The 71,332-nt window shown below is 43.8% G+C and overlaps 2 protein-coding genes and 2 long non-coding RNA genes across 12 annotated transcripts; 2 read left to right on the forward strand and 2 right to left on the reverse strand.

The window, feature by feature from the left end:
* Positions 1 to 5,806: 5,806 nt before the first annotated feature.
* LOC115173191 (uncharacterized) lies at positions 5,807 to 6,767 on the reverse strand. Its single transcript, XR_003871564.1, has 3 exons — positions 6,657 to 6,767; positions 6,036 to 6,072; positions 5,807 to 5,856 (listed from the first exon to the last, which is right to left on the reverse strand). It is a non-coding gene; the product is annotated as an uncharacterized LOC115173191 (long non-coding RNA).
* Positions 6,768 to 30,385: 23,618 nt separating this feature from the next.
* LOC115173363 (uncharacterized) lies at positions 30,386 to 31,074 on the forward strand. Its single transcript, XR_003871595.1, has 3 exons — positions 30,386 to 30,456; positions 30,641 to 30,722; positions 30,891 to 31,074. It is a non-coding gene; the product is annotated as an uncharacterized LOC115173363 (long non-coding RNA).
* A 20,421-nt stretch (positions 31,075 to 51,495) lies between these two features.
* Positions 51,496 to 58,177, forward strand: LOC115173138 (uncharacterized). Its single transcript, XM_029731073.1, has 8 exons — positions 51,496 to 51,839; positions 53,409 to 53,513; positions 53,668 to 53,734; positions 53,945 to 54,098; positions 54,383 to 54,419; positions 54,527 to 54,837; positions 55,253 to 57,998; positions 58,082 to 58,177. The coding sequence occupies exons 1-8, from the start codon at positions 51,822 to 51,824 to the stop codon at positions 58,175 to 58,177; spliced, it is 3,534 nt and encodes a 1,177-aa protein (XP_029586933.1). The 5' UTR covers positions 51,496 to 51,821.
* Positions 58,178 to 61,355: 3,178 nt separating this feature from the next.
* On the reverse strand, positions 61,356 to 65,044 carry LOC115173364 (uncharacterized). Of its 9 annotated transcripts, XR_003871598.1 has the most exons (9): positions 64,864 to 65,040; positions 64,698 to 64,745; positions 63,184 to 63,326; positions 62,954 to 63,090; positions 62,775 to 62,868; positions 62,297 to 62,634; positions 62,026 to 62,209; positions 61,660 to 61,782; positions 61,356 to 61,437 (listed from the first exon to the last, which is right to left on the reverse strand). XR_003871598.1 is itself a non-coding variant. In XM_029731372.1 (8 exons), exons 3-8 carry the CDS (start codon positions 64,064 to 64,066, stop codon positions 62,557 to 62,559), a joined length of 675 nt encoding a protein of 224 aa, XP_029587232.1. In that variant the 5' UTR covers positions 64,067 to 64,071; positions 64,698 to 64,745; positions 64,864 to 65,043; the 3' UTR covers positions 62,398 to 62,556. The 9 variants fall into 9 exon arrangements, 5 of the variants coding, with proteins under 5 accessions (XP_029587232.1, XP_029587230.1, XP_029587233.1 ...); XR_003871596.1 differs by having other exon boundaries at positions 64,698 to 65,039; XM_029731372.1 differs by lacking the exons at positions 61,356 to 61,437; positions 61,660 to 61,782; positions 62,026 to 62,209 and adding exons at positions 63,481 to 63,609; positions 63,973 to 64,071 and having other exon boundaries at positions 62,398 to 62,634; positions 64,864 to 65,043.
* Between the last annotated feature and the right edge of the window lie 6,288 nt (positions 65,045 to 71,332).

Raw genomic sequence — 71,332 nt, forward strand, 5'->3', positions numbered from 1 at the left:
GGTAGTGGTGGTGGTAGTTGTGGTGTAGGGTAGTGGTAGTGGTGGTGGTGGTTGTGGTGTAGGGTAGTCGTAGTGGTGGTGGTAGTTGTGGTGGTGTAGGGTAGTGGTAGTGGTAGTGGTGGTGGTAGTGGTAGTGGTGGTGGTAGTTGTGGTGTAGGGTAGTGGTGGTGGTGGGGTGGTTGTGGTGTAGGGTAGTGGTAGTGGTAGTGGTGGTGGTAGTTGTGGTGGTGTAGGGTAGTGGTAGTGGCGGAGTGGGAAGACATATTGGTGGTGTAGGGTAGTGGTGGTGGTGGTGTAGGGTAGTGACAGTGGCAGTGTGGGTTGACATAGTGGTGGTATAGGGTAGTAGTAGTGGTAGTGGTAGTGTAGGGTAGTGGTGGTGGTGGTGGTAGTGGTAGTGGTGGTGGTAGTTGTGCTGTAGGGTAATGGTGGTGGTGGTTGTGGTGTAGGGTAGTGGTAGTGGTGGTGGTGTAGGGTAGTCGTAGTGGCGGTGTGGGAAGACATATTGGTGTGTAGGGTAGTGGTAGTGGTAGTGTAGTGTAGTGACAGTGGTGGTGTGGGTTGACATAGTGGTGGTGTAGGGTAGTGGTGGTGTAGGGTAGTGGTAGAGGTGGTGATAGTGGCATTGTGGATAGATATAGTGGTGGTATAGGGTATTGGTAGTGGTGGTGTAGGTAGGTTAGTGGTGGTGGTGTAGTGTAGTGGTAGTGGTAGGGTAGTGGTAGGGCAGTGGTAGTGGTAGTGTTGGGTAGTGGGGGTGGTAGTGGTAGGAGAGTGGTAGTGTAGGGTAGTGGTAGTGGTAGTGTAGGGTAGTGTGGTTGTAGTGTAGGGTAGTGGTAGTGGTGGTGTAGGGTAGTGGTAGTGGTAGTGTGGGTAGACATAGTGGTGGTGTAGGGTAGTGTTAGTGGTGGTGGTAGTGTATGGTAGTGGTAGTGGTGGTGGTAGTGGTAGGGTAGTGGTAGTGGTGGTGGTAGTGTAGTGTAGGGTAGTGGTGGTGGTGGTGTAGGGTAGTGGTGGTGTAGGGTAGTGGTAGTGGTGGTGGTAGTTGTGGTGGTGTAGGGTATGGTAATGGCGGTGTGGGAAGACATATTGGTGGTGTAGGGTAGTGGTAGTGGTGGTGTAGGGTAGTGACAGTGGCGGTGTGGGTTGACATAGTGGTGGTGTAGAGTAGTGGTAGTGGTAGTGTTTGTTAAGGGGAGTGGTATTGGTAGTATAGGGTAGTGGTGGTGGTGGTGATGTAGAGTAGTGGTGGTGGTGGTGGTGTAGGGTAGTGGTGGTGGTGGTGTAGTGTAGTGGCCGTGATGGAGTAGTGGTGGTGGAGGTGTAGGGTAGTGGTAGTGGTAGTTGTGGTGTAGAGTAGTGGTAGTGGTGGTGTAGGTAGGGTGGTGGTAGTTGTGGTGTAGGGTAGTGGTAGTGGTGGTAGTAGTTGTGGTGTAGGGTAGTGGTGGTTGTAGTTGTGGTGTAAGGTAGTGGTAGTGGTGGTGTAGCGTAGAGGATATGGTAGTGGTGGTGGTAGTTGTGGTGGTATAGGGTAGTAGTAGTGGTGTGTGGGTAGACATATCGGAGGTGTAGGTTAGTGGTAGTGGTGGTGTAGGGTAGTGACAGTGGCGGTGTGGGGGAGACATATTGGTGGTGTAGGGTAGTGGTGGTGGTAGTGGTAGTGGTAGAGGTGGTGTAGGGTAGTGATTGTGGCGGTGTGGGTGTGGGTAGACATAGTGGCGGTGTAGGGTATTGGTAGTGGTGGTGTAGGTAGGGTAGTAATGGTGGTAGTAGTAGGGTAGTGGTAGGAGAGTGGTACTGTAGGGTAGTAGTAGTGGTAGTGGTGGTGGAGTGTAGTGGTGGTGTAGGGTATTGGTATTGGTAGTGTAGGGTAGTGGTAATTGTGGTGTAAAAAAGTGGTAGTGGTGGTGGTGGTGTAGTGTAGTGGTAGTGGTAGGGGTAGTTACGGGTAGTGGTTTTGGTAGTGTAGGGAAGTGGTAGTGGTAGTTACGGGTAGTTGTATTGGTAGTGTAGGGAAGTGGTAGTGGTAGTTACGGGTAGTGGTATTGGTAGTGTATTGTAGGGTAGTGGTAGTGGTGGTGTAGTGTAGTGGTGGTGTAGGGTAGTGTAGTGTAGGGTAGGGTAGTTGTAGTGGTAGTGGTAGTGGTGGTGCAGAGTAGTGATAGTGGCGGTGTGGGTTGTCATAGTGGTGGTGGTAGTGTAGGGTAGTTGTAGTGGTAGTGGTAGAGGTGGTGTAGGGTTTCGATAGTGGCGGTGTGGGTTGACATAGTGGTGGTGTAGGGTAGTGGTAGTGGTGGTGGTAGTGTAGGGTAGTGGTAGTGGTGGTGTAGGGTAGTGGTAGTGGTGGTGTAGTGGTGGTGTAGGGTAGTGGTAGTGGTGGTGGTAGTGGTAGTGTAGGGTAGGGTAGTGGTAGTGTTGGTGTAGGTTATGGTAGTGTGGTGTAGGGTAGTGGTCATGGGGTGGTGTAGTGTAGGATAGTGATCGTGGTGGTGTAGGTAGTGGTAGTGGCAGTGTCGGTAACATAGTGGTGGTGTAGGGTAGTGTTAGTGGTGGTGGTAGTGTATAGTAGTGGTAGTGGGTGGTGGTAGGGTAGTGGTAGTGTAGGGTAGTGGTGGTGTAGGGTAGTGGTGGTGTAGCGTAGTGTAGGGTAGTGGTAGTGGTGGTGTAGTGTAGTGGTGGTGTAGGGTAGTGGTGGTGGTAGTGTAGGGTTGGGTAGTTGTAGTGGTAGTGGTAGAGGTGGTGTAGTGTATTGATAGTGGTGGTGTGGGTAGACATAGTGGTGGTGTAGGGTAGTGGTAGTGTTGGTGTAGGGTAGTGGTAGTGTTGGTGTAGGGTAGTGGTCGTGGTGGTGGTGGTGTCAGGCAGTGGTGGTGGTAGTGGTGGTGGTAGTGGTGGTGCAGGCTAGTGGTAGTGGTGGTGTAGGGTAGTGGTAGTGGTAGTGGTAGTGTAGGGTAGTGGTAGTGGTTGTGGTAGTGGTAGTGTAGGGTAGTGGTAGTGGTGGTTTGGGCTAGTGATAGTGGTGGTGTAGGGTGGTGGTAGTGGTGGTGTAGGGTAGTGGTAGTGGTGGTGCTGGCTAGTGGTAGTAGTTGTGTAGTGGTGGTGTAGGGTAGTGGGGGTGTAGGGTAGTGGTAGTGTTTGTGGTGGTGGTAGTGCGGGCTAGTGGTAGTGGTGGTTTGGGCTAGTGGTAGTGGTGGTGTAGGGTAGTGTTAGTGGTAGTGTTAGTGGTGGTTTGGGCTAGTGGTAGTGGTGGTGTGTTGTGTGGTGGTGGCTGGAGTGGTAGTAGTTGTGGTAGTGGTGTTTGGGTAGTGGTGGTGTAGGGTAGTGGTAGTGTTAGTGGTAGTTGTGGTGGTAGTGTGGGCTAGTGGTAGTAGTTAGTGGTAGTGGTGGTGTAGAGGTAGTGGTAGTGGTAGAAGTAAAGGTGGTGGTAGTGGTAGTGCAAGTTAGTGGTGGTGGTGGTGCGGGCTAGTGGTAGTAGTAGTGGTGGTGGTCGTGGTAGTGTAAGGTTATGGTAGTGGTGGTGCGGACTAGTGGTAGTGGTAGTAGTAGTGGTGGTGGTAGTGGTAGTGTAGGGTAGTGGTGGTGGTGGTGCGGGCTAGTGGTAGTAGTAGTGGGTGGTCGTGGTAGTGTAAGGTTATGGTAGTGGTGGTGCGGACTAGTGGTAGTGGTAGTAGTAGTGGTGGTGGTAGTGGTAGTGTAGGGTAGTGGTGGTGGTGGTGCGGGCTAGTGGTAGTAGTATAGTAGTGGTGGTGGTAGTGTTGGTGTAGGGTAGTGGTAGTGGTTGTGTAGGGTAGTGGTAGTGGTGGTGGTAGTGATTGTGTAGGGTAGTGGTAGCGGTTGTGTAGGGTACAGGTAGTGGTAGTGGTAGTGGGGGCTAGTGGTAGTGAGGTGAAGGGTAATGGTACTGGTAGAAGTGTAGTACCTTGTTGGAGGCCATGTCACCGACGCTGCGGTGGGTCTGGATGGTCTCCAGTTGGTCCAGACACCAGTCTAACTCAGCCAGAGTCCCCTGGCCATCTGCTGGTACGTCTCATCTACACACATACACAGAGAGAAGAAGGTGGCAATAATGTGCTGTATGTATTATTATAACCAGTATGATCTCAGCATTGATATAATATAGTGTATCATTATATAATGGTCTGTGTAACGGTCATATTCTCTGCATCTGTTCTCTTGAACTGTATCAGCCAAATTGCTACATTTGTAATTTCTTAGAATTGTTCAGTTGAGGCTCCAGATTGACACTTATTTATTCAACTCATCTGCAGAATTAAACGCAGCCTATTGGTACCGTTATTGAGAAAGCCACAGGCCATGGTGCTGCAAATTCTCCTATTAATATCTGTGCATTTTTGGAAGCTTGAGTGCACACTACCAAAACACTGTGAGTTGTGTTGGAGAGTGTTCCCAATCAGTAGCGACTACAGGTCATTTTAGCAGGAAACCTACCAGAGAGTGTTGCCTGAGGAACAGTGGGTTGGCTTGTCACTGGTGACCTCCTGTGGACAAATAGAGGATTACATCATCAGAGGAAATGATAAAGAGTGCTCTCTAGTGGACTCTAAGAACATTACAGTTGTATAGGGCATGCATAGTGTAGCGTAACAACATAACACAGGGAATAGATAAACAAACATATTTAACCTCATCTATATTATGGACAATAAAATTCGTGAGGAATCATAAACTATTTGCATAGATCTGCATCGCAGTCCTTTGAAATATTGTTGTAGCCAATAATATTAAAAACAATGCCTCCTTTAAGCGAGGTCTCTCTCAGCTCTCAGCTGTCTCTTTCTCTACATGGAGGTTCAACTTGCAGTCTAGTGAGGGAGGATTCTGTTTGGAGCTGAGAGCATCATGCTCACTAATTATGGCTCTAGATAATTCCACGATGCATTGTTAGTGCTCATATTGACGTACTGCTAAAAAGCCTGCCAACTCATGTTCTGCCTGTTCCTTGCATTACAAAGGATGATATATTTAGCATTATGACCACTTCTATCCTTGTGAATAGTCAGTCAGTCAGGTAGTCAGGTAGTCAGCCAGTCAGGCAGTCTTTCAGGTAGTCAGTCAGTCAGTCAGTCAGGGACTTCCATTGAGGACATGATGATCTCAGCAGAACACGATAAAGACACAATGTGATGAGAGTATTGCCACATTATAGCCTACTGATATGACACAGCTCTGACAAAATAGAAGGAAGAAATGTGATATTTACTAAAACTACATATGAAGAGTTTCAATCAAAAACGCTCAATATCCATTTTCAGAAATGTTGGTTAATTAACTGTTATTGTTTAACGAAATTATGAAACAGATTGGTGTTTTTTCACTATCTAATCATGGCATTTGGTTGTTCAATGACAGACATGTATTTGTTTAAATCTATTACTTGATCGTTTCATTTCAGAGAGACAAATAATAATGTGTATTTTTTTGCAAGATACTATATATCCACCTCATTCTCAGAGAAACAAGGAGTATTGTTAGGTTTTACAGAGTCAAATGTAACAAATAACTAAAAACATCTGAGAACAGTAATATTTTACACACACATGAAGGTACCCACAATTAATCATTCCTGATGAGAAAAACAAATGTGAAAAATTGGTTGATATAGTGTTTTGGAAATAAACTCTTCATATTCCAGTGAGACTAAGGACTGCACAGTTACAATATAGACACAGTGGGAAGATATCATTCATGCTTCGATAGAGAAGAGAGAGATGTGACCACATTAAGAGGGGTTGAAAAGGTAACGTGGCTGACAGAATGCTACTGACTTGTTAGTGGGTGTCGTGACTTGGCGAGGATGGTGAAGTTGCTTCTTACAGTTCGTAGACTGGCCAACACCTGGGGGACGGACGGACGGGGGTGGTGGGGCGGCGGGGAGAGGGGCAGAGAGCGGAGCGAGACAAATTCACTACATACTCATTTTAGCCCCTTTCAAGTTCATTACTGAATGTTCTATCTTTAGGCTGGCAGGGTGAAGTGTACGCTACTTCATCAACAACTGCAGAGCTGGTGCTTACCTGAGCAAAAGGGGTGACTATGAGATCTTCTGCATGCCTGTAGAAAGAGAGATAGAAAATGAACAAAGGAAGGAGATGACAGTAAAGTCAGCAGGATAGAGAGAGTTATCGCTGAAGTGTAACCTCTATGACAGTTTACATTAACAGATACCAGATTATATGTGAACCAATGGTATCCATAGCACTATCTGAATCTAAACAAAATATTTTTGGTTCTGACCAAAAAGCATCTTTCTGAAATGGAAGCAGACCAAGACAAATTACACCGCTGTGAAGCGAAAATATTTTTACATTAGCATAATACTGCCATAATCATAATAATCATAAATGCCAAGTCGGTTGACTGTGATTGTATAGTGAGTAATGTATAGTGTTGCAGAAATCTGGAGTGTCAGTGAGGCTACTTTCACTCAGAGTGGATTTAACCATGTGGATTAGCCAAGGTGGTTTTGATGGCATGTGATGAACACAGGAAGTGGAGAATGTAAGGGGGTACATACTCACCAAACCAGGGTTTAAATAGCACAATACTTTAGCTGGGCTTGATTGAGTTTGCCTGGCGCAATGGAACCAATGGAATAGTCTTATAAGTTCAAACCCCCGCCCAGGTTTGATACTCACCCCTCACTGTTGATGGAGGAGTTGCGTGACATGGTCTTGGGGGACATGTCATAGTCAGAGTCTGATCGGTACAGGAAGGACTCCCTGCGCTCCCCGCGACTCCTGCACCCCTCTGTGGTAAAGGAGGGTGCAGCCCCAGCACAGGACTCGCCTGCGAATCCATGGGGCTGCGGCCGGCCGACGGACCATTCTCTGAGTCAAAACTGAAAGACAAAGTGAGAGAGACAGGAAGTTGTCTGGATCAATGCTTCATTAAAGGCATTTTCCTGTGTTTTATATATATTTACACACTAAGAGGTTGGAATAAATCTGTGAATTTGTAAAAACGATGATAATGCCCTTTTAGTGTAAGAGCTGTTTAAAAAGACAGCCTGAAATTGCCTGTGTGAGGAGTCTGGATTCCCTGCTTATTCTCTACTGATTCCGTGAAAGCTCCAACCGCGATTTTGGGAAAACCAGTGAATTTATTGAACGTTCCCGGAATTTTGCAACCATAGGTCGGAAGAAGTTTTGGCCTGCCTGGTGACATCACCAGACGGTAAATTAGGTAACAGACCAATAAGAAGAGAGTTCCAAACCTCTCTGCCAATAACACCTAGTATTCCCCTCCCCACTCAGACCACTCCCAGACAGACAGTCCTAGCAAAATTCTTTCTTGAGAAACTGCTCTTTGCTAAGTAGCTATTTTTTTAAATATTTTGACCATTTTAATTTAAAACAATCTCACTAAGGTACTTATTGTTACCCAGAAATGAATTGACATTGAGATATTTAAAACAATATATATGGAGGATTGGAAATTATGCAGACAATTACTTTGATGGAAGCTACAATTGATCTGCGATATGAAAGCTGATCCACCCCACCAAAAATTCAAAAAAAAATGACGTTCTGAAGGAGAGACAGACATGTATAACAACAGTTCAGCCCAGGACATCTGATCTGCATATATACACAAGAGCACCATAGCAATCTAGCGTTACAGACAACCACATGACCCCAAACACAAGATTAGGAATAATCTCAAAGAGATCCAGTCAAACAGAAGCTTAGTGAGAGTTTAGCCAAAGTGTACACAGAAACATACTTCTTAGGTTTAGAGGGGGATTTCTCTTTTTGAACCATGAATGTTTCTACAGCTTCATCAAAAATGAAAAGCACATCATGGAGGGAGATATTGTGAAGCCACACACACACGCGCAAGCACACACACACACACATCACAGGGCCTGATAATGGGCCTGGCTACTTGAACACCATGAATACCTGAGAGGAAGGTGGGAGTGAGACGACCGTCTGCGCTCTATACTGCGGTTGAGCTTCATACGGCGGAAAACACAGAATTCCCGTGTCCCCGAGTGTGGTCGTGATCAGGGACACAGGTGAGTTAGCGGGGTTGACGTAGGGAGAGGTGGGGGTCAGGCTGGGCGTGGTCAACCCCTCGGGGGTCTCCCACAGATTCATCTGTCGTGTCAGCTTCCTCTGACTCATCTCTGGATGCTCTGGGCACGACGGAGAGGACTGACGGAAGAAACCACCATCCCTCCCTCCCTCTTCTTCTCTCCCTCCAGAAAAAACTCTGTCTATCAAACTTTGTCTGCCACTGCCAACACTTCAACCTTCCAATCGGTCTGTCAGTCACTCTCCCTCCTACGTCCCCCCCCCCGCCTTGTTCCACGGTTCAGTAGCACAGCTCACGTCCCAGACAAAGAGAGTTCTCCTGCACACACCAGCACAAAATCCTGCCAGTCAGAAAGCCTTTGATAACAGACCCTAATCCTATAGTTTAATTCCTGGTCCCAATCGTCAGAGTCCACGTTCAGTTGAAGTCTTCAAGCTTTGATCCTGAAGCCTTGTATTACTGCTGCGTTGGCTCACTTCCTGTGTTCACCTCCACACACTTTGTTCCCTGTTTCTCAGCAGTTTCTTCCTGTGTAGGTTTGTTTTTGTTTATTCTGTCACTGAAGGGCGGCGGTGCAGCTGTAACCCACAGCCTCTCTCTCAGCTATCAGCTATCTGAACACTCTCTATCGCTCTGTCTGAGTCCATATACTTATCCTGTGTGTCCTCCTCCTGCCTCGCTGTCCTTGTCCTCCCCGACCAGGCCCCTCAGGGACACCGTGGCTGCCACTCTGCCCGGGCGTCTGCCCGATGTCTCACTCACACCTACACCACCTGGAGAGACATACCGACGCTGGCCGGTCCGCTGCTCCGTTTCCTAATCTTTCTCTCTTCTTTCTTCGCTTTCTCTGCCTGTTTTTTCTCCTTTACTTTCTTCACCTCCCCCTGCTTCAAGCGTGTGCTCTCTTTCTCTCTCCTTATCTCACTGCTCACAGTTTCTCTAGCAACAGACCACCGGCAATATCGAGAGAGAGAGAGACAAAGTGGATGAGGATGGAGAAAGGAGTCGAGGAGAAAAAGGAGGGAATGGCAGAGGAGAAGAGAAGGAGGAGTGACTCATGGCCTGTGGAAATGTTTACAAGAGCATGCATGATTTGTTTCCAAAACATTCTTTTTAAACATCAACAGCCAAGCCAACAGCCAAGCTTCTTGACCTTTGCAGTACACAGAAAGACATAGGCCTACTGACCAAGAACAGAGCTACTACACAAACAGACCCCTACCCCAAGAAAATCATTTTAAAATGCACTGTATCTGCATACACATCAGAGTGTGTGTGTGTGTTGTTCTGACAAAAAGAAGAGAGACAAGAGAAGAGTTTATCTGCATGTATGCAGGAACGCTTGTGTATGTGCATGTGTACAACAGTGAGTTTGTGTGTATGTGTTTGTTTATATGCTAATGTGAATCTTGTGTCATCCGTTTCTTTGTTTTACAGCAGCAGCAGCAGAGGTAACGGTGCATGAATTCTACATACCACTAGGCTGACTAGACAAGGCAGATAGCAGCACAAAGACTATCCACAGAGTAGAACACTAAAGAGATGAGATGCCTTGTCAACCATCCATTTCCCCCTGCTCTCTCCCTCTCTCTCTCCCTCTCTCTCTCTCCTCTCTCTCTCTCTCCTCCCACACTGTCACTGTCTGCTGTCTTTCAAGACCCTTCCTTTCCCTTACTGCCTCTATCTCTGTCATTTGTCTCTCTTCCAGTGACTCACCCCAGAATAATGAAGGAAAAAGAAGAAGGCACCAGCAGGATGGTAGAGGGGAGCTCAGCTCCCATTTGTTTGTGGGGCACAAGGGACCCGCCTGAGCATAGCCCTCTTAAGTCACTCACGAACAGTCCTTTATGAAACATGGGCTATGGGAACATTGCTCTGATCTGACATCTCTGACTGCTGAAGGATTCCTACTCATTGTGATGAATGCAATTAAAAGCTGCACGGGGTCGATGCTTGTAAAAAGTCAATAATCATATTATCAATTATTAAGTAATAAAACTGGACACAACATTTCACAGTTTGGACATACCTACTCATTCAAGGATTTTTCTTTATTTCAATTTTTTTCTACATTGTAGAATAATAGTGAAGACATCAGAACTATGAAATAACACATATGGAATCATGTAGTAAACAAAAAAGTGTTTAACAAATTAAAATATGTTTTAGATTTTCGATTCTTTAAAGTAGCCACCCTTTGCCTTGATGACAGCTTTGCACACTCTTGGCATTCTCTCAACCAGCTTCATGAGGAATGCTTTTCCAACAGTCTTGAAGGAGTTCCCATATATGCTGAGCACTTGTTGGCTGCTTTTCCTTCACTCTGCGGTCCAACTCATCCCAAACCATCTCAATTGGGTCGAGTCAGGTGATTGTGGAGGCCAGGTCATCTGATGCAGAACTCCATCACTCTCCTTCTTGGTCAAATAGCCCTTACACAGCCTGGAGGTGTGTTTTGGGTCATTGTCCTGTTGAAAATCAAATGATAGTCCCCCTAAGCGCAAACCAGATGGGCTTCAATAGATTTATTTTTTCTTCCCCTAATTGTCATCGGACCCTTTTTTGTTGAAGATAAGTGTATTGCTGCAGAATGCTGTGGTAGCCATGCTGGTTAACTGTGCCTTGAATTCTAAATGATTCCCCCACAGTGTCACCAGCAAAGCACCCCCACACCATCACTCCTCCTCCATGCTTCATGGTGGGAACCACACATGTGGAGATCATCCATTCACCTACTCTGCATCTCACAAAGACACGGCGGTTGGAACGAAAAATCTCAAATTTGGACTCATCAGACCAAAGGACAGATTTCCACCGGTCTAATGTCCATTGCTCGTCTTTCTTGGCCCAAGCAAGTCTCTTCTTATTATTGGTGTCCTTTAGTAGTGGTTTCTTTGCAGCAATTCGACCATGAAGGCCTGACTCACGCAGTCTCCTCTGAACAGTTGATGTTGAGATGTCTCTTACTTGAACTCTGTGAAGCATTTATTTGGGCTGCAATCTGAGGCTGATAACTCTACTGAATTTATCCTCAGCAGTAGAGGTAACTCTGGGTCTTCCTTTCCTGTGGCGGTCCTCATGAGAGCTAGTTTCATCATAGCGCTTGATGGTTTTTGCTACTCCACAATTGTATGTATTGACTGACCTTCATGTCTTAAAGCAATGATGGACTGTCATTTCTCTTTGCTTATTTGAGCTGTTAATATGGATTTGGTCTTTTACCAAATAGGGCTATCTTCTGTATAGCACCCCTACCTTGTCGCAACACAACTGATTGGCTCAAACACATTAAGAAGGAAAGAAATTCCACAAATGAACTTTTAACAAGGCACTGTTAATTGAAATGCATTCCAGGGTGACTACCTCATGAAGCTGGTTGAGATAATGCCAAGAGTGTGCAAAGCTGTCATCAAGGCAAAGGATGGCTACTTTGAAGAATCTCAAATCTCAATCATATTTTGATTTGTTCCAAACACTTTTTTGGTTACTACATGATTCCATATGTGTTATTTCATAGTTTTTATGTCTTCACTATTACTCTACAATTTACAAAATAGCAAAAATAAAGAAAAACCCTTGAATGAGTAGATGTGTCCAAACTTTTGACTGGTACTGTACATGTATTTTTTAAAATGTTTTATTAGTTACACTATTTTGATATTGGATTACTGCCCTGTTGGGTAGAGCATGCAAGTTAAGCATTTCACTGTACTTGTGCATGTGACAATAAAACTTGAACTTGATTCCAAGATGGGATGACTGTGGACAGCTACTTCTCTTTCATTATGTGATAACAGAAGCCCTGAGAGGAGGACTGTGGACAATGACATGATGATTAGAGGTCTCACAGGAAAAGGGATGTGTGCCAGCTGGGCGACTCCTTCCTTTGTAAGATAACAACCCTCACAGCTCAATGAGGAGAGAGAGCGAAAGAGGAGCTGGCTAATTAAAACAGCAGTTTATCATGTAGCTCACCCGTGTTTTTCTACTTATTCCAGTGGCTAGGAGACGTAGCATAGCGTCAACACATCTCACACTAGACACAAGCACAGTAATGGACACAGCAACAAGATGCAGTTACTGCCAGTTCAAATTGCATGACTATTGGATATGTTTTCATTGCCATGGGAAACCTATAAACCACCTTCATCGCTTGAGCAAATATTATAAAATGCTCAGCTCAATGGTATAATGGCTGAGTAGGGACCTTTGTACTGGCAGGTGCTGTAAGCGGCTTGTCTTATTGAATTGATAAATCAAGATGATGTTCTATCTAGGCTTTTCTTGCAATGAATGTTGCAGTATATGCTGCTCCTTAACACTATGAGTATCTAAACCATTTCCCTGCTCTGCAGCCATACTCCTAACCCTCCTCTCTATGCAACACATTTCTATAACAAAGAGAGAGAATTTGATTATATTCCATTAATAACGCAGCGTTGAAAGGCTTTGAAGCCTGAGTCAATGTGCGCATTAGTTTAATTAAACCTGAGAGTCTTTAAGGGACAAGAAAGATTTACATTCTCACTCCTTCCAATGAACCCCCCTCCCATTGATTATATATTAACAACACACTAGGAGCTTATGAGTGTGTACGTGCATGTGTGTGTGATGGAGAGCTGCTCCCACATCAGCGGTTTCCTACAGCACAGCTCTCTCTCTCTCCTCTCTCTCTTCTCTCTCTCCTCTCTCTTCTCCTCTCTCTCTTCTTCTCTCTCTCTCTCCTCTCTCTCCTCTCTCCTCTCTCTCTCTTCTCTCTCTCTCTCTCTTCTCTCTCTATGCTGGGAGTGTTTGGTGCATGCTGGGAATTGTTTGAGCAAGGGAGTGCGTGTGTTGTGTAGAGTTAGATATTCAGAACTTTCTTTAGGTTTTCTCTTTCTTGGTGGCATTCTTTGTTTTCTTCTGTGCATGATTAAGGTTATTATTTGTTTGTTGTGGTAGAATTAAGTATTTTGTTTTCGTATCGAAATTACCCTGTTTTTGGCGGGGATGGCAGCCCGAATGGAGATGCCGTCCCTGTCACTTCGGCACGGCTTTAGGTGTGTTACTGAAGCTACTGTCACGGTGGAGGAGTTTCTGGTCGCCGTGGGAGAGAAGGTAGGATATGAGAATGTTGCTTATGCGTCACGGATGAATAAAGCGGTGGTGGTTTTTCTTAAAGAAGTGTGTCTTGTTAATCGTATGGTTGAGCAAGGCGTACTTCTTAAAGGAATGTTTATTCAAGTTACGCCGCTTTTTTCTCCGTCAACAAGGGTAACGATTTCAAATGTACCGCCGTTTATTCCAAATGAGCTATTGGAGCGCGAGTTATTGCGCTTTGGGAAGTTTGCAAGTTCAATTAAGGTTGTCCCGTTGGGTTGCAAACACCCGGCGTTGAAACAGGTTATGTCTTTTCGGCGACAGGTGTTTATGTTTTTGGACTCACCGGAGCAGACTTTGGAGTTAGCGTTTAAAGTCAAGTATGACAATAGATTGTATATGGCTTATGCTAGTACGGGTAGTCAACGGTGTTTTGAGTGTGGGGATGTTGGTCATAAGCGACATGCTTGCCCGAAAAGGGAGAAAGCAGAGGGAGGGGCGCAGGTGGTCCTCGTAACGCCTGGGCCCACTGATGTAGGGAGAGGTGGGCCGACAGTGGTTGAGCAGCCACAAGCAACTGCTGCTGAGGAACAAGTTATCCATGTTGAGGACACGGAGTTGCAACTTGTGTTAGAGGGAAATGTTATGCAGCAGAAACATTTTGTTGTAGAAAGCAAGGATAGATCTGAAGAGCCAGTTCCTCAGATTGGTGAGGAGGTGCCCAGTACGAGTGCTGGGGTACAGGAGGTGGTTCATATGGAGCTAGTCTCCCAGGTAGTGGAGGAGATGCCCACTATGAGTAACGGGGTACAGGAGGGGGTTCATGTGGAGCTAGACTCCCAGGTAGTGGAGGAGATGCCCACTATGAGTAATGGAGTACAGGAGGGGGTTCATGTGGAGCTAGACTCCCAGGTAGTGGAGGATATGCCCACTACGAGTAATAGGTTTCAGGTGGAGCTAGTCTCCCAGGTAGTGGAAGAGATGCCCACTACCAGTAATAGGGTTCAGGTGGGGTTAGTTTCCCAGGTAGTGGAGGAGATGTCCACTACGACTAATAAGGTTCAGGTGGGGCTAGTTTCCCAGGTAGTGGAGGAGATGCCTGGTACGAGTGATGGGCTGCAAGTGGGGAGTGATGAAATTCCCAGGTAGTGGAGGAGATGTCCACTACGACTAATAAGGTTCAGGTGGGGCTAGTTTCCCAGGTAGTGGAGGAGATGCCTGGTACGAGTGATGGGCTGCAAGTGGGGAGTGATGAAAGGGATGTATTAGAAGCGAGTCAGGGGTCTGTGGACTCAGTTGAGGAGGAGCAGGATATGGATATCTCTATTGGTATGATAGCAGCTGGTGACGACTCAATTTATGATCTAGAGGAGGTAAATAGGTTTTTGGATCAGACTTTTGGGAAATCTGTCAAATTGGCAGAATATTTTGATGTTGATAAGTTTGTGAGGTCAGCTGTGATGTTACAGAAGACGGTGGGGTTCGACCAGTTAAGTGAGAAGAAGCGGTTTCGCTTGAGGAAATTTGTTACTGCTGTCACAGCAGCAAAAGGTGGTGGGAAACGTGGTCAGGGTAAGAGAAAATTTAAACGATGTTGATCATGCTTCATAGGGTGTCTTCTTTTTTCTCTTTGGTTTCTCTGTGGTTTCTTCTGCTTTTCCTTTCTCTTTTCTATATGGAGGTACTAAGGGTAGGTTCTCTCAATATTAATGGTGGAAGGGACAGGAATAAGAGGGCTTGGGTATTAGAAATAATAAAACAGAAAAGGCTTAATGTAGTTTTTCTACAGGAGACACATAGTGATGAGGAAAATAAGGTTGACTGGGGTATGTGGTGGGAGGGGCAGCATATACTCAGTCATGGTACAAATTTCAGTGCTGGGGTGGCAATCTTGTTTTCTTCAGGCTTAGGGGTAACTGTGGTATCTACAACAGAGATTGTCAAGGGTCTGGTTTTATTGGTCAAGGCGGAGGTTATGTTTTTTTTTTTTTTTTTTTGGAATGTATATGCTCCTAATGAGGGTACAGAGCGTATTGCTGTATTTGACAAAATAAAGGAAACTTTAAGACAGTGTGACCAAGAGGGTTGTATGGTTTTAGGGGGGGACTGGAACTGTACAGTGGATTTTACTGTTGATCGCACCGCTGAAGAACCTCACCTGCGGTCAGCCACTTGCCTGTCTGGTCTACTAACTGAGTTTGAGCTTTCTGATGTGTGGAGAGTCAGGAATGCAAAAGTTAGGCAGTACACATGGCTAAAAGTTAATGAAGGTCGTGTCAGTGCAGCAAGGTTAGACAGGTTGTATGTGTCTGATCAATACTGTAGTAGGGTTGGAAGGTGTGATATTACTCCTGTGGGTTTCTCTGATCACCATTTTGTTACTGTTGATATTCATTTGTCCTGTCCACGAAGGTCATCATCGTACTGGTATTTTAATGTTAAATTGTTACATGATGTCATGTTTTGTGAAAGGTTTTTGTTGTTTTGGGAAAAATGGAGGGTTACAAAAGGACATTTTGAGTCCTTGAGACAATGGTGGGAGGTTGGGAAGGCCCAAATACGATTATTTTGTCAACAGTATACTGCTCTGTCTCGAATTGAAGTCAAAGAGACTATCAAGGCCCTTGAACAGGACATCAAATCTATTGAATTGAAGCTGCTCACTCAGAACGACCCTGGATTAGTCATGAATTTACAGGACAAGAGACATGAACTGAGATTGTTTCTGCATGAAAGAGTGAAGGGTGCCTTGATTAGGTCTCGGTTCGCTTCCCTCAAGGACATGGATGCTCCTAGTGCTTTCTTTTTTAACCTAGGACAATCGACACTGCAACGTAAACAGATGGTCTGCCTTCGTCTGCCTGATGGGAAGGTGACCACAGATGACAGGGAAATGCGTCAACATGCCGTAGATTTCTACTCTGCCCTCTATAAGGCGGAGGATTGTGACTCTCTGTGTACTGAACAGTTGCTACACGGTCTTCCTCAATTGGGACCTGAGCAGAGAGTCGCATTGGACTCTGACATTACACTGCAAGAGCTGTCCACAGCAGTTATGCAGCTCTCAACAGGCCGAGCCCCTGGCATTGATGGTTTACCATCTGAGTTTTATAAACACTTTTGGGGGTCTATTGGAGAGGATTTTTATGAGGTGATGTGTGAATCTTTTCATGAGGGTTCTCTTCCTGTATCCTGTCAACGTGCGGTGCTTTCATTATTGCCAAAAAAGGGGGATTTGGCTCTCTTAAAAAATTGGAGACCTGTTGCGTTGCTGTGCGCAGAATATAAAATTGTTTCTAAATGTCTCTCAAACAGGTTGAAAGAGTATCTGGGATTGTTGGTCCATGAGGACCAGTCTTGCTGTGTACCTGATCGCTCTATTGTTGACAATTTGTTTCTGATAAGAGATGTTTTAGACATTTGTAAATGTGGGTTTACTTTCGTTGGATCAGGAGAAGGCTTTTGACCGTGTGGACCACCAGTACTTGTTTTAAAACAATGAAAGCCTTTGGGTTTGGGGATGTTTTTTTGTCGTGGATGAATTTACTGTATGCTGGGGCCTCGTGTATGGTGAAGGTGGGGGGTGGTTTGAGCTGCCCCATCCCTGTCCAAAGGGGCATCAGGCAGGGATGCCCAATTTCAGGGCAGTTATACAGTCTGGCGATTGAACCAATGCTTTGTTTTTTAAGAGCGAGGCTTACTGGTTTCTCTGTGCCAGGTGTAATGAAGGGTCCCACGATAGCACTGTCTGCATATGCAGATGACGTGACAGTTTTTATTACAGGGGCTGAGGATGTTAAGGTTCTCTCAAACGCTCTAAAGGTGTATGAGGGGGCCTCCTCAGCTAGAGTCAATTGGGGAAAGAGTGAAGCGCTGTGGGCAGGTCAGCTTCAGATGGGGTCTGCTCCACGGTTACCAGGGGGACTTCAGTGGGGCAGAGATGGGATGAAGACTTTGGGGGTTTTTCTAGGCTCCGATGTCTTTCAGAAAAAGAACTGGGAGGGTGTAGTGGAGAAAGTGTGTGCCAGACTGTCAAGATGGAAATGGGTGCTGCCCCAGCTGTCTTATAGGGGAAGGGTACTGGTAGCTAATAATCTTGCTGCCTCTACCCTGTGGCACAGACTAATGATTTTACAGCCACCAAAGGGTCTGATTCAAGAGCTTCAGAGGACCCTTGTCAATTTCTTCTGGTCTGGACAACACTGGATAAAAGCTGCAGCCCTGTACCTGCCACTACACGAGGGTGGGCAAGGCTTGGTGGATATTTCCTCTAGGATCATGGCTTTCCGGCTTCATGCAGCCCAGAGGCTGTTGTACAGAGACAGTTCTAGCTGGGTCGACACAGCCTATATATTGATGAGGAGAGCGGGCTGTTTGGGCTTAGATAAGCACCTTTTCCTCTTAAAGCTGGAGGGGGGTGATTTGCATGGCCTGACTCCATTTTATGAGTCTGTTATGCAGGCTTGGAGAGTTTTTGTGAAGTCTCGTAAGGCCGGCACGCCACCAGGGATGTGGCTTTTTGAAGAGCCTCTTTTTCACAACACTGCCATCCAGTCCCGTGTTCTGGGTTCAGCTAGCCTACGTTCATGCCTGTTAGGCGTGGGGTGTACTAAACTGGGTCATCTGATGCGGAACAGGAATAGATCGTTGGAGGAGCTGGGAGAAAGAGCGGGGATCCGATCATCTCGCCTACTGAGGAAGGTCGTCGATGAGGTCTGTGACTCCCTGCCAGTGCTTCATCTGCAGTATGTGACTGACATTTCCAATTGTGATCGGTGGAAGGAGGGTCTGGATTATGTGTTCCCTGCACTGATTGTTAGTGCTGCAGCGGGGGCATTCGTGGAGGACGTGGGGATGCTGCTTTCTTTCGATACCCCGGAGCTGGGGGAGTTCAAGGAGGTGGGAAAGAAGGCCATGTACAGAGTATGTGTAAAGGTGTCCCATGCATCTTCCCTGGGAGGGGTAAAATTGACGAGGTGGGCGGGTGTGCTTGGTCCAGGTGCCTCCCCAAAAGGCTGTTGGCGATCACTGTACAAACTGCCTATTGATAAGAGGACAGCTGACCTCCAATGGAGGATAGTACACGGAGCTATAGCCACTAACATGCATCTGGTACACCTGGACCCTACTGTTGGGGAGGGGTGTCCATTTTGTGCTGAGTCTGAAACTCTGGCACATATGTTTTTACAGTGTCCCAGGTTGGTCGGGATGATTGACATGATCACAAATTGGTTCTCAACGTTGGGAGAGGTTTTTTCTTCCCAACTGTATATATTTGGGCCAAAGTACAGGTTCAGTCGAAAGGGTGTAGTTGTGTTGCTTAATTTTGTGTTAGGGGCAGCAAAATTAGCGATATGGAAGACCCGAAAGAACAGTATTCGGGGACAGGGGTCTGTTGATGTGGTGGGAATGCTGGAGGGAATGTTGGCAGCGAGACTGAGGGTTGAGTTTGCCTATTATAAACTGGTCAACAATATTGATCTGTTTATGAGTATATGGGGTATTTAGAGGCTGTTGTGTATAGTTACTGTGGAGGAGGAATTGGAGTTGTTTTTTTAATTGATGTGTAACTGTGTTTTTTGTATGAGTATTTATTGTATGGTGGGCTCCCAGACCCAATAAAGATGATTTAAATCTCTCTCTCTCTCTCGACTCTCGACCTCTGAATGTTCGGCTATGAAAAGCCAACTGACATTTACTCCTGAGGTGCTGACCTGTTTCACCCTCTATAACCACATTATTATTTGACCCTCCTGGTCATCTATGAAGAACGTTTGAACTACAGTACTTGAAGAACAATCTGGCCTTAATGGTCATGTACGCTTATAATCTCCACCGGCACAGCCAGAAGAGGACTAGCCACCCCTCAGAGCCTGGTTCCTCTCTAGGTTTCTTCCTAGGTTCCTGCTTTTCTAGGGAGTTTTTCCTAGCCACCGTGCTTCTAAATCTGCATTGCATGCTATTTGGGATTTTAGGCTGGGTGTCTAAATAAGAACTACTATGTGACAACTGCTGATGTAAAAAGGGCTTTATAAATAAATTGTACTGATTGATTGAATGAAATGGATTAGCATATATCCATCATGTAAAATGAACAATGAGCACTGTCTCCATGGAGTATAGCACTGCAGCCTTAGGCAATGTATATTTGCGTGGTGCATAACATTATCTCATATCACATGCATGGCAAGACATGATTGATGTAATTAGATGCTCTGGAGAGATCCCACCCTCCTTCCCCAACACATGTAGAATGCTTAGAAACCACCAGAAACCTGTGAAATGGATCAACAGATGTTTTATCTCCTCTCAAGGTCTGTTGATTTACAGTATCTCAGAATCAGGAACTGTCATATCCCATGTGATATGTCAAAACAAGTTGATGCATGTATTATCATGGTGCATTGGGTTTGTATTTGTATTTATAATGGATCCCCTTTAGCTGCAGCAGCTACTCTTCATGGGGTCCAGTAAAATGAATGCAGTTATACAATTGTAAAAACATTACTTTACATTCACAACAGATTTCAGGGGCTAGGCTGTCAACAGCACGTACTGTGACACTATGATATGTATTCTGATTAAGTCAACAATACCTCTAGGCATATCTGACGTCATGTATTTGATATCTTATGTGAAGGTTAATGTCCATATTGACATCAGTTCATTGTGTTTGAGGACGGTTCACTGACGGGTTTTCAACGGATAAGATTAGATTAGACTAGTTTAACAGTTACAGAGCAGCTACAGTAGCCTATCAGAACAGCTGCAGTATCAGAGGCGCATAGCCTTAATTAACGGGCTACACATAATGGCTGACGACAGCCAGGTAAGGTTCATTTTAGCCTACGTTTAACGAGCGTTAGAGTTTTCCTAATTCCATCTTGTTCTAATGGCAGGTCTGCCTTAAGTGCAGAAACTATGGTTGATATTAGAAAATAAGTATGATTGGAAGTTTAGGCAAGTAATTCCAATTGTGGAATTGTTGTGGGATGTTAGCATACCATACTGCGCGTGTAACATTAGTGCCATGGAGGATTGTGCAGGTCGGCAGGTTGCTACAGTAGCCTAGTAGCATGTATTTTATAGGGATCAGATCTGGCTGACTTTTTCACCTGAGCTGCTCATTGGCTGTCCATAATGAGCCCAGCGAGCAGGATGTGTAGCTGGACTCTGCAATAATTAGCTCCCAGAGCAATTACAAATAACTATTCTTGTTTTAAAAGCGTCATTACAACTAGCAACATGACATTCAGTCACCTCTAAGCAGGAATCAGTAGAAACGCTATGTGTTGGATTTGTCCATGTCTCGCTAAATTAACCTAGCTACCATAACAGCTGTGGAAAATTTATTCTGCAGTTTTAAGGGATCTCTCTGAACGTTTTAGATGATACAGTGGAACTTCGTCCTCTGGATGAAGAACTATACATCTCGGCTTGGCTTCATTGCATTATTGCTTGGGAAACGTTGACATGCCCTTTTTGTTGACGGATGGATGAAAATAATGTCATTATAGTATCATTATACATAGGCTAGCAGGAAAATCCGCATGAGATACCCATAGAACTGAGCCCTGCTCCATTTCAGCACCATGCCGCAGTCTCAGGTGCTGCCCAGACTCTAAACATTTCAGCACCATGGCACATTCCCGACGCCTAGAATGGTGTCAGCTCTATGCAGCGGACAGCTCCATAATGCTGAAATAGTTAAAGCCCCCTAGAACGTCATTGATTTTAAATTATTCTAAGTGCAAGTGGTTATAATTTATTGCATGTCCTAGTTTTGCAGCTTTGCAACCTCAGAATTATAGCTAATGGATTGCAGCGAGTTACGTTTTTGTGCATGGTGATGAATGAGGATGCTTGATAAACCATAAATTAAACGCAAAAACGTGCACTTACAAATATTTTCCTTTGGCAGAACTTTGACAAGCTATGATCTGTTTTCTAATGACATTGACAATTCATATAGACATTAGACTTAGGCCTAATTGGGACATCATGTGTGTATGACATCTCTGAGGAATGCCCTTGCTTCAGCCAATCGGAATCGAGAATTCAACAATGCTTTGGCATAATTCAAGGACGTTCATATTCATGTAACCCTCTCACCAGGCTCGAATATGACTCTCACAATATTAACCTCTATAGGGTCGGCGGGACGAAATCGTCCCACCTACTCAACAGCCAGTGGAATCCCGTGGCGCGTTATTCAAATTCCTTAGAAATGCTATTACTTCAATTTCTCAAACATATGACTATTTTACACCATTTTAAAGACAAGACTCTCGTTAATCTAACCACACTGTCCGATTTCAAAAAGGCTTTACAACGAAAGCAAAACATTAGATTATGTCAGCAGAGTACCCAGACAGAAATAATCAGACACCCATTTTTCAAGCTAGCATATAATGTCACATAAACCCAAACCACAGCTAAATGCAGCACTAACCTTTGATGATCTTCATCAGATGACAACACTAGGACATTATGTTATACAATACATGCTTGTTTTGTTCAATCAAGTTCATATTTATATCAAAAACCAGTTTTTTACATTAGCATGTGACGTTCAGAACTAGCATACCCCCCGCAAACTTCCGGTGAATTTACTAAATTACTCACGATAAACGTTCACAAAAAACACAACAATTATTTTAAGAATTATAGATACAGAACTCCTCTATGCACTCGCTATGTCCCGATTTTAAAATAGCTTTTCGGTGAAAGCAATATTCTGAGTAGATAGCCCGGCATCACAGGGCTAGCTATTTAGACACCCACCAAGTTTAGCCCTGACCAGTCAGATTTACTATAAGAAAAATGTTATTACCTTTGCTGTTCTTCATCAGAATGCACTCCCAGGACTTCTACTTCAATAACAAATGTTGGTTTGGTTCAAAATAATCCATAGTTATGTTCAAATATCCTCTGTTTTGTTCGTGCGTTCAAGACACTATCCGAATGGTAAAAAAGGGTGACGCGCATGACGCATTTCGTGACAAAAAAATTCTAAATATTCCATTACCGTACTTCGAAGCATGTCAACCGCTGTTTAAAATCAATTTTTATGCCATTTTTCTCGTTAAAAAGCGATAATATTCCGACCGGGAAAGCGTGTTTACGTTCAAAGAGAGAGAAAATAAAAACATGGGATCCCCTCGTGCACGAGCCTCAGTCTGATGGTACTCTGACCGGCCACTATCCAAACGTGCTAATGTTTTTCAGCCAGAGGCTGGAATTACATCATTCAGCTTTTTCCCGGGTTCTGAGAGCCTATGGGAGCCGTAGGAAGTGTCACGTTACAGCAAAGATCCTCAGTTTTCAATAAACAGAGCCAAGAAGAACAAGAACTTGTCAGACAGGCCACTTCCTGTAAGGAATCTTCTCAGGTTTTTGCCTGCCATATGAGTTCTGTCACAGACACCATTCAAACAGTTTTAGAAACTTTAGGGTGTTTTCTATCCAAAGCCAATAATTATATGCATATTCTAGTTACTGGGCAGGAGTAGTAACCAGATTAAATCGGGTACGTTTTTTATCCGGCCGTGCAAATACTGCCCCCTATCCCCAACAGGTTAACTTATGCAGAGTATCTCAGTAGCATGGGATGTTAGGTGAGAAGGACATCTCCAATAAGAATTCCTATTGTAAACTATCTAGGGTTTTGACAATAGGGTATTACTTCAGATTAAATGATTATAGGTTTCTGTTATTGAATCAGGATAAACCATCCCATGCATTAAATGAAATTGAAACAATCAATGACTCCACCAAGACAATATACATAATGTTCCATATGTGTATTAAAACATTTTTAAACACAAATACATTTTCAGACACATCAAAAGAAAAAAAAATAAACCCCAATGAGTCCAAATTATTTCAAGTTTGCTTAAATCGGGGGTCGGCAACCCGCGGCTCTAGAGCCGCATGCGGCTCTTTAGCGCCGCCCTAGTGGCTCCCTGGAGCTTTTTCAAAATATGAAAATGGAAAAAGATGGTGTGAATATATTTTTTGTTTTAATATAATTTATTATCCAATGCTGTAAAAATGTGTATAATAAATATTTAATTTCAACATTTCTGTCAACGAAGATTTACGTCATAGCCTGCGACACACGTTTCTTTCAGCTCGGCGTAGTGCCAGACAGGTGGCTGTTGCAAACAAACCGGCGGGTGTGTCATGGGCCATGGATCCCAAAGGGAAAAAGAGAAAGATAGCTGTGGAGAACAGAGGATTCCACAATTATTGGACCGAATCATTTGCTTTCATTGCCAATGCGGAAGGATTGCCTGCATGTTTGCTTTGTAATGAGAAGTTGTCAAATAACAAAAAGAGTAACGTGGAAAGACATTTCCATTCTTCCTGACAGTTATAGGAACATGAAGAAATATGCATTTGGAGTATTATCCATCTTTGGATCAACATACCTGTGCGAGCAGATATTCTCAAACATGAACTACATAAATCCAAATACCGCACCCGCCTCACAGATGAGAGCTTGCAGTCCTGCGTGAAGATTAAAGTTACATTTTACATGCCCGATGTTGAGAAGCTGTCCAGTGATGTCCGAAAACAGAAGTCACATTAAACGGGTATGAACACAATCCTGTCATAGGCACATATTTAGTAACAAAGTGGCTGTTTTTATAAAGTGATTTCTAATTTTTGTCAGTATATATTTGGAATGACACATAGGGATATTATTGTGTTTTGTTGCTCAGGTCTGAGGATGGCTGCATTGTATTGTGCGTGTCAAAAGAGAAGAGGGTGCTGCTGCATTTTACCCTTGCACATTTGCACAAAACTAAAGAGAAGAGGATAATGCACAGAAATCGAACTTAAACTGTATTATTTTAATTTGATATACTTTACCTTTTCAAAAGGATGCTGTTTTATTGCACTCTGTCTGTTGCCCAGATAAGGGGGAAAAGAGAAGAGGATTGTATCGTATTATTGAGGATTGAAAAGGACTGCATTTTATTTCCATGGGGAGGTCTGAAATTACAGGAGGTCTATTATGCACGTTGCACATTTTGTTGTTGTTTTTTCGAATCCTAAAATAAAAATGACATCAAAAATCTGATTTATCTATTGTATTTCTATAATTTCATCAATGCAACGAAACATAATACATTAATATTATAATGGAAGTTAAACTTAAAGCACCATCGTACAGCAGAGTAGTCACGTGGTGAGTCATTCTCTCCAGGATGCGCTGCAGGTAAAATAAACGTTTAATCATGAATGCTCATTATGTATTTATAGCCTACTTATCATTTTGATAGTAGGCTAATATAGACACTTACAGCATGTGTTGCCTTTATTATAAGGCTTATATAAGGCTTTTCATTTTTTGCGGCTCCAGACAGATTTTTTTTGGTCCAATATGGCTCTTTCAACATTTTGGGTTGCCGACCCATGGCTTAAATGAACCGTTGGCGCGCGTTGGAGCTCAAAAAAAATGACGACACCCAAAAATATCCTGAAGCACCTCACGTTGTGGTTACTCACTGCTTGGTTGATATTCCCTCAGCGAAGTATGGCAGTTCCGTGCAGGTTTCCTCACAAAGTCCAAGGCAAGCACATCTACCCATGCAGACAGTACTCCTTAGCCGTAACCGATATCGCATGGGAACACGAACTCGTTAAGTTTCCCAAGCAATTATCTCCCGGTGTCACGCGATGCTAGGCTAACCTCAATGCTTGCAAATACCTCCACGACGAGACGGTAGCTTCAGTCTTTACTAAGTTTTAACAAAATTATAACAACTCTTTTATAAAATAAAACATGTCTTAGTAAGTATGGGTTTTGTTCTAGTTCTGTCGTCTTCTTTTATAACTTTTCTTTACCAACCGTTGTAAGCTAAAAACGTCCATCCTTTCATCAACGTCTTTTTCCCTCTCCTTTCTTCCCAGGCCTCCCGCTCACCAGGTCAACTCCCATTGGCCACAACTTAACAGGCGACCTTATTGGTAAAAACTTACACTTCAAAGTAAAACGAACTATACACTTATACATTAAATAAATATTTCTACAAAAAACATAATGCATTAACAACATTACAGTTTAGGAGCAATTCAATCATCTTTTAAATATATAACCAATTATTTATAACAAATAAACTCAATACCTGCTTCAAACAAGGGTATTACATTCACTTCAGTTGTCTGCCGATGGTTCACTGACGTTTTTTCAAAGGAGATATTAGTATTACCTATAAATAGCCTACAACAATAAGCTACACATCATGTCAGACAACAGCAAGGTATGGTTCATTTAGCCTATTTGAGTTTAGAGGAGAAATTACTAACAGTATAGTAGGTCACTACCACAGCAATAGGTCTCACTGGTTTGATCCATGGACTGAAATCTGACCACTATTGCCATTTTGTTTAAAATAGGAGCGAATAAGTTGTTTTATGAAGTCACAACCTAAGACTGCTATTGACCTCTCATTTATCCACCAGAGCGTGAAATGGGAGGATTCCCCGGATGATCAAAATAAAGTTGTGGAGAATATGAAGGATGAAACAGAGACACATGAGAACAACAAGAACAGGACTGGAGGCAAGGTAAGAAATATGCTGTCCTTTACACATCCTCTGCCTACTTAGGCACAGATCTAGGATTAGTTTACTATCACTAAATCCTAACCTTAAAGCATTAGGAGGAGACGCTACACTGACCTTAGATCTGCTATGAGACCTATAATCTGTTGTCATGTAGGCTAAACGTAAGTCCAGTGGCAGTGCCAAGAAGACTTCCGTGGAGGAGGACAGCAGCATTGGTGCAGGTCCGAGATTACTTCATGTTGGGTGCAGGTTGTGTTCAAATTCATCAGCACTGATCTGAGAAGATAGTATCTATATAGGTGAAAGCAATATAGTGGAGGCCCGCAGAGAGATGTGCTTTTACCTGTCCAGTGCAATCAAATCACTAAAGGTGAAGGAAATTAGATATAAAGTTCAGATTCAACTTTAGATTTCTCTTTGCGGATTCCCAGAGTCTTCTCAGACACCCGGGTGTGGTTTCCGGGAAAGGGGATCTATCATTGAGCAGCTGGAGAAGGAGGCTCAGAGGACTCTAATGCCTTCTCTCAAGATTGGGACATGCTGTGCCCCAATCCTCCTCTCCTTCCTGAGGAGTCTAACTGATGAGCAAGTCCCATGTCTTTCTCCAACCTCACATACAACAACTCTGAATTTATAGTCATAGTGCACCTTCTAACCACAAATGCGATTTCAAACACTACACCTAACCCTAACATCACCGTAACCACACCCCTAACTCTTCCTGTAAATCAAGAACAAAATGGCTCATGTACTTGCTAATAGCTTAATTAAATACACTTTTATTTTCCCTAACATGGCTATCTAGTGACTCCACTAACTCAACACCAGTGTGCAGCTAAAATATGTTTCCTTTCTTTTCTTTTCTCTAGCCAATGGAGAGTGATTCAGCATGGCATGAAAAATAACGTAAGTCTCTCCACATAAGGTTCTGGTCAAAAGTAGTGCGCTATGTAGGGAACGGTGTCATGGAATTGATTGATTGACAAAAACATTACTCTGTTTGTTGGCCATAGCTCACATTCGAGCAGCTCTCCATGCTGTGTCTGAAGATTGTTAAGGTCGTGACCCAGACAGCCCTCCGCATTCTCCTACCAGCGCTAGCTCGTATCATGGGTGTGGACCTGAGGAGTGGGGCAGCCTCCCCAGAATCCCAGTGCTCTCTGACAGGGTCTGAGGATTCCTTAGGCAGTCTGGATGAGCGAGAGAAAGGCTGCTGATCAGTGAGATGAACTACTGGACTAAGGAGAGGAGGAGGAATGGCAGTGCAGGGTGCCGCCAAAAATCCACTCGCAGAACCTCATCACCATGCTGGTCGCCTAAGAGGTATGTTCAGAGCAATATTTGAACTTAATAATTGCAAGACCTGACCCATACTTATCATAAATTATTAAACTTGGAATTCATACCTTGTAGTTTGAAGTTCTGGTCAGAAATGTTGCCCCTGAGGGGGTGGGTCCAGGTGAAAATAATTTTTAACTGGGTTAGCCATAAAGTAATCTATGAATAAATAGATCAGGTACATGCCTTAAAGAATTAATCATATTCTGATGTCGTACAAACATCAAAATCTTGCAAAACTCGTGTCAGTTGGCTTTAGGCTTCTAGAACTACGGTGGTATGAGAAGTAAACCATCATTGCTCTCATTTGACTTTGAAGCTCACTAATGACCCAGATTAGATACCAGCTGGCTGGTCACATTTGCATGGCATAAGTGGTGATTGTGTGTTTATCTTCAAGTTCCCAGACCTCATTGCAGAGTTTGCCAGCAACTAGAGAGGCTCCCCTCATGGAGTAACCTCTGAAAGCTCTCTTTGGGGTAACGGAAGAGAGCCTCCTGATATCCCTGGTTGAGGGTCACTCCAACCCCACCTCCTCCAGCTCTTCCGAGTTGAGCTATGCTATCGCGGGAGAGGTAGTACACCAGCTTAACTCTGGCCTCTCAGTGGCCATTCAGGCCAGCTCGGGGAGTTGCCCCCCTATGGACAGTCAGGACATAGCAGCAGGCAAGGAGGTCATTCGGGTAGCCTCGGTGCAGATCCTGGCCGAGCTACAGAGCCAAACGTCTGAGCCAGAGTGGGTAGGGTTTATCGAGCCCCTCATGGACCCTGTGACCGATGATGTGCTGAATGCCATTGTCGGCACAATGGACAAAATGGCACAGGACTACAACATCCTATTGGATCTGGCCAAGAAGATGACAATCTTGGGGTCTAAATTTCTGACCAATCTTCAATGTGACCTTGATGTTGAGTGTCCATCTGGGAAAGAAGGGACCACTCACTTTCTCAAAGAGACTGGATCCTCTAGCAGTGTGGTGTCCAGAAAGCATCAGACCCCTCTCTAGCCCCGACTTTCAGTCTAAAGCCCTCAAGGCGGTGAGCACCATCCTTACAAGGAAATGTCAGCAGCTCTTCTGGCGTGGCTCCTTCCTCTAGGCCTTCTAGTGCTGCTCCTAGCCTTACTGAAGCTCCCCTGAATACCAGCTGCAACAGCCCTGAACATTTGTAAGCTCCACTGCCACAGTGATTGTTAAGGCATTTGTGGGAGGCATGGAGACGATAGCATCATTTGAAGGCAAATGTGAAGCAGTTGATTGGCCAGTTCCTGTAAATGACCACAAAACAGGGTTTTCACAGAAGATAACCTCTCTCCAGCCCGCACACTCTATGGCCTTATACGAGCAAAGCTGAGGGACCTTTTAACTCTATACGCTCGAGAAGAGGTGTGGCTAAGGATGCTTCTCTTCAGGAGTCTTCAGACACCCTGGAAAAGGCAACTGTTTCAACTGTTGAGGTCCAGTTACCCAGCAACAAACTTAGTAGAGTTCCCAGTGAGAGCCAACCAATACCAGCTCTCTGTCTCTCCAATCTGGATACCAGCACTCAAGAAGTTCTTAGCAGTGTTTTTTCCATCTACTAGTCAGAGTTATCAAAAGTGGAGAGTAAATGCTTGGCCGTTGTCAGTTCATCTGATGAGTCCCTAGATGCTTGTTGGCTTGTTGATGGTGTCCTATCAAAGCTTGATGACTATACTATTTCCCAGTCACCCTCACCCAATGAAGACTTGAGTGTGAGTACTCAATGTTCTCAACTGAGCTCAGAAGAGAGTGTCAGAATCACACAGTCCTCTACTAGTCTGATTCAGAGCATAAGAAGCTCTCTAGCAATGACTTTCAGACTCAGGCAGAAGAGGCAGTGAGTAAAGTGCTGATGAGATCCAGTCATTCCTTTATCACACAGATCAGCCATACTGGTCTTCAGAAAAGTCTGCAGGCTGGCTTATCATCTAGCTCGCCATCAGAGATTGCCTCCATTGTCCTCTCAGAATACAGCCCCTGGATTAGTGGAAACCTTTGTCAAAGGAAATGGCGACTATTTTCCAGAAAATGAGTCCACTGACACTGTGCTCCTGGAAAGAAGTGGGAGAGGTTTGCAGTGCTCCCACGGGGCTCCCAACTGGATGATACTGAATTGAGTGTTCAAATATCAGAAGAGAAGCTTTGGTCAACAGCTAAGACCATCTGCGTCAATATGAAGAACATACTTAAGGATTTCTTCACAGGGCTGAAGCCCATCCGGATCCGAAAGGACAGAAAATGCTTCTTCCAAAGAGACCCTTGGGGAAATCCTGGTTGCTATCCAGAGTGAAATCTCAAACTTAGGGCGAATTAAGGATTCCAGGGGCTCCTTCAGATCAACGATATGGTAGGAACTATGCTGAAGGAGTTGAGAAAAGTGAGGATGACAGTGAACAAGTCTGCCAAGACATCCCTAGAACCTGTTCATCTTTGTCCACTTCTTTGAAGGTCGTAGTTCCTTGTCTAGCTCTTCAAAGGGTCCTAGGTCAGAGTGTTAGTTAGAGATCAACTCCCCTGGCACTCCCATCCCTGACGAAGTGCCTTTTGATCTGACCTGCCCCATCGTCAGGAGCTCCTGCATCGACACCAGGGACTCTAAAATGCCAGAGATTTCTACAAGTGACCTAAGGACAAAGATGATGGCACACACAGATGAACCCCTGCATCGTAACAGTCCAATGACTGACAGCAGCCGACCCACCGAGTGCTAAGCCTCTTTTCGATCCTCCACTACTCCATCTTTCACCAGCAAGGGAACCTCTTTGGTACCAAAGGGAGATGGGATTGACATTGAAGAGAGGAGGTGAGCATCCCCAGCAGCTCTGGCCATCTGAGGGAGCTCTTAATCAGCCCAGACATCAGCAGTGCCACTGCATTCCCACTGCAGTACTTGATGGACTCCAGCAAAGATGATGTCATCTGTTGGTCACCGTACTGGTGATAAGGTTGCTATCGAAGATCAGACCCTCAGCCCTAGATGGACCCTTCCAACAGGCACCAGACATGACCAGAACATCTCAGCAACTCATCAGACAAGTCCTGTCTGAGTTCTGTGCTGCATCCAGATTCTCCAGGACACAGGAATATTCCCAGAACCTGCACATCCACAGGGTTGGTCAGAGGTGTACATAAAAACTTGATGGAGGAGTTTGGCTCTTATAACACCCTGCAAGCAGCTATTTCCTCCCAGGACCCTGCATTTGACAGAGTCTGTAAAGTCCTTGACCCCAGCAGCTGGTACAGGGACGCAAGGAGGCGTCAAGACCAGCTTCTGCTGCAACAAACCCAGCAGACCAGGCTGAGACAGAGAGGGGGGGCTGAGCAGAAAGCAAGAAGGAGCTTCCTTTGCTTTTCAATGACCAAACTCAGGATCAACTTCAAGGTATAGCAGGGAGTTAGCATTTGTTTTTTGTTCCAGTTAGGTGCTGATGTATTGATGTGGCTATGATAAGACAATATATGAGATAAATATGTTTTATTCATCACTAAATTGTTGCCTTGGATTCAGAAGTGTTCCATTTCTTTATATATTCTCTGTACCATTTTCTTTACCTTTCTCCTGTTAGCGTTCCAAGAGAGGAAACAAAAAGGACTGCCATTCAGTCCAGGAACAGACTGAGATTACCTCTACTGATGGACATTGCATAGGTAAGGATGTTTTAGAGCTCTGCTATAGCTTGTAGTTTTGTTTAGGTGTGTGTTAGAAACATAGAGTATGCCTACCAAACTCATTGCACTATTATTTATCAAAGTTATTATACTGTATTTCTCTCTCTCTCTCTCTCTCTCTCTATCCATTTTCTCTTGTGTTTCTAGCTCCACACATTGAGGCTCATGGTGCTGAATCTCCAGTTGGAGAGGTTTCTCCCTCCATATCTCAGCCTATCAAAAAAACAATCCTTGATTGTCAGGGTCTTTTCAGCAATGATGAAGCCATTCAGGCGCTTCACCAAGAAGAACCTGTAACCTGTTACGCTGCATGAAGAACTACTTTTGTAACAGCAAGGACTTTTGACAAGAGGAATTCTGCATGTCTACCCTTTCAAAGTATATTTCATCAAATAAATGCAATTGTTTTACAAGAGTTTCAAGTGGTTGGATGCTTGGTAGCACCAGAAGCAGCTTTTCTCAGAGAAATGCACTAGTTCCCCCTTGGTTACACATTTATTGTGCAGTTTTTGAGTTGGCAGGAATTGGGGCGGCAGATAGGACTTGTGGTTAGAGTGTGGGTCAGCAACCGCAGAGGTTGCTAGATCAAATCCCTGAGCTGACAAGGTAAAAATCTGTTGTTCTGCCCCTGAACAAGGCAGTTAACCCCCTGTTCCTAGGCTGCCACTGTAAATAAGAATTTGTTCTTAACAACTTGTCTTGTAAAAAACTAAAATAACCAGAGCTTGTCTCTAATACAATAGTTTCTGCATAGACCGTCAGATAACCAGATGTTCTCTATTAATTTAGTTAGATGACAGTTCCTGATTCTGAGATACTATAAATCAACAGACCTTGAGAGGAGATACAACCACATCTGTTGATCCATTTCACAGGTTTCTGGTGGTTTCTAAGCATTCTACATGTGTTGGTGAAGGAGGGTGGGATCTCTCCAGAGCATCTAATTACATCAATCATGTCTTGCCATGCATGTGATATGAGATAATGTTATGCACCACACAAATATATATTGCCTAAGGCTGCAGTGCTATACTCCATGGAAACAGTGCTCATTGTTCATTTACATGATGGATATATGCTACTCCATTTCATACAATCAATCATCAATCAATCAGTACAATTTATTTATAAAGTCCTTTTTATATCAGCAGTTGTCACAAAGTGCTTATTTAGACACCCAGCCTAAAACCCCAAATAGCATGCAATGCAGATTTATAAGCACGGTGGCTGAGAAAACTCCCTAGAAAAGCGGAACCTAGGAAGAAACCTAGAGAGGAACCAGGCTCTGAGGGGTGGCTATTCCTCTTCTGGCTGTGCCGGTGGAGATTATAAGCGTACATGACCATTAAGGCCAGATTGTTCTTCAAGTACTGTAGTTCAAAACGTTCTTCAAGATGACCAGCAAGGTCAAATAATAATGTGGTTATAGAGGGTGAAACAGGTCAGCACCCATCAGGAGTAAATGTCAGTTGGCTTTGTCATAGCCGAACATTCAGAGGTCGAGAGGTAGAGAGAGAGGTGGGGAGAGAGAGAGAGAAGAGAGAGGGGATGGGAGATGGAGAGAGAGAGAGAGGTCAGGTGAGAGAAAGACGAGAGAGGTGGGAGAGAGATATAGTGGAGAGAGAGAGAGGTGGGAGAGAGATGAGAGAGTGGGGAGAGGGGGGGGAGAGGGAGAGAGCTGAGTGAGATAGAGAGAGAGAGAGAGATCGAAACTGAAGGTCCATGACAAAGTATCACGTCCGGAGAATCACACATGCCTCTTCATGTGATACATGATGTTTGGCTGTGATGTGCGAAGTGTTATCTAATGGGTTTGGTGATTGTTCTGTGTGAAGCCGTATTCTGCATTGCATCATGGAATGTGATGTGAAATCCCTGGGCCTATGGCTGTTGAGCTACTCCACTGCACTGCTGCTGTGAGCAGGAGTGGGAGAGAAGCCATGCTTTTATTAGACTCTTCTTCTGTCACTCATTCTCCTGCTCTCCCAACTCAAGGCTGCCAAATATTTTGAAGAGTGGTTAAAGAGGTGGCTGTGTGCACACACACTTAGACTCCAACTCTATTTACAGTGAAAAGGATTTGATCCCCTGCTGATTTTGTACGTTTGCCCACTGACAAAGAAATGATCAGTCTATAATTTTAATGGTAGGTTTATTTGAACAGTGAGAGACAGAATCACCAACAACAAAAATCCGGGAAAACGCATGTCAAAATGTTATAAATTGATTTGCATTTTAATGAGGGAAATAAGTATTTGACCCCTCTGCAAAACATGACTTAGTACTTGGTGGCAAAACCCTTGTTGGCAATCACAGAGGTCAGACCTTTCTTGTAGTTGGCCACCAGGTTTGCACACATCTCAGGAGGGATTTTGTCCCACTCCTCTTTGCAGATCTTCTCCAAGTCATTAAGGTTTCGAGGCTGACGTTTGGCAACTCGAACCTTCAGCTCCTTCCACAGATTTTCTATGGGATTAAGGTCTGGAGACTGGCTAGGCCACTCCAGGACCTTAATGTGCTTCTTCTTGAGCCACTCCTTTGTTGCCTTGGCCGTGTGTTCTGGGTCATTGTCATGCTTGGAATACACATCCACGACCTATTTTCAGGGAAGGAGGTTCTCACCCAAGATTTGGCGGTACGTGGCCCCGTCCATCGTCCCTTTGATGCGGTGAAGTTGTCCTGTCCCCTTAGCAGAAAAACACCCCCAAAGCATAATGTTTCCACCTCCATGTTTGATGGTGGGGATGGTGTTCTTGGGGTCATAGGCAGCATTCCTCCTCCTCAAACACGGCGAGTTGAGTTGATGCCAAAGAGCTCCATTTTGGTCTCATCTGACCACAACACTTTCACCCAGTTGTCCTCTGAATCATTCAGATCTTCATTGGCAAACTTCAGACGGGCATGTATATGTGCTTTCTTGAGCAGGGGGACCTTGCGGGCGCTGCAGGATTTCAGTCCTTCACGGCGTAGTGTGTTACCAATTGTTTTTCTTGGTGACTATGGTCCCAGCTGCCTTGAGATCATTGACAAGATCCTCCCGTGTAGTTCTGGGCTGATTCCTCACCGTTCTCATGATCATTGCAACACCACGAGGTGAGACCTTGCATGGAGCCCCAGCCGAGGGAGATTGACAGTTCTTTTGTGTTTCTTCCATTTGCGAATAATCGCACCAACTGTTGTCACATTCTCACCAACCTGCTTGACGATTGTCTTGTAACCTATTCCAGCCTTGTGTAGGTCTACAATCTTGTCCCTGACATCCTTGGAGAGCTCTTTGGTCTTGGCCATGGTGGAGAGTTTGGAATCTGATTGATTGATTGCTTCTGTGGACAGGTGTCTTTTATACAGGTAACAAGGTGAGATTAGGAGCACTCCCTTTAAGAGTGTGCTCCTAATCTCAGCTCGTTACCTGTATAAAAGACACCTGGTAGCCAGAAATCTTTCTGACTGAGAGGGGGTGAAATACTTATTTCCCTATTTAAAATGCAAATCAATTTATAACATTTTTGACATGCGTTTTTCTGGATATTTTTGTTGTTATTCTGTCTCTCACTGTTCAAAAATTAAAATTATAGACTGATCATTTCTTTGTCAGTGGGCAAACGTACAAAATCAGCAGGGGATCAAATACTTTTTCCCCTCACTGTATAGGTTTGTCTTATTCCAGAATACACCCATAATTGTGATCCACACAGTAGGGTTCTATGTTTTCCACTCTGTGATTAAAAGTAGTTCTCAGAATAGAGCATTTTCAATTGCTAATTATGTTTGTTATTATGTAATGTAAGGGGCAGGCATCAAGATCTAAAGCATGGCAGATTGAGCTGCTGTGGAGTGTTGTGCTACTTGGGCCTCTAGTTCCTATGCAGGCTACAACATGTTACCAGAAGAATACGTTCAGGAAATGTAGTATTCTTATATTTTATAGAGTACATTTACAGTGCAAAGCCAGTGGCATGTCGTCAGTAAAGATTGAAAAAGGTAAGGGGCCTAAACAGCTACCCTGGGAAATTCCTGATTCTACCTTGATTATGTTTGAGAGGCTTCCATTAAAGAACACCCTCTGTTTTCTGTTAGACAAGTAACTGTTTATCCACATTATAGCATGAGTGGCTTTGTTTGACCGCTCTACCATAAAGGCCTGATTGGTGGAGTGCTGTAGAGATGGTTGTCCTTCTGGAAGGTTCTCACACCTCCACAGAGGAAGTCCGGAGCTCAGAGTGACCATCAGGTTCTTGGTCACCTCTCAGACCAAAGCCCTTCTCCCCCAATTGCTCAGTTTGGCCTGGCGGCCAGCTCTAGGAAGAGTCTTGGTGGTTCCAAACTTCTTCCGTTTAAGAATGATGGAGGCCACTGTGTTCTTGGGGACCTTCAATATTGCAGAAATGTTTTGGTACCCTTCACCAGATCTGTGCCTTGACACAATCATGTCTCTGAGCTCTACGGACAATTCCTTCGACTTCATGGCTTGGTTTTTGCTCTGACATACACTCTCAACTGCTGGAGCTTATATATTCAACATACAGAAAACATCTCAGAGGGTTGATCTAGCTGCAGATAGCTAATTCTCCTCTATGTGTTTTCCCCTTGCTGCTAATAAGCTCTTATCAATCTAACTAAATTAATAGAGAACATCTGGTTATCTGACAGTCTATGCAGCAACTATTGTATTAGAGACAAGCTCTGGTTATTTGATTTATTTTACAAGACAAGTTGTTAAGAACAAATTCTTATTACAGTGGTAGCCTAGGAACAGTGGGTTAACTGCCTTGTTCAGGGGCAGAACAACAGATTTTTACCTTGTCAGCTCAGGGATTTGATCTAGCAACCTCTCGGTTGCTGACCCAACGCTCTAACCACAAGGCTATCTGCCGCCCCAAGTCCTGCCAACTCAAAAACTGCACAATAAATGTGTAACCAAGGGGGAACTAGTGCATTTCTCTGAGAAAAGCTGCTTCGGTGCTACCAATCATCCAAAACACTTGAAACTCTTGTAAAATAATTTGCATTTATTTGATCAAATAGACTTTGAAAGGGTAGACATGCAGAAATTCCTCTTGTCAAAAGTCTTGCTGTTACAAAAGTAGTTCTTCATGCAGCGTAACAGGTTACAGGTTCTTCTTGGTGAAGCGCCTGAATGGCTTCATCATTGCTGAAAAGACCCTGACAATCAAGGATTGTTTTTTGATAGGCTGAGATATGGAGGGAGAAACCTCTCCAACTGGAGATTCAGCACCATGAGCCTCAATGTGTGGAGCTAGAAACACAAGAGAAATGGATGGGGAGAGAGAGAGAGAGAAATACAGTATAATAACTTTGATAAATAACAGTGCAATGAGTTTGGTAGGCATACTCTATGTTTCTAACACACACCTAAACAAAACTACAAGCTATAGCAGAGCTCTAAAACATCCTTACCTATGCAATGTCCATCAGTAGAGGTAATCTCAGTCTGTTCCTGGACTGAATGGCAGTCCTTTTTGTTTCCTCTCTTGGAACGCTAACAGGAGAAAGGTAAAGAGAATGGTACAGAGAATGAATAAATAAATAAATGGAACACTTCTGAATCCAAGGCAACAATTTATTGATGAATAAAAACATATTTATCTCAAATATTTGTCTTATCATAGCCACATCAATAACATCAGCACCTAACTGGAACAAAAAACAAATGCTAACTCCCTGCTATACCTTGAAGTTGATCCTGAGTTTGGTCATTGAAAAGCAAAGGAAGCTCCTTCTTGCTTTCTGCTCAGCCCCCCTCTCTGTCTCAGCCTGGTCTGCTGGGTTTGTTGCAGCAGAAGCTGGTCTTGACGCCTCCTTGCGTCCCTGTACCAGCTGCTGGGTCAAGGACTTTACCAGGACTCTGTTAAATGCAGGGTCCTGGGAGGAAATAGCTGCTTGCAGGGTGTTATAAGAGCCAAACTCCTCCATCAAGTTTTTATGTACACCTCTGAACACCCTGTGGATGTGCAGGTTCTGGGAATATTCCTGTGTCCTGGAGAATCTGGATGCAGCACAGAACTCAGACAGGACTTGTCTGATGAGTTGCTGAGATGTTTCTGTCATGTCTGGTGCCTGTTGGAAGGGTCCATCTAGGGCTGAGGGTCTGATCTTCGATAGCAACCTTATCACCAGTACGGTGACCAAACAGATGACATCATCTTTGCTGGAGTCCATCAAGTACTGCAGTGGGAATGCAGTGGCACTGCTGATGTCTGGGCTGATTAAGAGCTCCCTCAGATGGCCAGAGCTGCTGGGGATGCTCACCTCCTTCTCTTCAATGTCAATCCCATCTCCCTTTGGTACCAAAGAGGTTCCCTTGCTGGTGAAAGATGGAGTAGTGGAGGATCGAAAAGAGGCTTTAGCACTCGGTGGTCGGCTGCTGTCAGTCATTGGACTGTTACGATGCAGGGGTTCATCTGTGTGTGCCATCATCTTTGTCCTTAGGTCACTTGTAGAAATCTCTGGCATTTTAGAGTCCCTGGTGTCGATGCAGGAGCTCCTGACGATGGGGCAGGTCAGATCAAAAGGCACTTCGTCAGGGATGGGAGTGCCAGGGAGGTTGATCTCTAACTCACACTCTGACCTAGGACCCTTTGAAGAGCTAGACAAGGAACTACGACCCTTTAAAGAAGTGGACAAAGATGAACAGGTTCTAGGGATGTCTTGGCAGACTTGTTCACTGTCATCCTCACTTTTCTCAACCTCCTTCAGCATAGTTCCTACCATATCGTTGATCTGAAGGAGCTCCCTGGAATCCTTAATTCGCCCTAAGTTTGAGATTTCACTCTGGATAGCAACCAGGATTTCCCCAAGGGTCTCTTTGGAAGAAGCATTTTCTGTCCTTTCGGATCCGGATGGCTTCAGCCCTGTGAAGAAATCCTTAAGTATGTTCTTCATATTGACGCAGATGGTCTTAGCTGTTGACCAAAGCTTCTCTTCTGATATTTGAACACTCAATTCAGTATCATCCAGTTGGGAGCCCCCGTGGGAGCACTGCAAAACTCTCCCACTTCTTTCCAGGAGCACAGTGTCAGTGGACTCATTTTTCTGGAAAATAGTCGCCATTCCTTTGACAAAGGTTTCCACTAATCCAGGGGCTGTATTCTGAGAGGACATGGAGGCAATCTCTGATGGCGAGCTAGATGATAAGCCAGCCTGCAGACTTTTCTGAAGACCAGTATGGCTGATCTGTGTGATAAAGGAATGACTGGATCTCATCAGCACTTTACTCACTGCCTCTTCTGCCTGAGTCTGAAAGTCATTGCTAGAGAGCTTCTTAATGCTCTGAATCAGACTAGTAGAGGACTGTGTGATTCTGACACTCTCTTCTGAGCTCAGTTGAGAACATTGAGTACTCACACTCAAGTCTTCATTGGGTGAGGGTGACTGGGAATAGTATAGTCATCAAGCTTTGATAGGACACCATCAACAAGCCAACAAGCATCTAGGGACTCATCAGATGAACTGACAACGGCCAAGCATTTACTCTCCACTTTTGATAACTCTGACTTGTAGATGGAAAAAACACTGCTAAGAACTTCTTGAGTGCTGTTATCCAGATTGGAGAGACAGAGAGCTGGTATTGGTTGGCTCTCACTGGTAACTCTACTAAGTTTGGTGCTGGGTAACTGGACCTCAACAGTTGAAACAGTTGCCTTTTCCAGGGTGTCTGAAGACTCCTGAAGAGAAGCATCCTTAGCCACACCTTCTTCTCGAGCGGATAGAGTTAAAAGGTCCCTCAGCTTTGCTCGTATAAGGCAATAGAGTGTGCGGGCTGGAGAGAAGGTTATCTTCTGTGAAAACCCTGTTTTGTGGTCATTTACAGGAACTGGCCAATCAACTGCTTCACATTTGCCTTCAAATGATGCTATCGTCTCCATGCCTCCCACAAATGCCTTAACAATCACTGTGGCAGTGGAGCTTACAGATGTCAGGGCTGTGCAGCTGGTATTCAGGGGAGCTTCAATAAGGCTAGGAGCAGCACTAGAAGGCCTAGAGGAAGGAGCCACGCCAGAAGAGCTGCTGACTTTCCTTGTAAGGATGGTGCTCACCGCCTTGAGGGCTTTAGACTGAAAGTCGGGGCTAGAGAGGGTCTGAAGCTTTCTGGACACCACACTGCTAGAGGATCCAGTCTCTTTGAGAAAGTGAGTGGTCCCTTCTTTCCCAGATGGACACTCAACATCAAGGTCACATTGAAGATTGGTCAGAAATTTAGACCCCAAGATTGTCATCTTCTTGGCCAGATCCAATAGGATGTTGTAGTCCTGTGCCATTTTGTCCATTGTGCCGACAATGGCATTCAGCACATCATCGGTCACAGGGTCCATGAGGGGCTCGATAAACCCTACCCACTCTGGCTCAGACGTTTGGCTCTGTAGCTCGGCCAGGATCTGCACCGAAGCTACCCGAATGACCTCCTTGCCTGCTGCTATGTCCTGACTGTCCATAGGGGGGCAACTCCCCGAGCTGGCCTGAATGGCCACTGAGAGGCCAGAGTTAAGCTGGTGTACTACCTCCCCCGCGATAGCATAGCTCAACTCGGAAGAGCTGGAGGAGGTGGGGTTGGAGTGACCCTCAACCAGGGATATCAGGAGGCTCTCTTCCGTTACCCCAAAGAGAGCTTTCAGAGGCTCCTCCATGAGGGGAGCCTCTCTAGTTGCTGGCAAACTCTGCAATGAGGTCTGGGAACTTGAAGATAAACACACAATCACCACTTATGCCAGGCAAATGTGACCAGCCAGCTGGTATCTAATCTGGGTCATTAGTGAGCTTGAAAATCAAATGAGAGCAATGATGGTTTACTTCTCATACCACCGTAGTTCTAGAAGCCTAAAGCCAACTGACACGAGTTTTTGCCAGATTTTGATGTTTGTACGATATCAGAATATGATTAATTCTGAAAGGCATGTACCTGATCTATTTATTCATAGATTACTTTATGGCTAACCCAGTTAAAAATTACTTTCACCTGGACCCACCCCCTCAGGGGCAAAATTTCTGACCAGAACTTCAAACTACAAGGTATGAATTCCAAGTTAATAATTTATGATAAGTATGGGTCAGGTCTTGCAATTATTAAGTTGAAATATTGCTGTGAACATACTGTCGTGGACGAATGAGAATTAGTTGGGTAACATAGATAATTAAGATGTTTTATTAGTATAATATGCTTATTTGAGGTACTTGTCATTAGAAAGTGTCCATTGGACTCTGGTGTCTTTTCAGTTGCACGTCTACCTTAGCTGGGGCTCAGACACTTGGGGCCCAGAGAGAGGAGAGGTCAGACTTGTCGTCATGGGAATGTGTCTTTACCTATGCTTAAACCATGTGAAGGGATGGTGTGATTACTGGGGAACCAATGACTTGTCTCCACAATGTCTGTGAGCAAGTCACACCCTCCTTTTCCTTATTGTGGGGAGGTTTATGGCAGTGGCTGGGACCATGGTCTCTTAGATCTCACACTTATCCTGTGATAATATATGGCCTAGAGGCTCACTCCCTCCAGTGAGCCTGTCCAGGAGTGGGGTCAAGAGGGGGTTTGCTTGAGATGGGAGTATCTAGAGTTGACAATTGATATATGCCATTGGATGAAATAGTTCTGTTCTATACCGTACCTGGGAGGGACAGTTCTAAGGAGACCAGATACTGGGCTATATAATGAACCAGGTTGACATAGTAGTTACTGTCTGATGTGTTTTATGGATATCTGTCATACAAAACGTAACCTTTGTGAACTGTTACTAAGTATCTGTGGTTTGTCAATGTACGTTGAAGGGGCTGTATCGTTGCTGTAAAAGATCCCTGAGCCATTCTGTAAGCACCTCATTAAATGATTCATTCGAGAGAATGCATTGGTGGGGTCAAGAACTTTTGCAAAAGTATCTTAAGTATTAAAGATGTAGTTTTAACTCGGACTGGTGTGTTTGTAAATCCTCATTTGGTTATGCGGAAATTAGCCACCACAATACCTCTTAGGCGACCAGCATGGTGATGAGGTTCTGCGAGTGGATTTTTGGCGGCACCCTGCACTGCCATTCCTCCTCCTCTCCTTAGTCCAGTAGTTCATCTCACTGATCAGCAGCCTTTTCTCTCGCTCATCCAGACTGCCTAAGGAATCCTCAGACCCTGTCAGAGAGCACTGGGATTCTGGGGAGGCTGCCCCACTCCTCAGGTCCACACCCATGATACGAGCTAGCGCTGGTAGGAGAATGCGGAGGACTGTCTGGGTCACGACCTTAACAATCTTCAGACACAGCATGGAGAGCTGCTCGAATGTGAGCTATGGCCAACAAACAGTAATGTTTTTGTCAAACAAGCAATTCCATGACACCATTCCCTATATAGCGCACTACTTTTGACCAGAACCTTATGTGGAGAGACTTACGTTATTTTTCATGCCATGCTGAATCACTCTCCATTGGCTAGAGAAAAGAAAAGAAAGGAAATATATTTTAGCTGCACACTGGTGTTGAGTTAGTGGAGTCACTAGATAGCCATGTTAGCTTAATTAAATACACTTTTATTTTCCCTATTAGCAAGTACATGAGCCATTTTGTTCTTGATTTACAGGAAGAGTTAGGGGTGTGGTTACGGTGATGTTAGGGTTAGGTGTAGTGTTTGAAATCGCATTTGTGGTTAGAAGGTGCACTATGACTATAAATTCAGAGTTGTTGTATGTGAGGTTGGAGAAAGACATGGGACTTGCTCATCAGTTAGACTCCTCAGGAAGGAGAGGAGGATTGGGGCACAGCATGTCCCAATCTTGAGAGAAGGCATTAGAGTCCTCTGAGCCTCCTTCTCCAGCTGCTCAATGATAGATCCCCTTTCCCGGAAACCACACCCGGGTGTCTGAGAAGACTCTGGGAATCCGCAAAGAGAAATCTAAAGTTGAATCTGAACTTTATATCTAATTTCCTTCACCTTTAGTGATTTGATTGCACTGGACAGGTAAAAGCACATCTCTCTGCGGGCCTCCACTATATTGCTTTCACCTATATAGATACTATCTTCTCAGATCAGTGCTGATGAATTTGAACACAACCTGCACCCAACATGAAGTAATCTCGGACCTGCACCACTTCTGCTGTCCTCCTCCACGGAAGTCTTCTTGGCACTGCCACTGGACTTACGTTTAGCCTACATGACAACAGATTATAGGTCTCATAGCAGATCTAAGGTCAGTGTAGCGTCTCCTCCTAATGCTTTAAGGTTAGGATTTAGTGATAGTACACTAATCCTAGATCTGTGCCTAAGTAGGCCGATGGATGTGTAAAGGACAGCATATTTCTTACCTTGCCTCCAGTCCTGTTCTTGTTGTTCTCATGTGTCTCTGTTTCATCCTTCATATTCTCCACAACTTTATTTTGATCATCCGGGGAATCCTCCCATTTCACGCTCTGGTGGATAAATGAGAGGTCAATAGCAGTCTTAGGTTGTGACTTCATAAAACAACTTATTCGCTCCTATTTTAAACAAAATGGCAATAGTGGTGTAACGTTCGTCGTTATAGAGGGACCAAGGCGCAGCGGAGGTTTGGTTCATCATCATTTTTATTAGAACGGTGAACCAGCAAAACAATAAACGATACCACGAACGAACAGCTTCACAGGCTACGAATAGCAATGCAAATACAATTCCCCACGAACAGCGTGGGGGAAAATGAACTTAAATGAGATCCCAATCAGAGACAACTAGCGACAGCTGTCTCTGATTGGGAAGACAGAAACCAACATAGAAATACTCCCCAATAGAGCCAACACAAGGCTCCAACACAAAACAGAAAACAAACACAGGAAAACCACCCAACATAAACCACCCTGACCCAAAACACCTGAGTTCACCCGGTCAGGGCGTGACAGTACCCCCCCCTCAACGGTGCGTACTCCCGGCGCACCAAACTTAAGTCTATTAGGGGGGGGAATCCGGGTGGGCGCCTCACCCTCGGTGGAGGCTCTGGCCCCGGGCGTGTTCTCCCCCCCGCCTCCACCTTAGCCCTACCTCTCTGGCCCGGACTGGACCACTGTGGAGCGGCATGCCCAGGCTCTGGAGCGGAGCCGTCGCCCGGAACAGGATTGGGCACCGGTGGACCGGACCCGGGCCGTGCCGGACTGGGAACACGCACCACTGGTTTGGTGCGGGCAGCAGGGACGGGCCGGACAGGACTGGGGACACGCACCACTGACTTGGTGCGGGGAGCAGGGACGGGCCGGACAGGACTGGGGACACGCACCACTAACCTGGTGCGGGGAGCAGGAACGGGCCGGACAGGACTGGGAACACGCACCTCTGACTTGGTGCGGGGAGCAGGAACGGGCCGGACAGGACTGGGGACACGCACCACTAACCTGGTGCGGGGAGCAGGAACGGGCCGGACAGGACTGGGGACACGCACCACTAACCTGGTGCGGGGAGCAGGGACGGGCCGGACAGGACTGGGGACACGCACCACTGACTTGGTGCGGGGAGCAGGGACGGGCCGGACAGGACTGGGGACACGCACCACTAACCTGGTGCGGGGAGCAGGAACGGGCCGGACAGGACTGGGGACACGCACCACTGACTTGGTGCGGGGAGCAGGGACGGGCCGGACAGGACTGGGGACACGCACCACTAACCTGGTGCGGGGAGCAGGAACGGGCCGGACAGGACTGGGGACACGCACCACTAACCTGGTGCGGGGAGCAGGGACGGGCCAGACAGGACTGTGAACACGTACTGGTGCCCTGAAGCGTGGAGCCGGTTTAGCCACTCGTCCTGGCTGGATGCCCATCCTAGCACGGCATGTGCTGGGCATGTCCACCGGACGTACCGGGCTGTGCGGGCGCACTGGCGACACACCGCGCAACTCCGCTTCCCGTGGCCTGGAGCGGGGAGCAGGGACGGGCCGGACAGGACTGTGGACACGCACCGTGGGCTTGGTGCGGGGAGCAGGGACGGGCCAGACAGGACTGTGAACACGTATAGGTGACCTGTAGCGTGGAGCTGGTTTAGCCACTCGTCCCGGCTGGATTCCCATCTTAGCACGGCATGTGCTGGGTCTGTCCACCGGACGCACTGGGCTGTGCGGGCGCACTGGCGACACAGCGCGCAACTCTGCATACCAGGGCTCCTCCTCCAGATCTTCCCTCTGCAGGTCCTCAATCAACTGCCTCATCCTCGTCTCTTCCTCCGCCGTCATCCCCCACGAGAGCAGTGGTCTGGGCTCTTCCTCTGCCCTACCGGACCACCCCATTAGCCCCCCCCCAAAATTTTCTTGGGGCTGTTTTCCGGGCCTCCTCGACCGCCGCCTGCGACTCCGTCTACCGGCTGGCTTTTCCTCCTCGACCTGGGAGTCCGTCCGCCAGGGTCCTTTCCCCGACATGATCTCCTCCCAGGTCCAGAACTCCTTTCCCTCGCGAGCCCATCTCTCGCGCTCCTTTTCCTCCCGCTGCTTGGTCCTGGTTCGGTGGGGTATTCTGTAACGTTCGTCGTTATAGAGGGACCAAGGCGCAGCGGAGGTTTGGTTCATCATCATTTTTATTAGAACGGTGAACCAGCAAAACAATAAACGATACCACGAACGAACAGCTTCACAGGCTACGAATAGCAATGCAAATACAATTCCCCACGAACAGCGTGGGGGAAAATGAACTTAAATGAGATCCCAATCAGAGACAACTAGCGACAGCTGTCTCTGATTGGGAAGACAGAAACCAACATAGAAATACTCCCCAATAGAACCAACACAAGGCTCCAACGCAAAACAGAAAACAAACACAGGAAAACCACCCAACATAAACCACCCTGACCCAAAACACCTGAGTTCACCCGGTCAGGGCGTGACAAGTGGTCAGATTTCAGTCCATGGATCAAACCAGTGAGACCTATTGCTGTGGTAGTGACCTACTATACTGTTAGTAATTTCTCCTCTAAACTCAAAATAGGCTAAATGAACCATACCTTGCTGTTGTCTGACATGATGTGTAGCTTATTGTTGTAGGCTATTTATAGGTAATACTAATATCTCCTTTGAAAAAACGTCAGTGAACCATCGGCAGACAACTGAAGTGAATATGAACGTCCTTGAATTATGCCAAAGCATTGTTGAATACTCGATTCCGATTGGCTGAAGCAAGGGCATTCCTCAAAGATGTCATACACACATGATGTCACAATTAGGCCTAAGTCTAATGTCTATATGAATTGTCAATGTCATTAGAAAACAGATCATAGCTTGTCAAAGTTCTGCCAAACGAAAATCTTTGTAAGTGCACGTTTTTGCGTTTAATTTATGGTTTATCAAGCATCCTCATTCATCACCATGCACAAAAACGTAACTCGCTGCAATCCATTAGCTGTAATTCTGAGGTTGCAGAGCTGCAAAACTAGGACATGCAATAAATTATAACCACTTGCACTTAGAATAATTTACAATCAATGACGTTCTAGGGGGCTTTAACTATTTCAGCATTATGGAGCTGTCCGCTGCATAGAGCTGACACGTTTCTAGGCGTCAGGGGAACGTGCCATGGTGCTGAAATGTTTCGAGTCTGGGCAGCACCTGAGACCGCGGCATGGTGCTGAAATGGAGCAGGGCTCAGTTCTATGGGTATCTCATGCGGATTTTCTTGCTAGCCTATGTATAACGATACTATAATTACATTATTTTCATCCATCGGTCAACAAAAAGGGCATGTCAACGTTTCCCAAGCAATAATGCAATGAAGCCAAGCCGAGATGTATAGTTCTTCATCCAGAGGACGAAGTTCCACTGTATCATCTAAAACCTTCAGAGAGATCCCTTAAAACTGCAGAATAAATTCTCCACAGCTGTTATGGTAGCTAGGTTAATTTAGCGAGACATGGACAAATCCAACACATAGCGTTTCTACTGAGTCCTGCTTAGAGGTGACTGACTGTCATGTTGCTAGTTGTAATGACGCTTTTAAAACAAGAATAGTTATTTGTAATTGCTCTGGGAGCTAATTATTGCAGAGTCCAGCTACACATCCTGCTCGCTGGGCTCATTATGGACAGCCAATGAGAAGCTCAGGTGAAAAAGTCAGCCAGGTCTGATCCCTATAAAATGCATGCTACTAGGCTACTGTAGCAACCTGCCGACCTGCACAATCCTCCATGGCACTAATGTTACACGCGCAGTATGGTATGCTAACATCCCACAACAATTCCACAATTGGAATTACTTGCCTAAACGTCCAATCATACTTATTTTCTAATATCAACCATAGTTTCTGCACTTAAGGCAGACCTGCCATTAGAACAAGATGGAATTAGGAAAACTCTAACGCTCGTTAAACGTAGGCTAAAATGAACCTTACCTGGCTGTCGTCAGCCATTAAGTGTAGCCCGTTAATTAAGTCTATGCGCCTCTGATACTGCAGCTGTTCTGATAGGCTACTGTAGCTGCTCTGTAACTGTTAAACTAGTCTAATCTAATCTTATCCGTTGAAAACCCGTCAGTGAACCGTCCTCAAACACAATGAACTGATGTCAATATGGACATTAACCTTCACATAAGATATCAAATACATGACGTCAGATATGCCTAGAGGTATTGTTGACTTAATCAGAATACATATCATAGTGTCACAGTACGTGCTGTTGACAGCCTAGCCCCTGAAATCTGTTGTGAATGTATAGTAATGTTTTTACAATTGTATAACTGCCTTCATTTTACTGGACCCCATGAAGAGTAGCTGCTGCAGCTAAAGGGGATCCATTATAAATACAAATACAAACCCAATGCACCATGATAATACATGCATCAACTTGTTTTGACATATCACATGGGATATGACAGTTCCTGATTCTGAGATACTGTAAATCAACAGACCTTGAGAGGAGATAAAACAACATCTGTTGATCCATTTCACAGGTTTCTGGTGGTTTCTAAGCATTCTACATGTGTTGGGGAAGGAGGGTGGGATCTCTCCAGAGCATCTAATTACATCAATCATGTCTTGCCATGCATATGATATGAGATAATGTTATGCACCACGCAAATATACATTGCCTAAGGCTGCAGTGCTATACTCCATGGAAACAGAGAGGAACCAGGCTCTGAGGGGTGGCTAGTCCTCTTCTGGCTGTGCCGGTGGAGATTACAAGGGTACATGGCCATTAACCCCTGGTCGGGGACGGACATCCAGCGAAAAATCCTATCGCCATTTGCATAACAAAATGTCATATATTTTTTTTTCAAATATAGGACTATATTATATCGTTTTAGAGATACACCTCTCCTGAATCGACCCACGTTGTCCGATTTCAAAAAGGCTTTACAGCAAAAGCACAACATTAGATTATGTTAGAGGAGTACATCGTAAAAGTATTCACATAGCCATTTTCCGACCAACCACATGCATCACAAATAACCAAAAAACAGCTAAATGCAGCACTAACCTTTGACAATCTTCATCAGATGACACACCTAGGACATCATGTTACACAATACATGCATTCTTTTGTTCGATAAAGTTCATATTAATATATAAAAACAGCATTTTACATCGGCGCGTGACGTTGACTAACTATTTTTCCTCAAATGCTTCAGGTGAAACAGCGCTACAATTTACTAAATTACTATTCGAAAACATTTTTAAAATGTAATATTGTCATTCTAAGATTTATAGATGAATATCTCTTGAAAGCACCTGTAATGCCAGATTTAAAAATAACTTTACTGGGTAATCATACTTTGCGATGAAAGGGGATGCAATACTCTGAAAAATAGGCTAACGTTACAGGTCAGCGCCATCTTGGAACAATCGCATATCAAATCTAGTCTTGTATATTTTTTAAAATATTTCCTTACCTTTGATTATCTTCATCAGAATGCACTTTCAGGAATCCCAGGTCCACAAGAAATGTATTTTTGTTCGAAAAAGTTATTCCTTTATGTCCCAATAGCTTGTTCTGGTTAGGGCGTCCTGAAGGCTGCAACAAAAGTACCGTTGTTCGCGCGAAACCTCTCTTACCAAAAGTGATTTTTTTTACATTTAGGTTCGTTCAAACATGTCAAAAATTGTATAACATAAATCTTTCGGGCCTTTTACAACCACAGATTCTATAACATTCAAGGGGGACGATTTCCTTGTCTTTCAAAACGTTTCGAAAGGTGGGGGTAGCCAGGGGCGCCGGCATCATAACGCGTTCCATAGCCTCTCTTTCAGGCATTTTTCACAGTAGGAGACCCAAACCACTTTGTAAAGACTGGGGACATCTAGTGGAAGCAATAGGAAGTGCTCAATGAACCATAGCTCACAGTGTGAGTGATAGGCACAGCGCTGAAGTTGAGTCCGCAATTCAGAATTCCACATCCTGTTACGATCGGTCTCGGGGTTTTGACTGCCATATGAGTTCTGTTATACTCACAGACACCATTCAAACAGTTTTAGAAACTTTAGGGTGTTTTCTATCCACATATATTAATTACATGCATATCCTAGCCTCTGAGTTTGAGTAGGAGGCCGTTGAAAATGGTGTAGCGGCCCCCTATCCTAGGCGACCGTCAAGAGGTTAAGGCCAGATTGTTCTTCAAGTACTGTAGTTCAAACGTTCTTCATAGATGACCAGCAGGGTCAAATAATAATGTGGTTATACAGGGTAAAACAGGTCAGCACCTCAGGAGAAAATGTCAGTTGGCTTTTCATAGCTGAACATTCAGAGGTAGAGAGGTAGAGAGGTAGAGAGAGAGAGGATCGAAACTGAAGGTCCATGACAAAGTATCACGTCCGGAGAACACACATGCCTCTTCATGTGATACATGATGTTTGGCTGCGATGTGCAAAGTGTTATCTAATGGGTTTGGTGATTGTTCTGTGTGAAGCCGTATTCTGCATTGCATCATGGAATGTGATGTGAAATCCCTGGGCCTATGGCTGTTGAAGCTACTCCACTGCACTGCTGCTGTGAGCAGGAGTGGGAGAGAAGCCATGCTTTTATTAGACTCTTCTTCTGTCACTCATTCTCCTGCCTCTCCATCTCAAAGGCTGCCAAATATTTTGAAGAGTGGTTAAAGAGGTGGCTGTGTGCACACACACTTAGACTCCAACTCTATTTACAGTGAAAAGGATTTGATCCCCTGCTGATTTTGTACGTTTGCCCACTGACAAAGAAATGATCAGTCTATAATTTTAATGGTAGGTTTATTTGAACAGTGAGAGACAGAATAACAACAAAAAAATCCAGGAAAACGCATGTCAAAAATGTTATAAATTTGCATTTTAATGAGGGAAATAGGACCAGGGATTTCACATCACATTCCATGATGCAATGCAGAATACGGCTTCACACAGAACAATCACCAAACCCATTAGATAACACTTCGCACATCACAGCCAAACATCATGTATCACATGAAGAGGCATGCGTGTTCTCCGGACGTGATACTTTGTCATGGACCTTCAGTTTCGATCTTCGCTCTCTCTCTCCCTCTCCCCCACCTCTCTCTCTCTCTCTCTCTCTCTCTCTCTCTCAAACCTGCTGTCTCGACCTCTGAATGTTCGGCTATGAAAAGCCAACTGACATTTACTCCTGAGGTGCTGACCTGTTTTACCCTCTATAACCACATTATTATTTGACCCTGCTGGTCATCTATGAAGAACGTTTGAACTACAGTACTTGAAGAACAATCTGGCCTTAATGGCCATGTACCCTTATAATCTTGTCGTGTCTTTGGCTATGCCGGATTAAGTGATATGACATGCTAACTTATAAAATTATTTCTCTGTAATTAATATTACCTGATTAAGCTAATCATGTAAATGTAATTAACTAGAAAGTCGGGGCACCACAGAAGAACGTTTATAGAGCTGTTATCCTCTGAATAAACTCTTAAAATACTTAGTAATATTTTACACCGATAGCAGTCAATCTTAACCCGTATGTTGTTTCAGTCTCATCATGAAAGTTGTAAATTCTTGGTTATCTGCACGAACCCTGTCTTTACTAAAATCATCCATACATCAATTGTCTTAAAATGATTTATTTACTACACTAAGTAATTAACAGAAAACATACAAACAGCAACTATCGTCACCAAGGATTGGCATAGTAATGTGCCCTACTGGCTAACAAGCATGGCTGGTCTGTTAGACAATGGGTCATAAAACGGTAAGCTGAGAAGTTACACAGAGTTCATTAATATTAACAATTGACAATTTAAGGCTCACTCATTCGGGAACGTTTGCAATCAATATATATTTACGCTCATGTGTCGTCGGGATTCTTGTTGGAGAGTTTTGTTCTGATGGAGAGTTTGTCAGCGTTCTCTCTCTCTCTCTCTCTCGGTTAGACTGGATCTGTCAGAGCGACATTCATGAATGTCGTCATAGAATGGATGTGGTTGGTCTTCGCGTTCGATGATATAATTTACTTAGCTGCAGACTAATAATTAATATCAAAGACTTGTTCTTATTCTGTCGATATCGATAGTCTAAAAGTTAACCACGTGGTATGGTTCACTTTCAGTAGAGTACTTGGCTGGTCAAACCTATGAGCCAACTCGCAATGGAGTGTAGGCCTGGTCTGTATAAATGTAAATCAGGGGGTCTTTTATAGTACCCAGAGAACAGGCTTGTCAAATGACGCCTGGTCCTGTATGTGTCCCTGGGGGCGTGCCTATGACTGAGCTAGACTTGGTTACAGAAATATAATTCTATCACATTAACATCAGTACATAGCATCTCAATGTATTACAAATAGCTTTATCCTTAATAATACATTGTATACACCCATGTGGATTCAGTCTCATCGCTGAGGCTATCATGTAGACCGTTTTAGGGTAATATGGCTATATTGTCTCTTCTGAGTATCACAAAATTGTACCAAGTGGATCAGTTCGTAGCTGGAGTCTTCATCAATCTTCCATATCTTCTCCAGAACACACATGTCGCTAGGTTCTCCAATTCTATGAGTTGGAAGAATTTCCTTTTTCTCTCTATGAAACATGTTGTAGTAGATTCTCCTCTTGGAATTTTTACAACCCTGGGTTGGGAGGGAAGGTAGGTTGGGTGATGGTACAAAGGGGAGGGGGTCAACTGTCCTTCCTGTACCCAAAGAGGCCAACGTCATGACAATCTCCACCGGCACAGCCAGAAGAGGACTAGCCACCCCTCAGAAGCCTGGTTCCTATCTAGGTTTCTTCCTAGGTTCCTGCTTTTCTAGGGAGTTTTTCCTAGCCACCGTGCTTCTAAATCTGCATTGCATGCTATTTGGGGTTTTAGGCTGGGTGTCTAAATAAGCACTTTGTGACATCTGCTGATGTAAAAAGGACTTTATAAATAAATTGTACTGATTGATTGACGATTGATTGTATGAAATGGAGTAGCATATATCCATCCTGTAAAATGAACAATGAGCACTGTCTCCATGGAGTATAGCACTGCAGCCTTAGGCAATGTATATTTGCGTGGTGCATAACATTATCTCATATCACATGCATGGCAAGACATGATTGATGTAATTAGATGCTCTGGAGAGATCCCACCCTCCTTCCCCAACACATGTAGAATGCTTAGAAACCACCAGAAACCTGTGAAATGGATCAACAGATGTTGTTTTATCTCCTCTCAAGGTCTGTTGATTTACAGTATCTCAGAATCAGGAACTGTCATATCCCATGTGATATGTCAAAACAAGTTGATGCATGTATTATCATGGTGCATTGGGTTTGTATTTGTATTTATAATGGATCCCCTTTAGCTGCAGCAGCTACTCTTCATGGGGTCCAGTAAAATGAAGGCAGTTATACAATTGTAAAAACATTACTATACATTCACAACAGATTTCAGGGGCTAGGCTGTCAACAGCACGTACTGTGACACTATGATATGTATTCTGATTAAGTCAACAATACCTCTAGGCATATCTGACGTCATGTATTTGATATCTTATGTGAAGGTTAATGTCCATATTGACATCAGTTCATTGTGTTTGAGGACGGTTCACTGACGGGTTTTCAACGGATAAGATTAGATTAGACTAGTTTAACAGTTACAGAGCAGCTACAGTAGCCTATCAGAACAGCTGCAGTATCAGAGGCGCATAGCCTTAATTAACGGGCTACACATAATGGCTGACGACAGCCAGGTAAGGTTCATTTTAGCCTACGTTTAACGAGCGTTAGAGTTTTCCTAATTCCATCTTGTTCTAATGGCAGGTCTGCCTTAAGTGCAGAAACTATGGTTGATATTAGAAAATAAGTACGATTGGACGTTTAGGCAAGTAATTCCAATTGTGGAATTGTTGTGGGATGTTAGCATACCATACTGCGCTTGTAACATTAGTGCCATGGAGGATTGTGCAGGTCGGCAGGTTGCTACAGTAGCCTAGTAGCATGTATTTTATAGGGATCAGATCTGGCTGACTTTTTCACCTGAGCTGCTCATTGGCTGTCCATAATGAGCCCAACGAGCAGGATGTGTAGCTGGACTCTGCAATAATTTGCTCCCAGAGCAATTACAAATAACTATTCTTGTTTTAAAAGCGTCATTACAACTAGCAACATGACAGTCAGTCACCTCTAAGCAGGACTCAGTAGAAACGCTATGTGTTGGATTTGTCCATGTCTCGCTAAATTAACCTAGCTACCATAACAGCTGTGGAGAATTTATTCAGCAGTTTTAAGGGATCTCTCTGAAGGTTTTAGATGATACAGTGGAACTTCGTCCTCTGGATGAAGAACTATACATCTCGGCTTGGCTTCATTGCATTATTGCTTGGGAAATGTTGACATGCCCTTTTTGTTGACGGATGGATGAAAATAATGTAATTATAGTATCGTTATACATTGGCTAGCAAGAAAATCCGCATGAGATACCCATAGAACTGAGCCCTGCTCCATTTCAGCACCAGGTGCTGCCCAGACTCTAAACATTTCAGCACAATGGCACGTTCCCCTGACGCCTAGAATGGTGTCAGCTCTATGCAGCGGACAGCTCCATAATGCTGAAATAGTTAAAGCCCCCTAGAACGTCATTGATTGTAATTTATTCTAAGTGCAAGTGGTTATAATTTATTGCATGTCCTAGTTTTGCAGCTTTGCAACCTCAGAATTATAGCTAATGGATTGCAGCGAGTTACGTTTTTGTGCATGGTGATGAATGAGGATGCTTGATAAACCATAAATTAAACGCAAAAACGTGCACTTACAAATATTTTCCTTTGGCAGAACTTTGACAAGCTATGATCTGTTTTCTAATGACATTGACAATTCATATAGACATTAGACTTAGGCCTAATTGTGACATCATGTGTGTATGACATCTTTGAGGAATGCCCTTGCTTCAGCCAATCGGAATCGAGTATTCAACAATGCTTTGGCATAATTCAAGGACGTTCATATTCACTTCAGTTGTCTGCCGATGGTTCACTGACGTTTTTTCAAAGGAGATATTAGTATTACCTATAAATAGCCTACAACAATACGCTACACATCATGTCAGACAACAGCAAGGTATGGTTCATTTAGCCTATTTTGAGTTTAGAGGAGAAATTACTAACAGTATAGTAGGTCACTACCACAGCAATAGGTCTCACTGGTTTGATCCATGGACTGAAATCTGACCACTATTGCCATTTTGTTTAAAATAGGAGCGAATAAGTTGTTTTATGAAGTCACAAACTAAGACTGCTATTGACCTCTCATTTATCCACCAGAGCGTGAAATGGGAGGATTCCCCGGATGATCAAAATAAAGTTGTGGAGAATATGAAGGATGAAACAGAGACACATGAGAACAACAAGAACAGGACTGGAGGCAAGGTAAGAAATATGCTGTCCTTTACACATCCTCTGCCTACTTAGGCACAGATCTAGGATTAGTTTACTATCACTAAATCCTAACCTTAAAGCATTAGGAGGAGACGCTACACTGACCTTAGATCTGCTATGAGACCTATAATCTGTTGTCATGTAGGCTAAACGTAAGTCCAGTGGCAGTGCCAAGAAGACTTCCGTGGAGGAGGACAGCAGCATTGGTGCAGGTCCGAGATTACTTCATGTTGGGTGCAGGTTGTGTTCAAATTCATCAGCACTGATCTGAGAAGATAGTATCTATATAGGTGGAAGCAATATAGTGGAGGCCCGCAGAGAGATGTGCTTTTACCTGTCCAGTGCAATCAAATCACTAAAGGTGAAGGAAATTAGATATAAAGTTCAGATTCAACTTTAGATTTCTCTTTGCGGATTCCCAGAGTCTTCTCAGACACCCGGGTGTGGTTTCCGGGAAAGGGGATCTATCATTGAGCAGCTGGAGAAGGAGGCTCAGAGGACTCTAATGCCTTCTCTCAAGATTGGGACATGCTGTGCCCCAATCCTCCTCTCCTTCCTGAGGAGTCTAACTGATGAGCAAGTCCCATGTCTTTCTCCAACCTCACATACAACAACTCTGAATTTATAGTCATAGTGCACCTTCTAACCACAAATGCGATTTCAAACACTACACCTAACCCTAACATCACCGTAACCACACCCCTAACTCTTCCTGTAAATCAAGAACAAAATGGCTCATGTACTTGCTAATAGCTTAATTAAATACACTTTTATTTTCCCTAACATGGCTATCTAGTGACTCCACTAACTCAACACCAGTGTGCAGCTAAAATATGTTTCCTTTCTTTTCTTTTCTCTAGCCAATGGAGAGTGATTCAGCATGGCATGAAAAATAACGTAAGTCTCTCCACATAAGGTTCTGGTCAAAAGTAGTGCGCTATATAGGGAATGGTGTCATGGAATTGCTTGATTGACAAAAACATTACTCTGTTTGTTGGCCATAGCTCACATTCGAGCAGCTCTCCATGCTGTGTCTGAAGATTGTTAAGGTCGTGACCCAGACAGCCCTCCGCATTCTCCTACCAGCGCTAGCTCGTATCATGGGTGTGGACCTGAGGAGTGGGGCAGCCTCCCCAGAATCCCAGTGCTCTCTGACAGGGTCTGAGGATTCCTTAGGCAGTCTGGATGAGCGAGAGAAAAGGCTGCTGATCAGTGAGATGAACTACTGGACTAAGGAGAGGAGGAGGAATGGCAGTGCAGGGTGCCGCCAAAAATCCACTCGCAGAACCTCATCACCATGCTGGTCGCCTAAGAGGTATGTTCACAGCAATATTTCAACTTAATAATTGCAAGACCTGACCCATACTTATCATAAATTATTAACTTGGAATTCATACCTTGTAGTTTGAAGTTCTGGTCAGAAATGTTGCCCCTGAGGGGGTGGGTCCAGGTGAAAGTAATTCTTAACTGGGTTAGCCATAAAGTAATCTATGAATAAATAGGTCAGGTACATGCCTTTCAGAATTAATCATATTCTGATGTCGTACAAACATCAAAATCTGGCAAAAACTCGTGTCAGTTGGCTTTAGGCTTCTAGAACTACGGTGGTATGAGAAGTAAATCATCATTGCTCTCATTTTATTTTCAAGCTCACTAATGACCCAGATTAGATACCAGCTGGCTGGTCACATTTGCATGGCATAAGTGGTGATTGTGTGTTTATCTTCAAGTTCCCAGACCTCATTGCAGAGTTTGCCAGCAACTAGAGAGGCTCCCCTCATGGAGGAGCCTCTGAAAGCTCTCTTTGGGGTAACGGAAGAGAGCCTCCTGATATCCCTGGTTGAGGGTCACTCCAACCCCACCTCCTCCAGCTCTTCCGAGTTGAGCTATGCTATCGCGGGGGAGGTAGTACACCAGCTTAACTCTGGCCTCTCAGTGGCCATTCAGGCCAGCTCAGGGAGTTGCCCCCCTATGGACAGTCAGGACATAGCAGCAGGCAAGGAGGTCATTCGGGTAGCCTCGGTGCAGATCCTGGCCGAGCTACAGAGCCAAACGTCTGAGCCAGAGTGGGTAGGGTTTATCGAGCCCCTCATGGACCCTGTGACCGATGATGTGCTGAATGCCATTGTCGGCACAATGGACAAAATGGCACAGGACTACAACATCCTATTGGATCTGGCCAAGAAGATGACAATCTTGGGGTCTAAATTTCTGACCAATCTTCAATGTGACCTTGATGTTGAGTGTCCATCTGGGAAAGAAGGGACCACTCACTTTCTCAAAGAGACTGGATCCTCTAGCAGTGTGGTGTCCAGAAAGCTTCAGACCCTCTCTAGCCCCGACTTTCAGTCTAAAGCCCTCAAGGCGGTGAGCACCATCCTTACAAGGAAAGTCAGCAGCTCTTCTGGCGTGGCTCCTTCCTCTAGGCCTTCTAGTGCTGCTCCTAGCCTTACTGAAGCTCCCCTGAATACCAGCTGCACAGCCCTGACATCTGTAAGCTCCACTGCCACAGTGATTGTTAAGGCATTTGTGGGAGGCATGGAGACGATAGCATCATTTGAAGGCAAATGTGAAGCAGTTGATTGGCCAGTTCCTGTAAATGACCACAAAACAGGGTTTTCGCAGAAGATAACCTTCTCTCCAGCCCGCACACTCTATGGCCTTATACGAGCAAAGCTGAGGGACCTTTTAACTCTATCCGCTCGAGAAGAAGGTGTGGCTAAGGATGCTTCTCTTCAGGAGTCTTCAGACACCCTGGAAAAGGCAACTGTTTCAACTGTTGAGGTCCAGTTACCCAGCACCAAACTTAGTAGAGTTCCCAGTGAGAGCCAACCAATACCAGCTCTCTGTCTCTCCAATCTGGATAACAGCACTCAAGAAGTTCTTAGCAGTGTTTTTTCCATCTACAAGTCAGAGTTATCAAAAGTGGAGAGTAAATGCTTGGCCGTTGTCAGTTCATCTGATGAGTCCCTAGATGCTTGTTGGCTTGTTGATGGTGTCCTATCAAAGCTTGATGACTATACTATTTCCCAGTCACCCTCACCCAATGAAGACTTGAGTGTGAGTACTCAATGTTCTCAACTGAGCTCAGAAGAGAGTGTCAGAATCACACAGTCCTCTACTAGTCTGATTCAGAGCATTAAGAAGCTCTCTAGCAATGACTTTCAGACTCAGGCAGAAGAGGCAGTGAGTAAAGTGCTGATGAGATCCAGTCATTCCTTTATCACACAGATCAGCCATACTGGTCTTCAGAAAAGTCTGCAGGCTGGCTTATCATCTAGCTCGCCATCAGAGATTGCCTCCATGTCCTCTCAGAATACAGCCCCCGGATTAGTGGAAACCTTTGTCAAAGGAATGGCGACTATTTTCCAGAAAAATGAGTCCACTGACACTGTGCTCCTGGAAAGAAGTGGGAGAGTTTTGCAGTGCTCCCACGGGGGCTCCCAACTGGATGATACTGAATTGAGTGTTCAAATATCAGAAGAGAAGCTTTGGTCAACAGCTAAGACCATCTGCGTCAATATGAAGAACATACTTAAGGATTTCTTCACAGGGCTGAAGCCATCCGGATCCGAAAGGACAGAAAATGCTTCTTCCAAAGAGACCCTTGGGGAAATCCTGGTTGCTATCCAGAGTGAAATCTCAAACTTAGGGCGAATTAAGGATTCCAGGGAGCTCCTTCAGATCAACGATATGGTAGGAACTATGCTGAAGGAGGTTGAGAAAAGTGAGGATGACAGTGAACAAGTCTGCCAAGACATCCCTAGAACCTGTTCATCTTTGTCCACTTCTTTAAAGGGTCGTAGTTTCTTGTCTAGCTCTTCAAAGGGTCCTAGGTCAGAGTGTGAGTTAGAGATCAACCTCCCTGGCACTCCCATCCCTGACGGAGTGCCTTTTGATCTGACCTGCCCCATCGCCAGGAGCTCCTGCATCGACACCAGGGACTCTAAAATGCCAGAGATTTCTACAAGTGACCTAAGGACAAAGATGATGGCACACACAGATGAACCCCTGCATCGTAACAGTCCAATGACTGACAGCAGCCGACCACCGAGTGCTAAAGCCTCTTTTCGATCCTCCACTACTCCATCTTTCACCAGCAAGGGAACTTCTTTGGTACCAAAGGGAGATGGGATTGACATTGAAGAGAAGGAGGTGAGCATCCCCAGCAGCTCTGGCCATCTGAGGGAGCTCTTAATCAGCCCAGACATCAGCAGTGCCACTGCATTCCCACTGCAGTACTTGATGGACTCCAGCAAAGATGATGTCATCTGTTTGGTCACCGTACTGGTGATAAGGTTGCTATCGAAGATCAGACCCTCAGCCCTAGATGGACCCTTCCAACAGGCACCAGACATGACAGAAACATCTCAGCAACTCATCAGACAAGTCCTGTCTGAGTTCTGTGCTGCATCCAGATTCTCCAGGACACAGGAATATTCCCAGAACCTGCACATCCACAGGGTGTTCAGAGGTGTACATAAAAACTTGATGGAGGAGTTTGGCTCTTATAACACCCTGCAAGCAGCTATTTCCTCCCAGGACCCTGCATTTGACAGAGTCCTGGTAAAGTCCTTGACCCAGCAGCTGGTACGGGGACGCAAGGAGGCGTCAAGACCAGCTTCTGCTGCAACAAACCCAGCAGACCAGGCTGAGACAGAGAGGGGGGCTGAGCAGAAAGCAAGAAGGAGCTTCCTTTGCTTTTCAATGACCAAACTCAGGATCAACTTCAAGGTATAGCAGGGAGTTAGCATTTGTTTTTTGTTCCAGTTAGGTGCTGATGTTATTGATGTGGCTATGATAAGACAAATATATGAGATAAATATGTTTTTATTCATCACTAAATTGTTGCCTTGGATTCAGAAGTGTTCCATTTATTTATTTATTCATTCTCTGTACCATTCTCTTTACCTTTCTCCTGTTAGCGTTCCAAGAGAGGAAACAAAAAGGACTGCCATTCAGTCCAGGAACAGAATGAGATTCCTTCTACTGATGGACATTGCATAGGTAAGGATGTTTTAGAGCTCTGCTATAGCTTGTAGTTTTGTTTAGGTGTGTGTTAGAAACATAGAGTATGCCTACCAAACTCATTGCACTGTTATTTATCAAAGTTATTATACTGTATTTCTCTCTCTCTCTCTCTCTCTCTCTATCTCTCTCCCCATCCATTTCTCTTGTGTTTCTAGCTCCACACATTGAGGCTCATGGTGCTGAATCTCCAGTTGGAGAGGTTTCTCCCTCCATATCTCAGCCTATCAAAAAACAATCCTTGATTGTCAGGGTCTTTTCAGCAATGATGAAGCCATTCAGGCGCTTCACCAAGAAGAACCTGTAACCTGTTACGCTGCATGAAGAACTACTTTTGTAACAGCAAGACATTTGACAAGAGGAATTTCTGCATGTCTACCCTTTCAAAGTCTATTTGATCAAATAAATGCAAATTATTTTACAAGAGTTTCAAGTGTTTTGGATGATTGGTAGCACCGAAGCAGCTTTTCTCAGAGAAATGCACTAGTTCCCCCTTGGTTACACATTTATTGTGCAGTTTTTGAGTTGGCGGGACTTGGGGCGGCAGATAGCCTTGTGGTTAGAGCGTTGGGTCAGCAACCGAGAGGTTGCTAGATCAAATCCCTGAGCTGACAAGGTAACAATCTGTTGTTCTGCCCCTGAACAAGGCAGTTAACCCACTGTTCCTAGGCTGCCACTGTAAATAAGAATTTGTTCTTAACAACTTGTCTTGTAAAAAAAATAAAAATAACCAGAGCTTGTCTCTAATACAATAGTTTCTGCATAGACCGTCAGATAACCAGATGTTCTCTATTAATTTAGTTAGATGACAGTTCCTGATTCTGAGATACTGTAAATCAACAGACCTTGAGAGGAGATAAAACCACATCTGTTGATCCATTTCACAGGTTTCTGGTGGTTTCTAAGCATTCTACATGTGTTGGGGAAGGAGGGTGGGATCTCTCCAGAGCATCTAATTACGTCAATCATGTCTTGCCATGCATGTGATGTGAGATAATGTTATGCACCACACAAATATATATTGCCTAAGGCTGCAGTGCTATACTCCATGGAGACAGTGCTCATTGTTCATTTTACATGATGGATATATGCTACTCCATTTCATACAATCAATCATCAATCAATCAGTACAATTTATTTATAAAGTCCTTTTTACATCAGCAGTTGTCACAAAGTGCTTATTTAGACACCCAGCCTAAAACCCCAAATAGCATGCAATGCAGATTTAGAAGCATGGTGGCTAGGAAAAACTCCCTAGAAAAGCAGGAACCTACACAGCAAAAAGTCCAGTGTTGAATTAACTCCCACAGAGTTGATTTCAACACTTTTTGAGGGTTTATATAGGTCCACACTCTCCAGAGTTAAATTAACACTTTCAAAATAGTTAAACATTTAACACTCTGCCAGAGTTTCTTCTTTAACTCGCAAAACAGAGTTAAAGTAACACTAAGAGATTAGACAACTAACACTGCTCCGAGTTAATTTTTAAACTATTTGGGTACTGTTAATTTCACTCCCTAAAGTGTCAATTATCTACACTGAAAAAATGTTAAAATGAATTGTTAATTTATTCAATATTATTTAATTAAATATATACTTATAATAATAATAATAATAATAAATCACAATAAACAATCATTGTCAAAAACATTTATTTGTGCATTCTCCCTTGCAGTCAGTTGAATTAAAACATTGTGAATGAAGGTATAATGTACATACTTTCATCTGAAACATTGTATGAGCTTTGAATATCAAACGGTTTATGAAATTTAAGCTCAGACATTTTTAGTAGACATCTTTCCACACTTCGTAATACTCTGAATGCATGATGATGGTCATCAAAATTCTCTGTAAATAGCTTGTTTGTCAAAAAAAAAAAGTGATCTTCAACCAAAAGTACATCACTTATTTGACAAAAGACTGGCATGTCTTCTTCCATTGCACTGCAAATAACTAGTCCAGCTTTATATTCTCCACCATCAACTTTAACCCAACTAGTTGAGAAAACGTCTTTTGACAAGATCGTTTCAAGCATTTCATTGTTGACGACATTCTCATCTCTGAAGAGAAAAGATTTAATTGGCCCATACTCATTTTGTTTGAGGGTGAAGGTTTCCCAGTGATAAGCAATGGCCATCTGATGCTTTTCAGCAAGCGATTTGGTTATGTTTTTGAAATTTTTAAAACAATCTTTAAACAGCTTGTGTTTGGCCTCAAACCTCATACACCACGTATATAATAAGGGGCCAATTTTCCTTATAGAAGATGGGTAATGGAACATAAAATGATGCTTAGGTATCAAGTTTCTATGTGGTTACAAGTGCTTAAGTAGTTTGTGGTGGTCAACAATCAAATGCTTTAAATATATTGTCATACCTAGAGTGAGAGAAGGTGAAAAAACTATGTTCATTATTTGAAGTAACAACAGTAACAAATTCCAGTTTTTGTTTCCTGCAGGAATAATGTCAAACAGTGGGATGTTTTTCACAAGACACAATGTCTGAATAGAATTCAAACCAATGCCATTGCCAACACTCTCCAAAATAATCTTTGTAGGACGATTTTTTCATTCTAAAAATCCATAATCAAAACAATAAATCCTGGAAAGCAAGTCCTGTTCTGACATAGTGTTGCGTGAGATATCCAAAAAGCAATTTGATCTCATACTGAACCACACCCTCAAGAACATCATGCATGATATCAAATGAATAGTTATTACAAACATGGAAATACTTCAATGAATTAAACGGTTTGCCTTGCATGGGATGAGACGCTTATCCATTGTGATGTAGAAGGTCTCAATCTTGCTCTTCTGATGCCCAACAGCGAGGAGGTACGGCTGCCGATCCTGCTGGTTGCGGAGATGCTCCTCCAAACTGCAGCATGACTAGGGTTGAGATCAGAAAACTGAAAATTAGACACAAGAATAATGTGCAGCCAGAGAACTACATTATAGAAGTGATTATTCAAACAGCTTTTCATTGGCTAGTGCAAGATGGGAATGAAGACTTAATTACAATTCCATCCACTTTTTAACAACCCTCATTTACATATGTGGCTAAGAAGGTGACGTGACAAATTATTATAATCACGTTAATAATATAATTACCTTATGAAAGACAACAAGTCTCAACTGCATCATATGCACTAATTTTTGGAGACTTCAGTCCCCCTGGAGGTGGTGGAAGGAGATGTAACAGCAACAACAGGGAAGCCATTTCTTGGTCGTAGGCTGAGGACAAAGAGTAACAAGAATTAACTGAAAACTCTTCAAATGTAATACTTTTAAAGTTTAAATGAGAACAGGGAGGTATTATGAGAACGTTTTAAAAAGTCATCCATCTATTAGTCACATTTATCCCAAAAATCAGATCAACGTTCAGAGATACACAGAATAAACAAATGAAATATTATTGCAGTTATAATTTAATTGCAATTATAGCAAATGTATTAAAATTAAAAAAAAACAACTCACTTGTTGGCTCATCAAGATCGCTTCCTGGAGGACTTTCTGCTGACTGCACCAAGCGACGCAACTCTGGTGTTGAGGTGAGCCGCTTAGCCTCTTTTATGACATTTGGCTTGAAGAACAAATCCCATTTCTGAAGAAGCCTGGAGGATGTGTCGCCATCAAATAGGAGAGTGAAGTCTTGGTCCACCTTTAAGAAAGAAGATATTAAACTACTACTACTTCAGGAAATACTTTCAAATTTCAAGCCATTCTAAACATCTCATCCCAAACTTACCAATCCTTTTGTATCCAGGAATCTTGGGAAGCTGGAGAGGATATCGACACTTCTGCCTGGGTCATTAATGAGCTTCTGACGGTGCTGAAAGGTCTCTCATCTTCTGGAAAAATCAGGGAATTGTCTGTGGTATGGTTGAGCAAAGACATGGCCTCTTGGCAAGCATCACCATCAAGCTGCCTTTCAACATTAACAGTCCTTTGGAAATTTGGGCCCCCTGGAGAAAAGTTAATTGGGCTATTTGGTGGCAGTGCAGATCCTCAACGAATCTTCCTCTGGACTGTTTTCAGACGCCAAGAAATGTATCCTGTGCTGCTTGCAGCATCATAGAAGTGTTCCTGAAATGGAAAAAAAGAAAATAAATGCGTTGTCATACCAGGCTCATGAGAAATCTCACGGAATTCAAATATCAATGTCATCCACACAGTTTTGTGTCACAACATGACATGAAAGAGTTAACAATAATAATGCCTATTACATAGCCCTTCTTGGAGTATGGATCCTTGAGGGAAGGGAACAACATCACTATCCCACGCGCATAATCTTCTCTGATTGCTTTAGTGGGGCGGTGCCTGAGAGGAGATATTAAATTAGTACATTTATGCAATGGCCATGCAGTTATCTGGTACAAATAAAAACAATGTGAAACAAACATACCCATGATTGTCAATCATGTGAGCCACCAGGATGTTAACCATTTTTCTTCTTGCAGCATCTGTTAGGGTTTCTGTTGTTTGGTACTCCTGTAGTACTTCTTCACCCCCAGACTTGCCTCTTAGCACAGCTTCAATCAACTAATAAAAAACAAAAACATTACAATACAAAACATGGTGATAAATAGCTTTTCTAGAGACTCAGAGTGAAAAAATGTGAAAGCATTAAGAAACCTGTTCAGCAGACACAGCATCATGTGTATCCTCAATTCTTTGTCTCTTGCTAGGGACATCATCTAGGATTATAGTTGATGCACTTGAGCTGAAGCTTGAGTCAGACGTCTCAGAAGCAGAAGACAAGGAGAAATCAGAGAATTCTAAAGGAATAGAAAAAATTCAAATAATTATATTATGTAAGGTGTAAAGTTCTTTATTATACATTTACATTTAAGTCATTTAGCAGACGTTCTTATCCAGAGCGACTTACAAATTGGTGCATTCACCTTAAGATATCCTGCCTTGATATCTCACCCTGATCTGAGAATAGTGTCAGCACCACATTGCCTTGTCCAACGAGGTCGCTGAATATTTCTGCATCAACTTCTGTCCCTGTTGCATCCTTGTATATAACTTTTGCATCAGGTGGCAGGCAAAATCTCTCCATGACTGGAAAAGATAGTAAGGTCAAACTGAATGTGCCTTTGAAGTCAGCACTGTTTCTTGCCTCACAGCCAATAACTCTTCACGTTGAATAAACACTGTATAACCCTTAAATATACCTAGAGCATTTTCCCTCACATAACCCATTCCCTCTTAAGTCCAAATTGATGATTGTCTTTTTTTCTTGACTGTTTTGGTGTATATTAATACTTTACACTCTATGAAGCACACATTACAGAACTGAAAATGATTAGCAATTTAACCCCATTTACAGTATAAAAGAGTCTGATAAAGGCATGTAAAGAAAATCAGAATCGACAACATTAAGGAGCTTGCACAACGAGCTTTTAAAGCCATGCTAACCGTTTTCATGGAATTGCATAAAGTCAAACCGTCCTTCATCCTCATCCAGCTTCACATATTTCTGCTGTTGGCTGTACTTCACCTGGACCAGCATTTTGACTGAGACATGCAAGGAAGTTTGACAAAGTAAATAAACATTTAAAGGAAGAACGATAAAGATTAAAGCTAAGTCGACAGTGTTACACCATTTTTGGTGACCCATCAGATTCTGTGACCTGCACTGTTGGAAAAAGTACACATTTTCAGAAAATCGCGCTGTGAATGAGATATTAAAATGCTGCTTATGCATTGACTCATCAGTATTTAATGAAGCACTTAAATGTTTAATAAATGTTTAATATCAGTCACAGCCCGATTTTCTGCTAATATTGTACTTTAGCTTTAACTTAGTAATTTCAGTACAATTAACTGGTAATACTTATATACTTTTAATTAAGTAAATGATCTGAGTACTTTTTCCAACACTGCAGGTCATAGAATCTGATGGGTCACCAAATACAGTGTACGCTGGTCACACAGACAACACGTGAAACACCGTCTGCATGTTGGGACGTGTTGTTTGCGGCCCCTTTGATGTTCAAAGTGAAGGGGGGAAAAAGTCGTTAGCTCCAGCCTCAAACAAGATTTTATACAGTAAAAAAACATAACGCTTTGTTTTTCCTTTCAATAAATCATCATTGATAAAGTTGGAGACGGTTTAAGTAACAAATTGTTAGCTAGCTTACCATACACTTCTAGCTAGCTAATCACCAGGACAAATTTGCTGCTCAGACCTGGCAACAAACACGGTTTTGTTAGGCATATATTCTCTGTAGATGTTTCATTGTTCATACTGAAATTCTCCGCATCAATTTATAATTGTTTCAGTAAGTTTGAGTTAATTGCACTTACCGTGTAGTACTGCATGGGAGGGAGAAAATGGCGCCGACTTGTCTCCAACCGACGAAGTGAAATGCATGGGCGGAGCTTAATTACATCTCTGCGGAGTTGGGTTAACACTGACCGGATCAACTCTGTCAAATAACTCCAACACTGAACACCATTTAAATCAGAATGTGTTAAAATTACACTCTGGGAGTGAAATCAACTCGGTAATGTTTAACCCTGAAATTTCAACACTCCAATTTTTGCTGTGTAGGAAGAAACCTAGAGAGGAACCAGGCTCTGAGGGGTGGCTAGTCCTCTTCTGGCTGTGCCGGTGGAGATTACAAGGGTACATGGCCATTAACCCCTGGTCGGGGACGGACATCCAGCGAAAAATCCTATCGCCATTTGCATAACAAAATGTCATATATATATTTTTTCAAATATAGGACTATATTATATCGTTTTAGAGACACACCTCTCCTGAATCGACCCAAAAAGGCTTTACAGCAAAAGCACAACATTAGATTATGTTAGAGGAGTACATCGTAAAAGTATTCACATAGCCATTTTCCGACCAACCACATGCATCACAAATAACCAAAAAACAGCTAAATGCAGCACTAACATTTGACAATCTTCATCAGATGACACACCTAGGACATCATGTTACACAATAAATGCATTCTTTTGTTCGATAAAGTTCATATTAATATATAAAAACAGCATTTTAAATCGGCGCATGACGTTGACTAACTATTTTTCCTCAAATGCATCAGGTGAAACAGCGCAACAATTTACTAAATTACTATTCGAAAACATTTTTAAAATGTAATATTGTCATTCTAAGATTTATAGATGAATATCTCTTGAAAGCACCTGTAATGCCAGATTTAAAAATAACTTTACTGGGTAATCATACTTTGCGATGAAAGGGGATGCGATACTCTGAAAAATAGGCTAACGTTACAGGTCAGCGTCATCTTGGAACAATCGCATATCAAATCTAGTCTTGTATATTTTTGAAAATATTTCCTTACCTTTGATTATCTTCATCAGAATGCACTTCCAGGCATCCCAGGTCCACAAGAAATGTATTTTCGTTCGAAAAAGTTATTCCTTTATGTCCCAATAGCTTGTTCTGGTTAGGGCGTCCTGAAGGCTGCAACAAAAGTACCGTTGTGCGCGCAAAACCTCTCTTACCAAAAGTGATTTTTTTTTACATTTAGGTTCGTTCAAACATGTCAAACATTGTATAACATAAATCTTTCGGGCCTTTTACAACCACAGATCCTATAACATTCAAGGGGGACGATTTCATTGTCTTTCAAAACGTTTCGAAAGGTGGGGGTAGCCAGGGGCGCTGGCGTCATAATGCGTTCCATAGCCTCTCTTTCAGGCATTTTTCACAGTAGGAGACCCAAACCACTTTGTAAAGACTGGGGACATCTAGTGGAAGCAATAGGAAGTGCTCAATGAACCATAGCTCACAGTGTGAGTTATAGGCACAGCGCTGAAGTTGAGTCCGCAATTCAGAATTCCACATCCTGTTACGATCGGTCTCGGGGTTTTGACTGCCATATGAGTTCTGTTATACTCACAGACACCATTCAAACAGCTTGAGGAACTTTAGGGTGTTTTCTATCCACATATATTAATTACATGCATATCCTAGCCTCTGAGTTTGAGTAGGAGGCCGTTGAAAATGGTGTAGCGCCCCCTATCCTAGGCGACCGTCAAGAGGTTAAGGCCAGATTGTTCTTCAAGTACTGTAGTTCAAACGTTCTTCATAGATGACCAGCAGGGTCAAATAATAATGTGGTTATGCAGGGTAAAACAGGTCAGCACCTCAGGAGTAAATGTCAGTTGGCTTTTCAAAGCTGAACATTCAGAGGTAGAGAGGTAGAGAGGTAGAGAGGTAGAGAGGTAGAGAGGTAGAGAGAGAGAGGATCGAAACTGAAGGTCCATGACAAAGTATCACGTCCGGAGAACACACATGCCTCTTCATGTGATACATGATGTTTGGCTGTGATGTGCGAAGTGTTATCTAATGGGTTTGGTGATTGTTCTGTGTGAAGCCGTATTCTGCATTGCATCATGGAATGTGATGTGAAATCCCTGGGCCTATGGCTGTTGAAGCTACTCCACTGCACTGCTGCTGTGAGCAGGAGTGGGAGAGAAGCCATGCTTTTATTAGACTCTTCTTCTGTCACTCATTCTCCTGCCTCTCCAACTCAAAGGCTGCCAAATATTTTGAAGAGTGGTTAAAGAGGTGGCTGTGTGCACACACACTTAGACTCCAACTCTATTTACAGTGAAAAGGATTTGATCCCCTGCTGATTTTGTACGTTTGCCCACTGACAAAGAAATGATGTCTATAATTTTAATGGTAGGTTTTTTTGAACAGTGAGAGACAGAATAACAACAACAAAAATCTGGGAAAATGCATGTCAAAAATGTTATAAATTGATTTGCATTTTAATGAGGGAAATAGGTATTTGACCCCTCTGCAAAACATGACTTAGTACTTGGTGGCAAAACCCTTGTTGGCAATCACAGAGGTCAGACCTTTCTTGTAGTTGGCCACCAGGTTTGCACACATCTCAGGAGGGATTTTGTCCCACTCCTCTTTGCAGATCTTCTCCAAGTCATTTTGGTTTCGAGGCTGACGTTTGGCAACTCGAACCTTCAGCTCCTTCCACAGATTTTCTATGGGATTAAGGTCTGGAGACTGGCTAGGCCACTCCAGGACCTTAATGTGCTTCTTCTTAAGCCACTCCTTTGTTGCCTTGGCTGTGTGTTTTGGGTCATTGTCATGCTGGAATACCCATCCACGACTTATTTTCAGGGAAGGAGGTTCTCACCCAAGATTTGGCGGTACGTGGCCCCGTCCATCGTCCCTTTGATGCGGTGAAGTTGTCCTGTCCCCTTAGCAGAAAAACACCCCCAAACAAAGCATAATGTTTCCACCTCCATGTTTGATGGTGGGGATGGTGTTCTTGGGGTCATAGGCAGCATTCCTCCTCCTCCAAACACGGCGAGTTGAGTTGATGCCAAAGAGCTCCATTTTGGTCTCATCTGACCACAACACTTTCACCCAGTTGTCCTCTGAATCATTCAGATGTTCATTGGCAAACTTCAGACGGGCATGTATATGTGCTTTCTTGAGCAGGGGGACCTTGCGGGCGCTGCAGGATTTCAGTCCTTCACGGCGTAGTGTGTTACCAATTGTTTTCTTGGTGACTATGGTCCCAGCTGCCTTGAGATCATTGACAAGATCCTCCCGTGTAGTTCTGGGCTGATTCCTCACCGTTCTCAGGATCATTGCAACTCAACGAGGTGAGATCTTGCATGGAGCCCCAGGCCGAGGGAGATTGACAGTTCTTTTGTGTTTCTTCCATTTGCGAATAATCGCACCAACTGTTGTCACATTCTCACCAAGCTGCTTGACGATGGTCTTGTAGCCCATTCCAGCCTTGTGTAGGTCTACAATCTTGTCCCTGACATCCTTGGAGAGCTCTTTGGTCTTGGCCATGGTGGAGAGTTTGGAATCTGATTGATTGATTGCTTCTGTGGACAGGTGTCTTTTATACAGGTAACAAGGTGAGATTAGGAGCACTCCCTTTAACCTCTTATGGCTAGGGGGCAGTATTTTCACGGCTGGATAAAAAACGTACCCGATTTAATCTGATTATTAGTCCTGCCCAGAAACTACAATATGCATATAATTATTAGCTTTGGAGAGAAAAGTTTCTGAAACTGTTTGAATGGTGTCTGTGAGTATAATAGAACTCCTATGGCAATCAAAAACCTGAGATGCTTCTGTTCAGGAAGTACCCTATTTGAACATTTCTTGCTCTTCTTGATTCTCTCTATCTATTACAAGGGATCTCTGCTGTTACGTGACACTTCGCACGTCTCCAATGAAGTCTCAGAGCCCGGGAAAAACAGGAATGACGTAATTCAAAGCCCTGGCTGAAGCACACGAGAGCAAAAGCTGAGTGGTCACTCAATGGACTAAGCCTTACGCTCGCGACCCGCCCCGCCCCCGGCTTTCGGTTTTTCCCTCAGTATACAGACAGGCAGATTCCCGGTCGGAATATTATCGCTTCTCTACGAGATAAATTGCATAAAAATTGGTTTTAAACAGCGGTTGACATGCTTCGAAGTACGGTAATGGAATATTTAGAATTTATTTGTCAAATTCTGCGTCATGCTCGTGGCCGAGATTTAGCGTTGGGATAGTGTCTAGAACGCACGAACAAAACGTCGTTGATGGAACATAACGATGGATTATTTGGGACCAAACCTACATTTGTTATTGAAGTAGAAGTCCTGGCAGTGAATTCTGACGAAGAACAAGCAAGGTAAGAACATTTTTCTTATAGGAAATGTGATTTTGGTGAAGGCTAAACTGTTTGGCTGTCTAAATAGCTAGCCCTGTGATGCCGGGCTATGTACTTAGATTATTGCAAAATGTGCTTCATCCGAAAAGCTATTTTAAAATCGGACATATCGAGTGCATAGAGGAGTTCTGTATCTATAATTCTTAAAATAATTGTTATGCTTTTTGTGAACGTTTATCGTGAGTAATTTAGTAAAATCACCGGAAGTGTTCGGTGGGAATGCTAGTTCTGAACGTCACAATCTAATGTAAAAAGCTGGTTTTTGATATAAATATGAACTTGATTGAACAGACATGCATGTATTGTAAAACATAATGTCCTAGGTGTGTCATCTGATGAAGATCATAAAAGGTTAGTGCTGCATTTAGCTATGGTTTGGGTTTATGTGACATGATATGCTAGCTTGAAAAATGGGTGTCTGATTATTTCTGGCTGGGTACTCTGCTGACATAATCTAATGTTTTGCTTTCGCTGTAAAGCCTTTTTGAAATCGGACATTGTGGTTAGATAAAGGAGAGTCTTGTCTTTAAATAGCTGTAAAATAGTCATATGTTTGAAAAATGGAAGTTTTCGGATTTTAGAGGAGTTTGTATTTCGCGCCCCGCCCATCATTGGATATTGGAGCAGACGTTCCGCTAGCGGAACGTGTAGATGTAAGAGGTTTTAACCTGTTGGGGATAGGGGGCAGTATTTGCACGGCCGGATAAAAAACGTACCCGATTTAATCTGGTTACTACTCCTGCCCAGTAACTAGAATATGCATATAATTATTGGCTTTGGATAGAAAACACCCTAAAGTTTCTAAAACTGTTTGAATGGTGTCTGTGACAGAACTCATATGGCAGGCAAAAACCTGAGAAGATTCCTTACAGGAAGTGGCCTGTCTGACAAGTTCTTGTTCTCTCTTGGCTCTGTTTATTGAAAACTGAGGATCTTTGCTGTAACGTGACACTTCCTACGGCTCCCATAGGCTCTAAGAAGCCGTGAAAAAGCTGACTGATGTATTTCCAGCCTCTGGCTGAAAAACATTAGCGCGTTTGGATAGTGGCGGGTCAGAGTACCATCAGACTGAGGCTCGTGCACGAGGCGATCCCATGTTTTTATTTTCTCTCTCTTTGAACGTAAACACGCTTTCCCGGTCGGAATATTATCGCTTTTTTACGAGAAAAATTGTATAAAAATTGATTTTAAACAGCGGTTGACATGCTTCGAAGTACGGTAATGGAATATTTAGAATTTTTTTGTCACGAAATGCGTCGTGCGCGTCACCCTTTTTTACCATTCGGATAGTGTCTTGAACGCACGAACAAAACAGGATATTTGAACATAACTATGGATTATTTTGAACGAAACCAACATTTGTTATTGAAGTAGAAGTCCTGGGAGTGCATTCTGACGAAGAACAGCAAAGGTAATAACATTTTTCTTATAGTAAATCTGACTTTGGTGAGGGCTAAACTTGGTGGGTGTCTAAATAGCTAGCCCTGTGATGCCGGGCTATCTACTCAGAATATTACAAAATGTGCTTTCACCGAAAAGCTATTTTAAAATCGGACATAGCGAGTGCATAGAGGAGTTCTGTATCTATAATTCTTAAAATAATTATGTTTTTTGTGAACGTTAATCGTGAGTAATTTAGTAAATTCACCGGAAGTTTGCGGGGGGTATGCTAGTTCTGAACGTCACATGCTAATGTAAAAAGCTGTTTTTTGATATAAATATGAACTTGATTGAACAAAACATGCATGTATTGTATAACATAATGTCCTTGGGTTGTCATCTGATGAAGATCATCAAAGGTTAGTGCTGCATTTAGCTGTGGTTTGGGTTTATGTGACATTATATGCTAGCTTGAAAAATGGGTGTCTGATTATTTCTGGCTGGGTACTCTGCTGACATAATCTAATGTTTTGCTTTCGTTGTAAAGCCTTTTTGAAATCGGACAGTGTGGTTAGATTAACGAGAGTCTTGTCATTAAAATGGTGTAAAATAGTCATATGTTTGAGAAATTGAAGTAATAGCATTTCTAAGGTATTTGAATAACGCGCCACGGGATTCAACTGGCTGTTGAGTAGGTGGGACGATTTCGT

This window comes from Salmo trutta, chromosome 34 (genome assembly GCF_901001165.1).
Source record: "Salmo trutta chromosome 34, fSalTru1.1, whole genome shotgun sequence".
NCBI classification, from domain to species: Eukaryota; Metazoa; Chordata; class Actinopteri; order Salmoniformes; family Salmonidae; genus Salmo; species Salmo trutta.

Excerpts from the sequence above, each read along its gene's own strand:
- LOC115173138 (XM_029731073.1), top strand. Across the intron at positions 53,514-53,667 it reads AGAACAGGACTGGAGGCAAG|GCTAAACGTAAGTCCAGTGG; the intron begins GTAAGAAATATG and ends GTTGTCATGTAG. Across the intron at positions 54,099-54,382 it reads CTGAGGAGTCTAACTGATGA|CCAATGGAGAGTGATTCAGC; the intron begins GCAAGTCCCATG and ends TCTTTTCTCTAG.
- LOC115173364 (XM_029731369.1), bottom strand. The coding sequence starts at position 64,261 with ATGCATAAGCAGCATTTTAATATCTCATTCACAGCGCGATTTTCTGAA. Across the intron at positions 62,869-62,953 it reads CACATGATTGACAATCATGG|GCACCGCCCCACTAAAGCAA; the intron begins GTATGTTTGTTT and ends ATCTCCTCTCAG. Across the intron at positions 62,635-62,774 it reads CATACTCCAAGAAGGGCTAT|GAACACTTCTATGATGCTGC; the intron begins GTAATAGGCATT and ends TTTCCATTTCAG.